The sequence below is a fragment of the Dryas octopetala genome, chromosome 9 (genome assembly GCF_963921425.1).
Source record: "Dryas octopetala chromosome 9, drDryOcto1.1, whole genome shotgun sequence".
NCBI classification, from domain to species: Eukaryota; Viridiplantae; Streptophyta; class Magnoliopsida; order Rosales; family Rosaceae; genus Dryas; species Dryas octopetala.
Genome location: NC_141374.1, coordinates 2,105,286 through 2,165,460, shown reverse-complemented (window position 1 = coordinate 2,165,460; position 60,175 = coordinate 2,105,286). Strand labels below are relative to the sequence as shown.

The 60,175-nt window shown below is 41.4% G+C and overlaps 3 protein-coding genes and 1 pseudogene across 3 annotated transcripts; 2 read left to right on the top strand and 2 right to left on the bottom strand.

The window, feature by feature from the left end:
- The first annotated feature begins 15,669 nt into the window (after window positions 1-15,669).
- LOC147273141 (uncharacterized) lies at window positions 15,670-17,243 on the top strand (annotated as a pseudogene).
- An 840-nt stretch (window positions 17,244-18,083) lies between these two features.
- LOC147273140 (uncharacterized) lies at window positions 18,084-19,402 on the top strand. Its single transcript, XM_086256803.1, has 3 exons — window positions 18,084-18,443; window positions 18,594-18,767; window positions 19,076-19,402. The coding sequence occupies exons 1-3, from the start codon at window positions 18,084-18,086 to the stop codon at window positions 19,400-19,402; spliced, it is 861 nt and encodes a 286-aa protein (XP_086112929.1).
- Window positions 19,403-23,184: 3,782 nt separating this feature from the next.
- Window positions 23,185-25,570, bottom strand: LOC147273139 (uncharacterized). Its single transcript, XM_086256802.1, has 6 exons — window positions 25,280-25,570; window positions 24,831-25,132; window positions 24,437-24,561; window positions 23,756-24,254; window positions 23,522-23,671; window positions 23,185-23,191 (listed from the first exon to the last, which is right to left on the bottom strand). Exons 1-6 carry the CDS (start codon window positions 25,568-25,570, stop codon window positions 23,185-23,187), a joined length of 1,374 nt encoding a protein of 457 aa, XP_086112928.1.
- A 2,677-nt stretch (window positions 25,571-28,247) lies between these two features.
- CYP707A1 (cytochrome P450, family 707, subfamily A, polypeptide 1) lies at window positions 28,248-31,197 on the bottom strand. The gene is made up of 7 exons (XM_086256064.1): window positions 30,862-31,197; window positions 30,461-30,779; window positions 29,783-30,169; window positions 29,517-29,679; window positions 29,306-29,412; window positions 28,914-29,032; window positions 28,248-28,722 (listed from the first exon to the last, which is right to left on the bottom strand). Exons 1-7 carry the CDS (start codon window positions 31,071-31,073, stop codon window positions 28,620-28,622), a joined length of 1,410 nt encoding a protein of 469 aa, XP_086112190.1. The 5' UTR covers window positions 31,074-31,197; the 3' UTR covers window positions 28,248-28,619.
- Between the last annotated feature and the right edge of the window lie 28,978 nt (window positions 31,198-60,175).

Sequence of the window (60,175 nt, the reverse complement as noted above, 5' to 3'; positions counted from 1 at the left end):
TCACACAAGGAATGCTGAGAAAAGCACACAGAATGGTGGGGTTTCCATTGAAGCAGATACAATGTGTCGTGCAAGTGCAAGAGACACTTCACATGTTCTTGGAAAAATACCATACTATGGTGTTATAAATGAAATTATTTTGCTACACTATAGCCATTATAAATTCCCTATCTTTCATTGTGATTAGGCAAATATAAGAAATGGTGTCAAGGTAGAAGATGGGTTTACATTGGTTAATCTCCACCAAGGGCAACATCAATTTGAGAAAGATCCATTTATATTGGCAAGCAAAGCAAGTGTTTTAATCAAGAGAGAATCATACGTCCAACTGGTATGTTGTACTAAAGGCACCACCAAGAGGTTTTTATGAGTTTGAAAATGTTGATGGGAATGATTACACGCCATCTGCACCATTAGATGTCTCTCAACTTGATGACCTAAACCTTGACGATGAAGATTATGTTAGACATGATTGTGAGGACATGACTTATGATTCGGTAATTATAATCGTGAATTATTGGTCTATTGGTTTCATTTGCATGAATTATTGTTTTACAATTACAAATTTTTGTTTGTATACCTCTAATAATTTGTGTTTGCTTAACAGAGTGATAATGAAGAGTGACACTACTAATAGAGCGTGCATGAGCTACTTCCCTGTAGCTTTCTTTCCCGGTTCATTGATTTGCTGCAATTTTTGTTTTTGTTTTGTGCCTGGAATTTTGGACGTGTTGCATTTTGGTGGTGTTTGGTTGCTTTGTTGCTCATATTCTGGTAATGTCTATGTTGATGCTCAAAAATGGTAAAGCAGTCAACGTCGAGTCAAACCATGTGGACCCGTTGACCTCCCACTGAGAGGATGACACGTCGAAGTGGGGTAGGAACGAGTAGCTGGGTTCGACTAATGAATAGTGGAGAAAGAATAATATCCAAAGCACCCTGCGCAAGGACACAAAAGTGAGCAGGAAGGGCACCGGTGTGGTACCGACCGAACCTCCTCCAACGCTCAAGTCAGTGTTCAGAGAATCTGTGAGCAGAGTGAGTGAATAGTATAATATTGATTGAACTTCTTTTTGTAACAAGAAAGTACCTCTTTTATATACTTTTGGAAGAGTGTCAACCAATCTTGTGATGACACGTGTCTCTTGTAACGACTGGCACTGTAGGAGCGCCACGTATCACTTGTTTCGTGGATCTGAATGAGTTGACACGCGTCGGGGCCTAGGAGGCTGGAGCTTGGGACGCCGGAACATAGGAGGTCAGGACCTAGGAGGCCGAAGCCTAGGGAGGCCGGAACTTAGGAGATCATGGCCTAGGAGGTCAGGGGCCTAGGGGTCCGGAGCCCAGGAGGTCAGGGGCTAGGAGCCCAGGAAGGGCTTAGTCTTTGGGCATAGGAAGTCAGTGCCTAGGAGCCCAGGAGCTTATGTAACGACCCAACTCAAATTTCACTAGAAATTTAAATTTTTATTTAACTATGGTTTTTAAGAGGTTTTTAAAGGATGTTGAATTGTATTTTAAAGATTTTAGATTTATTTGGAAAATAAAAAGGGTTTGGAATTAAAAGTTTTTTTTTTTTTGTTTTAATTTGGGGCTTGACCCAAAGTTGACTTTTAAAATAAATGGGCTTTTGATTTTGACTTTGGGTTCGTTGGATAGGTTTCGAGCCCACGAGTTCATAGACACGTAGCACGCATCATTTCGAGTTACGGTTAGAGAGATATAGGCATTTGAAGTGAGGGGCAATTTTGTAAAATTGACAAATTTGGGTTTTAAAAATTTCAAAATCAGATTTTTTTTAGGGGATTTCTCTCTCTCTCTAGAACATTCTCTCTCCCCTTTTTATTTCTCTCTCCCCGACTCTCTCTCTGCCTTTTCTTCCTTCTGCGCACGGCCAGCTCCGGTAAGAACTCACCATCGCCGGCCAACCCACGATGGCCGAAGGCCACTGACGTGACCCCTAGCCGCCAGTCATCCTCCCTCGCGTCTCCCTTGCACCGGCGAGCCCTTCCACGCGCAGGAACAGTCGAGAGAAAACACAGCTCACCGCCGGCGATCTCATTTTTCCGGCGACGACGGGACACCGAACTTACTGGGTCCTCTTCCTCTCACCACGGCGAGTTCAACCATGGGCTCCGTTTGTCCAGACGATGCTCCACGATGGAGCAATGAGCTCGGGAAGCCAAGTCAACCGCTGGCTTCCACCGCCGTTTTCGGCCATTTCCGGTGAGATTTGGCCGTCGGTCTCATTTTTCTGGCGACGACGGGACACCAAACTTACTGGGTCCTCTTCCTCTCACCACGGCGAGTTCAACCATGGGCTCCGTTTGTCCAGACGATGCTCCACGATGGAGCAATGAGCTCGGGAAGCCAAGTCAGCCGCCGGCTTCCACCGCCGTTTTCGGCCATTTCCGGTGAGATTTGGCCGTCGGTCAAGTTGTCAAAAATGATCCTCGAGGTATGGGCCTTCTTTCCCCCTTGTTATTGCGTGTCAATTTTGAGAATCTAAAGATTTGAAATTTTAGGGCTTGTACCCATTTCGGGTTTACCTTGAATTGAGCATATTTAAATGATTTCTGAATTGTTTTTCGTCCAATTGAAGTGCCTAGGTTGATTGGGGTTGATTTTTAGTTGAAAAACAAATTTTTTTTAGGATCTATCGCCGCTGCCACCACTGCCTCCGCCACTTGTGGCGGCGGGTCAGCGGTCGTTTGTCTCTTTTTGCCCACATTGAACTTCTAGGAAATCCTCGGAGGTTGTTTGGTGAGTTCTGTGAAATTTCTGTGTTGTTTAAGGCCGGGCAGCCACCGTGTGTGGTGGCGACCGCCCGTTTTGGACGATTAAACGACCAGTTGTGATTTCTATATATAAAGTTGGTTGTCTGGTCTTAACAGGTACACGGGCTCGGGAAATCTTATTCCCGATGCCGTTATGCTGCCGGATTTGGTATTCGAGCAATGGCACCGTGAAGGGTATTTCGGTCTTTTACGTAGTTAAATTGTGAGTGAAAACTTATCGGACTTTTAATGTAGAGTACCGTTAATAAATTGTCAGTTTTGTGTGATTTTATGCTTTATGTTAGAGGAAGCTAAGTATAGGATTTAGACCATGAGAAGGAATTGACGAGGATTGAGACTAAAGGATTAAGTGGGAATTATAAAGATACTATGATGATAATTGCTGAACTAGAGAAGAAATGTTTACTGTTGAGGTATATGAGTGAGGATTAAGCAATTATTATACAATAGATTGTGAGTAGGAATGACAAACAAGTAAGGGGTCGTGAGTAGGAATCAATTTCGGAAAGGTTTCGGTATAATTCGGAGTAGACAGTGAGTGGACTTTTATGTCTTTAAATGATTTATGAAATTCGTTATCTATTTTAGATATGTGAATTTTTATTGAGAATTTGAAGTTGAATGGATTTTTGGTTTTCTATAGAGTTTATGAAATTTCATCCATCATTTCGTACTTAACATTTTGAAATAAATTTGGAATTTATCAAAGGTGTTAGATTATGGATTTCAAATGCTTCATAAGAAAGTTTTTAAAACATATTTTTACATGTTGGTTTTAGTGAGTTGTTGGGCTTTGGGAAAGGAAATTTGGTTTCTTGTTTTATTTACAAGGTTCATTTAATATTTTGGTTTTGTCGAAAAGTATTATTCTGATTTATGTATATTGAATTTGATTCGGATTTCGTATGTTGGCTTATGGCTTTTAAGTTTCTTTTGGAGAAGTATCTTGATGTTTATTTTTGGTGGAAAAAGGATATATTTGGTTTATGAAAAAAAAAATGGTTTTCAAACCACCTTGCAGTACCCTCCAGGTTATCAGATTAAATAGGTCTTTGGGACCCATCACGGCACACATATAGGCTTTGGGCCGTGTGTCGGGATGCTTCGCCCTTTGGGGGCCGCTCTGCGTGCACGTAAGACAGAATTTATGGCTCTGTATGCGTATGATAGATTCTCGGCTCTGCGCATGTATGACAGAATTTATGGCTCTGCATGCGTATGACAGATTCTCGGCTCTGCACATGTATGACAGATTATATGGGTAACTGACTGGTGTGTGTTTTCAATTGTTAAGTATTTTAAGTGATGAATTTATGACAGCAAAGGTTTTAAGTAAGACGGTTTCAGTTGAACAGTTTTATTGATTTTCAGTATATTGAGAATGTTTGAGAAGAAAGTTTTCAGCGCAAGTTATTTATTTATAAATTGACAGTATCGATTTCAGTTTGAGAACTTGGATACAAAGTTTGATTTTCAGCTTCAGATTTTATTTTACTGGGAAATTGGTTTTAAAAAAAAACTGGGAGATTTCAAAGGACATCGTAAGGTTTTAGAGTTAAACGTGTGTAAAAGGTTTTTTCTGAAAAGATATTTAATCTTTGATTTTCAATTCCATTTAACTGTCCACTCACTGAGCCTATCTCACCGTTTTCTTGTTTTATCTTAAATTGTCCCCCCAGGTAGTAGCTTTTGTGGAAGTCGAGCCAAACACGTCGAGGCATTCGTGTTATCCATCTCCAGCCTATTGGTATAATAGGATCAAGGTTTCCCTTGAAATAAATAGAATGAGATATGATTGTATAGTGGATTAGATATGCTCTAATTAGATTTGTATTACTTGTTGTGGGTCTGAGACATTATCTTTAGTTGTGGTAGAGGTGGTTGCTGTTTAGAAGTGTTTTTAACAGGATTTGAAATTTCTGGGTTAGTCCAATTTCAGGGGAGGTTCTGCCGAATTTTCTGTAGAATTTTCCTTGATTTTGGATTCCTGCAGGACCCTCCGGGTTTCAGGGTGGAAATTCGGGGGCGGTTCTGTCAGCTTAGGAGGGGCTTATCTTTTGGGCCTAGGCCCAAATGACATGATGTTAAGCTTTATGTGACTTGTCGTTATGCCCAGATGATTAGTCATACGAACAGAAGTCCCGCAAGTTTCCAAGCAAAAGATACTTCTTAGTTGGGAACTTTGTACACAAAGAAGTCCGAGCAGAACAACAAGTGACCACATACTTGTTCCTGCTTAAGATACTGTCCAGAAGTCCCCCAAGTTCCTTAGCAAGAAAAGCTGTACTGTAGGAAAGCTTGGGGGGTTACATATGAAAGATTTTTTTTTTTTTTTTTTTTAATTTTGATCACTCTGTATTCCGAGCCGTAGACGCTTCGTAAAATCCCATTGAATCTCATCCAATTAAATGGTGAGATATTGCCCTTTGTAAATGAGATTCTAGAATTAAATGGTAGAGCCCAAATATAAAGATTGCACACCCATATCTCTTTTTTTTTTTTGTGTGACTATCTTGGAGAGAGGGAGTAAATATTAGCTGGAGAACCCAAATAGAAGAGGCTGTGTGTTTTGAAACAGAACAGAAAATAGAGGGCTCGGGTGGGAGGGTGAAGTGCTCGGGTCGGAGGAGTAGGGGAGGCCGGGTCTGTTTGGGTCGGCGGCGCGGAACGGAGAAGTAGGGGAGGCCGGGTCTGTTTGGGTCGGAGGGACAGGTGCTCGGGTCGGAGGAAGAGGAGCAGAGGGCTCGGATCTGGTTGGCTCGCGTCAGGGAGGCTGTTCGACTGTGCTGCCTGGGCTGGAACCCGAGTAGGCTGGGCTCGAGTCGGTGTTTGCGGCAGGTCGGAGGGGTGCTTCACGGGGTGGAGTGCAAATCAACGCGGATCTGCTCGGGTGAGAAGGTGGGCTCTGGCTGCTCGGATCGGCGCGGTTCTGCTCGAGTCGGAGCTAGTGGCAGCGGCTCGGAGGCTGGGTCGAGCTGTAGGCTCGGTGCGCGGGTCTGCTCGTCGGGGCGGTTCTGTTCGGGTCGGAACAGGTGTGAGCGGCTCGGGCTATGTGGTGCTGCGCGGAGGGTGTGCAGGGGGGCTGCTGGGACGTTGCGCAGCAAGGGGGGGCTGCTTGGAAGAGGTGGGGTCGGCAGTGCGGAAGCCCGGGCTCTGATTGAGCTGTTCGAAGCATTGGAGGAAAGAAATTTCGGAATCCTGCCAAGCTCTTTGTTTGTGAAATTTGTTGCCTTGGAAAATTTGGAATTGTGAGAAATTGTAGTCGTCTAACCCGATGTGGACCTTGGAATTCTGATTGTGAATTTGTGGAAAATGTGCGTAGAGGCAGGTGCATGTGGGTATGAACCTTGCCGAGCACTGGGTAGGCAACATGCCTTCATTTTTGGACTTGTAATTTATTGGGTGTTGTTGTGTTGTTGGCCAGGTACATAGGAAACAAGATAAGTGGGTCGGAACCCGTCTAAGCTGTTGAAGCCGCGAAATACGGGTAAGGCTTAGGTTTTTATTGCTCTTCCTCTTGAATTGATTTTTTTTTTTTAATATTGATGAGTGCATGATTGGTGGCTGAACATGTGAAAAGTGATAGGGTGAATGTTGTGAAATTGGGGGTGGAAGAGCACATTTGAGGGGTGGGAAACCAGTAGTGATCTGATGTCCATGGTGTTGTCTTGGTATTCCGAGCACTTCCCATCTTGATTTTTTGGTTTGTCTTGGATGGGCAGGTGTGTTGGGGTGGGACATTCCATGGTTTCCTCAGACGATTCGTTAAGGGAGGACAATTTCATGGATGATGGAGAGTCCGACCAGGCGTCTACAAGTGATGGGACACCGACGAGACCAAGTGTGCCCCGACCCCGGATGGGGTGTGGAAACATAGGGGTGGGCAAAGTGCTCAAAACCGGAAAAGAGAACCTATCCATGGTGAGGGAAAGGGAAGGAAAGGACACTAGTAGTGAGGACAGTGATGATAGAGAAAAGCCTACAAGTGGTGGTGATGTGGGTAGACACAGGGTGTCTAGGACGTACTGGTCCGTGGATGTGCTATGTGAGGATAGGATGAAAGAGGAGGAGCTTGAAAAATTGAGGGTGGAGTTCCAAATTCCCGATTACATCCATCTGAGCCTCCCAGGAGAGGGTGATGTCTTGAGTGACCCGCCGGAGAGGCATATTTTGTGTTTTGCCAAAAGTTTTCACCATGGGTTTAGACTTCCTCTCCATCCCTATTTCCAATATATGTTAAGGAAGTTAGGAATTGCGCCAGCTCAACTAACACCCAATAGTTGGAGAACATTAATTGGGTTGTATGTATTGTTCCGAGATGAAGGGTATGGTGGGCCGAGTATGGCTCAATTCACACACTTGTTTGAAATTAAGTCAAGTCCCAATTTGCGAGGGTGGGTGTACTGCTCGCAATTGCCAAACGAGCAGTTCACCGATGGCACAACTCGCCAAATACAGGTGGGCTACCCAGATGCTCATAAGGACTGGAAGAAAAAATGGTTTTTCGCGAGTGGAGCCTGAAATTCGGTCGGAGTGAGAGGGTGACCATGAATAGAGTGCCGACGAATTTCCACATAATAGGTTGTCTGGTTGAGCCGATGCATTGGTCTGTGTACACTTTGATTATTAGTTGACGGTATGCTTGTACTAATAGTAATCTTTGGTTGTTTGTTTTTGCAGGGGGTGAGCGGGAGAGGCTGCCATTGTCGGAAGAGAGTGTGGAAGAGGTGCGAAAAGTGCTTAGTCGACCCGCCCGAAAGTTGAGCACCGCATACCTCCTGTCTCCTGAGAATTTGGCCAAGTACGGCTTTGGAGCCTCAGGTGAGTTTCTGTACTTTTCCTCTTGAAGTGTTGGTTGATGATAAAATAACTTGTGTTCATTGGTTTTGATGGTCTTACAGTGAAGATGGCCAATACGAAGAAGACAAGTAGATCGGTTGGTCCTGCCCCGCCTGCTCAGAGGAGGCTAATGATGAGGGCGCTGTTAGTCGGGGGTGGCTTGTCCCAAGGGAATACAAGTAGAGGTGCGCCGGTGCCTGGGGTTATGAGGCATAGTGGGTCTACCAACGTCCTTGCTCTAAAAGTTACTTCTCCTGGGAAGAAAAGGAAGATTGGAGTAGATGTGGCCGAGCACCGGAGAAAGGGCAGCTAATGTGCGTGATCCGGTCCCAAAGGAGGATCGTCTGGTACAGCAGGCAGTGACAGACTTCAGAGGGTCCCTGAAGAAGGGGAGGGATGACCGGGTGATCGGCGATGGTGCTGAGCCTCTAGCTGTTCTGCAGCGAGCCTTTTTCGAGCAGTCCCAAGTAAGGGAGGGTGGTACATTATTATGAGATGTCTAAAGTTAGATTTTATAGCATGTGATAACACTTTCATAACATTCAACCTGACAGGCACTGTTTTTTACTTATCAGGCACATGTGAGTGTCCTTGCCACGGTGGAGAAGATGAAGGACGAGATGTTGAGCTTTGTGGTGTGGAAGGACAGAGCGCTCTCAGCTGAAGAGAAAGTCAGTACCCTGGTTGACCAGAACAATGGGTTACAAGCCGAGCTGCTGTTGGCCAGGAAGGAGGCGGACCAGGGTAGGCAAGAGTTGGAGCAGTGCTGGCAGGAGCTGAGCCAATCCAGGCAGGAGTTGGACGAGTATAACAGCGATTATGCAATTAGCTTTGGCGATTGCAAATTAAAGCTTGAGGAGATCTGCCCTGATTTTGACTGGACCGCGTACGTGGTCTGCTAGGGCCTGGCAGTAATGATGGGCATGCCAACGTCCCGGAGGGAGGTACCCAGGAGGTAGAGCCTGAGGATGGAGCATCCACAGGTGGGGAGCATGACATAGGAAAGGATCCCAAATAAATGTTTGTAGCAAACATGGCCCTGGGGCAGGGGTGGGCAGACCATCGACCTATTTTTGTTTGAGTTATATGGTCGGGTCGAATGTGGCCCGTACCAAATTGCAAACTCTTTTGATTATTAAGTTTGTACTTGATGATATTTGGATGATTTGGAGGGTGTCCGACCCGTTATGGGAAGGATGCCCTTCTTTTTAATACATGGTATTGTGGAATTTTCTTGAATGCATGGTACTTAGTTTCTCTTGAATGCATGAAATTTATCTTTCCTTGAATGCTTGGTACTTAGTTTCCCTTGAATGCATTCTCCATAACCGCGCTTGAATGCATGGTACTTAGCTTCCCTTGAATTCATGGTACGGATATGGGTAAGGTCGGATGTCTGATGGCCCGGGGGTCCATACAGACAATTAACACTTTGAATGAAAATGAAGAAAAAATGTATCCGTAGTAGGACATTCATTTATTAAAGCGATATAAGATAGATAAAATTGAAAAAAGTCCTCGAGGGGTACAACATGTGTCTACTTGTAAAAGTAGAGAAGGTGCTCGGCATGCCAAGGGTGGCCGAGTTCCTTGCCGGTTGTGGCGCGAAGCCCGTATGTGCCCGAACAAACTACCTCAATGATTTCATATGGTCTTTCCCAGTTAGGTTTCAGAGCACCCGTTTTGGCCAAGGTTTCATATGGTCTTTCCCCCACTCAGAAGTGGCAAGACTTAACTTTAGAATTGTAGTACCGAGTGACCCGTTGCTGGTAGGCATACTTGTGTAGCTCAGCCTAGGCCCGAAGCTCCTTAGCAAGGTTGAGATTTAAGGCTAGCTGGTCAACATTTTGCTCAGGCTGAAATGTGTTGAGGCGGTAGGAGGCAAGTCCGACCTCAACTAGGATGACGACTTCAGAAGCAAAGGCCAAGGAATAGGGGGTTACCCCGGTCGAGGATCGACAAGTCGTCTGGTATGATCATAAGACTTCGGGTAGAAGGTCAGGCCACTTTCCCTTCTTTGCATTAAGCTTGGTCTTCAAGGTATGTTTGATGGTCTTGTTGACAGCCTCAACCTGTCTGTTGGCCTGAGGATGACCAGAAAAGGCAAAGAAAACCTTGATGTTGAATGCGGAGCAAAATGATTTGAACTCTTTGTTGTCAAACTGTTTGCCGTTGTCAGTGATAATGGCATAGGGGAGACCGAAGCGGCAAATTATGTTCTTCCATACAAAGCTCTTGATGGTCTAGGTGGTTGCCTTTGCTAAGGGCTCGGCTTCTGCCAACTTAGTGAAATAGTCCACTGCGACTACTGCCATTTTGAAATAGCCCTCTGTCATTGGTCCGATTAAGTCGATGCCCTATTGGGCAAAGGGCCAAGGACTGTTCATGGTAGTCAGGGCTCGGGTGGTTGGCGCAGAAAAGTTGCAAATTTTTGGCACTTTATGCATTTCTGGGTGAGCTTCTTTGCATCAGCGCAGAGGGTCGGCCAATAGTAGCCTTGGCGAATGGCCTTGTGGGCTAAGGATTGGGCCCCTGCATGATTGCCGTATACCCCTTCATAGATCTCCCGGAGGATCCAGTCGCCTTACTCGGGGGTAAGGCATCGTAAGTATGGCATAGAGAAACCCCGTTTGTATAATTTGTTGTTGATAATGGTATACCGGGAGGCTCGATGGTGAAGACGCCAAGCTTCGGTCTTGTCTGCAGGTGGGTTCCCATGCTTAAGAAATGTGATGAGAGGGTCCATCCAACTAGCTTGTTGCTCAGACTGGCAGACCTGCATAGCATCAGTACTGCGCTAAGGTAGGAACTCGACTGGGACAGACCTCCCGAAGGTTTGGTCAACAGCCGAGGCAAGGCAAGCTAGGGCGTCCGCCCTCTCATTGTCTGCCCGAGGAATTTGTATGAGTTGGTATGCTGAGAACTAACTGAGTAGGCTTTGAACTTTGGCAAAGTAAGCTGCCATGCGTTCACCCTTTGTCTGGTATTCCTCTGTGACCTGGTTCACCATAAGTTGAGAATCGTTGTAGATTCTAAGTTGCTTAACGTTCATATGTAGTGCCAAAGATAAGCCGGCAAAGAGGGCCTCATACTCAGCATCATTGTTAGATGCCTGGAAGCCGAATCGAAGAGCATACTCGATGGTGGTCTGGTTAGGGGCTATCAAAACAAGTCCGGCTCCACTGCCCTGCTGGTTGGAAGACCCATCAACATATAAAGACCAAATTGGGTGATCTGACCTGATTGCTGGAGTTGAAGAAGTTGGTGGGTCGGTGGTCGACACAATGGCGGAGGAGGGCTCAGCCTCGGGTAGGAATGTAGATTCTGAAATGAAGTCTGCAATAGCTTGTCCCTTTATCGTCGGCCGTGGGCAATAGGAAATGTCAAATTCGCTCAGCTCAATAGACCATTTGATGAGCCGGCCGGAGACCTCAGGTCGCTGCAAGACTTGCCTAAGTGATTGATTAGTCAGAACCACGATAGGGTGAGCCTGGAAGTATAGGCGGAGGCGCCGGGCTGATGTGACCAAGGCAAGGGCTAATTTTTCTATCTCTGAATATCTGGTCTCAGCATTTTACAGGGCCTTGCAGGTATAGTACACCGGGTGCTCGACCCTATCCTCAAGTCGAATTAGGACTAAGCTAGTGGCTATATGGGAAACAGACAAGTAGAGGAGTAGCTCTTCTCCTGGCTCGGGTTTAGAGAGTAGAGGTGATTTGCCCATAAACTCTTTAAGGTCTTGGTAGGCCTATTAACATTCCGGAGTCCAGTCAATATATTTTGTCCGAGCCTTGAGGCTTTTGAAGAATGGGGCACAACGGTCAGTGGCCTTATATATGAATCGCGTCAAGGTGGCGACCCGGCCTGTTAAGCTCTGGACTTCCTTCTGAGGCTTGGGAGATTGCATATCGATCAAGGCTTTGATTTTCTCAGGGTTTGCCTCGATCCCCCTTTGGCTCACCATGAAGCCAAGGAACTTTCCCGAAAATATGCCGAACGTGTACTTGGCAGGGTTCAGGCGCATCTGGTACTTATTGAGCAATGAAAACATCTCGAAAAGTTTGTGGACGTGGTCCTCCGCCCGGACACTTTTGACAAGCATGTCATCCACTGATAGACCTCCATGGACTTACCGATATACTCTGAGAAGATGGAGTTGACCAAGCGCTGGTAGGTGGCCCCGACACTTTTGAGTCTGAAGAGCATGACCTTATAACAATATAAGCCCCTGTCAGTAAGAAGGCCGTATTGTCCTGGTCGAGGCTGTGCATAAGGATTTGGTTATAGCCGGAGTAGGCGTCCATGAAACTAAGAAGTGCATGGCCTGCTGTGGCATCAACCAGCTGGTCAATTCGAGGAAGGAGAAAGCTGTATTTGGGGCAGGCTTTGTTGAGGTCGGTGAAGTCCACGCACATCCGCCACTTGCCATTAGATTTCTTGACCATCACAATGTTGGCGAACCAATCCAGGTAGGAAACCTCGCGGATGAAACCAATTTTTTGTAACTTGTCGACTCCGTCCTTCATAGCAGCATAGATTTAGGGCTTGTACTACCGAAGCTTTTGTCGGACGGGGTGATGCTATGGATTAAGACTCAAGGCGATGAGAGATTACCTCCGAAGAGATCCCGGGCATGTCATCATAGGACCATGCAAAGACTTCGGCATTGGCACGAAGGAAGTGGATGAGTTCTTCTCGGAGACCCTAAACACTTAGCTGGGTTTCGACCCGAACCTTGCGGTCCGGGTAGGTAGGTGAGATGGGAACTTCTTCCACACAATTGTCATTTGGTTAGGCAATAGCTCTGAAAGACGCTTCACGGGGATCTTCAGGAGGATCTGCGGTAGGGCAGGTGGGGGAGACAGAAACAGCCATAGAGGGCTTGGCCTCTTTTTCTTCTTGACGGAAGTCGTATAGCATAACCTGGCTGATACCTGATTGCCTTTGACTACACCTGTTCCGCATGGCGTCGGGAACTTGATCAAAGCAAGTGGGTGGAGATCATAACCTTGAGTTGGTTAAGGGCTGGTCGTCCCAGGATGACGTTGTAAGCTATGGGGCAGTCGACCACCAAAAATTGAGTGGTTGTGGTAGCGGACGAAGGATACCTCCAGAGGGTGAGTGGGAGGTAGATCCTACTAAGAGGAGTGACCATGTCGCCCGAAAAGCTGAGTAAAGGAGCAAAGAGGATGAGGACAGAGCTACCACAATCGACAAGGATCCAAGCCACATCGAAATTAGCTATGGTGGCCTCAATGAACAAAGCGTCATCGTGTGGAAAGATTAAATCACGTTCTTCTTCCTCAGCAAAGGAAATGGGCGACCACCTGAGCTTGAGAGTCTTTTTGCTACGGTGGAAGTCTATAGCCATAACGCTGGAGCATTGCTAAGCACTTCAGGCGTATTCCTTCCTAGCCCTGTTGGAGTTGCCAGCGAGGGTCGGGCTACCACAGATGGTATTTACTCACCCCCGTGGTTGTCCTTCGGTCTTGGTCTTCTCAGTGGCCTACTTGTCTACAAAACCATCCAACTTTCCTGCCTGTACCAAAGTTTATATTGCCTCCTTAAAGGCTATGCATACCTCGGTGTCATGGCCATGGTTGTCATGGTAAAGGTAAAAAAAGTTCTTGTTAGCCCGGTACCGTGTTTGTGGTAGGCGAGGTGGGAGCTTGTGGAGTATGTCCTTGATCTGGGGATATAATTCTATATAAGTAACAGTGAGGATTGTATATACTTTGAACCTGGAGGCATAGGATGTCTGATAATTTTCCTCCCTTCGTTGTCCTCCACCTCTACCATCACCAAAGTGTTTCTTGGTAAATTTCTTGAACTTTTTCCCGGACCCCCCATACTAGTTGCCTGAATAGGGCTCGGGCTGGGGTGACACTATGATGGCCTGGTCGGTACTTGGACGGTCTATGGTAGACGGCTTCTTCCTATATGTTTTGAATTCAGCAGTAGCATAGGCAATGGCCTCTTGCATGAGTTCTTTGTAGGTGTGCGGATTGCAGCGGTTGATTTCAAATAAGACCTCTAGGAGACCACTCCTGAAACCAGCGAAGGCTACCTTCTCATCACAGTCGCGACACTAGACCGCTTTAGCTGATATCGGGTGATATATTCCCGAAGGGATTCCCTGTTGCCCTGGCGGACCCGCGTCAGGTCATCCGTGGTGTAAATCCTATCGGTCTGGATGATATACTGACCTAGGAAGAGCTCTCGGAGCTCGGGAGGAAGTTGATAGAGCTAATCCTTGCACTACCAGAGAGGGAAGAAGGAAAGATCCGACACTTTGTAATGTCATCGACACCTTTGGACTCCAGAGCTGACCAAAAACTCATGAGGTGGTCATATGGGTCTTCCTTCCCTGTGTACGGAGTTATTTTGGGAGGTCGGACGTCGCCAACTTAGGGAATGGACAGGATGCAAGCTATGAAAGGTCCAGGTAACTCCCTTGTTTCGAAAGATGGATGTCCACCACGACTTCCCCCCTCCACTCTCTTCAGGCGCTCACTGATGTCCATGAGGAGTTGTTGGAGCTGGTCTTGTGGAAGAGATCCACTATTACCGGAGTTAGCAATTTGCTTACCTGTGAAAGCATCATCTCCTGTACGACGTCCAGTCGAGAAAGCCTGCTCTTCTCCCCGTCGTCGCTTGGGACGAATAGCCTCCTCCTCCTCAAAGTCTTGGGGACGTGGGTTAGATTCACCCCAGGTTGTCCGCTACTCTTTTCGTCTAGAACGGTTGTTGTCGAGCAGATGACGGCAGTCCCCATAAATGTGGAACTCTTCAGAGTGGGTAGGATGCTCGCCAGATCGAGCCCGGCCGACCGGGTGGACAAGTCTCTTTTGGAAACCTGGGGTGGGCGGCTAGCTTGCCCTGCGTCCAGTTGACGCGGAACATTTCGTTCCCTTCGAGGGTTTCTCCCCTCACCACTCCGGAGAGTGGTATGTTCTTCCCTGTTGTGGAGAAGTCGCTCATACAGCTGTGTTGTGTCCTTTTGGAGGTCGAGCTGTTCCTGGGTTCGTTGGAGTTGAGCTTCCAACCGTTGGATGTATGCCTCATGATCAGGTTCAGCAATCTTCTTGCCTTGTTTGTCACCCAGTGGGATGTTGTCGACTTGGTCGAGAATAGGACCTCCGTCAGACATCGCGAGGGTTGGAAGGTCGGAAAGTCGGAAGGTCTTTGCACCTCAACTGAGGGTATTGCAGTCAACATCGAGTCAAACCATGTGGACCCGTTAACCTCCCACTGAGAGGATGACACGTCGAAGTGGGGTAGGAACGAGTAGCTGGGTTCGACTAATGAATAGTGGAGAAAGAATAATATTCAAAGCACCCTGCGCAAGTACACAAAAGTGAGCGAGAAGGGCACCGGTGTGGTACCGGCCGAACCTCCTCCGAAGCTCAAGTCAGTGTTCAGAAAATCTGTGAGCAGAGTTAGTGAATAATATAATATTGATTGAATGTCCTTTTGTGACAAGAAAGTACCTCTTTTATAGTACTTTTGGAAGAGTGTCAACCAATCCGGTGATGACACGTGTCTCTTGTAATGACTCGCACTGTAGGAGCGTCACGTGTCACCTGTTTCGTGGATCCGAATGAGTTGACACAGGTCGGGACCTAGGAGGCTGGAGCTTGGGAGGCCGGAACGGTAGGAGGTCAGGGCCTAAAAGGCCGGAGCCTATGGAGGCCGGAACTTAGGAGATCAAGGCCTAGGAGGCCGGAGCCTAGGGGACCGAAGCCTAGAAGGTCAGGGGCTAAGAGCCCAGGAACCTAAGAAGGGCTTAGTCTTTGGGCCTAGGAAGTCGGTGCCTAGGAGCCCAAGAGCTTAGGTTGGGCTTATCCTTTGGGCCTAGGCCCAAATGACATGATGTTAAGCCTTATGTGACTTGTCGTTATGCCCAGATGATTAGTCATACGAACAGTCTATAAATTAGGTTTTCTATTATAAACATGAATTATATTACATTTTTTCATTGCTAATTGGACTTATATTGTGCACTACAGGTCAAACCTGTTTAAGGTCTTAAGTAATGTCTAGGGAAGTAAGCTCTGACTTATTTCTCATTTAATATGTCATATACATTTCAAATTTTTTTTTTAATAACAATTTTTTTATTTGTTATGCTTGTTATTCATATAATTTTTTTCATGTTCTATGAAGTCTTCAAAAAAAGGAGCCAATTAAGAGAGGGAAAAAAAAACAGTTAGCTGCTATAGCTACAGCCATACAACAAGGGAATGAACCCTTACGAATATCAGGTGGAGGGTCTATTTCTCCACCAAGGGTTTCACCTAATGAAGTACCTAATAATCCAGAATTTCAAGATGAATCTAACCTTGAAATGTTAAAGAAAAAGCCTAGGGGCAATACAAAAATGGTGAATCTTGGCAAAGGAAAAACAAAAGGCCGAGCCTCGTCTTATATTGGAGTTCAATTATTCGAGCCAACCATATAGAGGTGATGTAGCAAAATTTGCTTAATTCCTTGGTACCAGAGCAAGAGAGCTACTGCCAGCAACATTGGAGAATTGGAAGAACCTTTCACAAGATTTTAGAAATCAAATATTGGAGCATATCACGGTATTGTAGAGAAATATATTTCCCACATACACATTGAATAATTTATCTATAATTTCACTCTAATGTTATTTGTATCCATTTTTTTTGTGTAGAAAAAAGTCGCTATTGAGGAATGCCACAAGAAATATACATTTCAAAAGTTGAAGAAGCATTGGAGAGATTTTCGATCCTTACTAATTAAAGAAGTGATGCAGCAAGCTAAAGTGGTCGGCCTACAACGTGCTGCTGCCCTCCTCAAACCAGAATAACATTCACTCCATGGAGGAATGACAATCTTTTGTTAAAAAACAAACTTCTACAACATTCAGGGTAATGGTTTTTGACATTTCCTTTCAAGTATACTTGTGGGCTATCTACTGTTTTCAGCCAATATCCTCCAACATTCTATTTGTTTTTTTATACTAACTTATTATTTATATATCTTTTTCATAGGAAAACTGTGAAAGATTCAAAAGGATGAGGGCAAAAAACACTTTAGTGCATAGGACAAGCCATAAAAGCTTTGTTCATTTGGAGGAAGAAATGGTAAAATCTTTTTTAATTTCATATGAATTTTGTCATGTAAGAAAGTCTATAATGTATTAGCATTAGTTGATCTCTACTTGTTATTTTATAGCGACAAGAAAGTGAAACACCAGATGCAATTTCAAGGGTTGATGTTTAAATCTGTGGTTATGAAACAAAGAAAAATAATGAGGATAAAGAAGTTAAGGATCCAGAGATAGTGGTAAAAAAATATCTACTATATATTTTAATGTTTATGTTTAAATTTATATTTGCAATTATGTATTTGTAGCAAAAAGTGAAAAAATACAAGGCAGTTGACTTGGAGAAATGCTCTATTAAAGATGATGCCCTTACAAAAGCACTTGGTCCTGACCCACGAGGAAGACTAAGAGGGCTTGGATTTCGGGCAACCATTTCAAAGGTGGAAGGTCAAACACATATGCGTGATAAGTTCAATAAATTGGAGAATGAGATGCAGGACTTGAAAACCAGATGCGAGATCTTATTTCTGAGTTGAACAAAAGAGGGATTAACACTATAAGTAATGAGGATAAACATAATGGCAATTTCATTTTGTTCATATTAGATTTGTGTTAAAATTTTGTTTAATTGATGTCTTAAGCATTGTTACATCAAAAAGAAAACACAAGTAGTGTTCAACATTCTGCTAATGAGGCACCACAGAGAAAACACACAAAAACTCCAAGTGTTCAACATTCAACAAATAACACAACACAAAGCAAACAAAAAGAAAATGCAGTTGTTTTATATTTTGATCATCCTAAGAATACAAAATGCAAGTTGTTAAGTTGGCTTGGGACAAATGAAGTTGTTGCAAATGGCGAAATTGCATCAAAGGATCCCACTGTATTGGTCCATCATGTGCCTCTTGGCCCTGAGTGCTGGAAAGTTTAGGTGAATGATGTGTTAGATGACAGTGTGGCTCTATATCGACCAACATGTGAGTTTTTTCTTCTTCATGAAGCATTAGGAACTACAATTGCGTGGCCGATAAAGTATATCAAAGTAGTTTAGTCTCACATTTTCGAGGTACATTCATTTTCCCTTAATTAAATTAATAGCTTTATGGAATGATAGAAAGTTTTATTCTTAATTATAATTGTTATTATGCACCTCTACCCTTCATGTTTATAAATATTATGACAACCCTTATAAGATGCAAAACCGAGGCTTATAAGATGGATACTCTTGCTACAAGAGTTTGATATTGAGATCAAAGACAAGCCCGGAAAGAAGAACTTGGTTGTGGATCACTTGTCAAGATTAGTACGTGGAAGGAGGTGATGATTCTCACATCCCTTTGTGTGAATCTTTTCCGGATGAGAGATTTTTTGTCATGACTACTAGAGAGGATTCTTTGCCTTGGTTTCTGCATTTTGTGAACTACCATGCTAGTGGAGGTAAGTTTGTGCCTAAGGAGTTTGACTACCAAGCCAAGAAGAGGTTTTTGAAGGAGGCAAAGCACTACATTTGGGATGATCCATTCTTATTCAAAATGTGCAAAGATCAAGTGATGAGAAGATGTGTGCACCAAGATAAAGTTCAAAGCATTCTCAAGCATTGTCATTTATATGTTTATGGAAGACACTTTGGAGGTAAGAAAACCGCAGTAAAGGAACTCACTAGTGGATTCTTTTGGCCTACCATATTAAAAGATGCATATGCTTTTGTTATTAGTTGTGATAGATGCCAAAAGGTTGACAACATTTCATTTAGGAATTAAATGCTTCTAACTAATGTCTTGGAAGTTGAATTGTTTGATTGTTGAGGCATTGACTTTATGGGACCATTCCCTAGTTCATATAGCAATGTATATATTCTTGTGTGTATTGATTATGTGTCAAAGTGGGTTGAGGCTGTAGCTTCCAAGACAAATGATTACAAGGTGATTATGAAGTTCTTCAAGGGGAACATCTTTTCAAGGTTTGGCACTCTTAGGGTTCTTATTAGTGATGGAAGATTACATTTCATCAACAAGCACTTTGAGGCCTTACTCAAGAAGTATGATGTGAAGCACAAAGTAAGCACTCTCTATCACCCACAAACTAATGGACAAGTTGAGATTTCAAATAGGGAAATCAAGCATATCTTAGAGAAGATGGTGAACACTTTAAGAAAATATTAAAGTTTATAATTGAATGATGCTTTGTGGGCATATAGAATGGCATTTAAGATACCCTTGGGAATGTCACCTTATAGGCTTGTGTATGGGAAGACATGTCATCTACTCGTGGAGCTTGTGGGCACTTAAGGAGTTGAATTTTAACTTTGTCAAGGCCGGTGATAAGAGGAAGCTAACTTGATCTTTGTGAGCTTGATGAGTTGAAGTGTGAGGCATATGAGAATGCCAAGTTATACAAGGAGAAAACCAAAGCATACCATGACAAGAAGCTTGTGAAGAAAAGTTTTGAGCCAAAGCAACTTATGCTTCTTTACAATTCAAGATTGAAGTTGTTTCCGGGCAAACTTAGATCAACATGGAGTGGTCCATTTCAAGTAGTTCAATTATTTCCCTATGGAGCCATTGAAATCAAGAACATGAAAAGTGGGGATGTGTTTAAAGTGAATGGTCACCGTTTGAAGCCGTACTTCTCGACTAGCTTCAATGAAGACGAGGAAGTCCTTTACTTTAAGGATGCTTCTTATACACCATAAAGAGCAATTTGGGAGGTCAACAAGGGGGAGTCTTTCTTGATCTTTACCTTGTTTAAGTTTCTTTATTTATGCTTTGTTGTTTATGTTTTTGTGTTTTGTGTGTATGTTTTGTTTTGTTAGCTATCTTTCACTCTATGCTTGGATATTTCATTGAGAGTTTTCAAAGCCACTTTTTAATATTGAGGACAATATTGAATTTAAGTTTGGGGGGAGAGTTTAGTTGTTTTTTTTTTTTTTTTTAGTCAAAATTTTCGATTTTTGTTAAGAATGATTGCGCATATTTAGGTCTTAAAAATTTCTCTTATGTTAATAATGAGTTATGAGACCTATGCTTGAATCCTTTTGCATAAGCATTGTCAATTTAATGCAATGAAATGAGAATAGCATAATAAGACTTCTGTGAACTAATTAAGTCATATATGTGAGTTTTGAGCCTAATGTAAGTGCATATATTATTCCTAGCACTTTGTTCTTCATGTGTGATCAATTTTGTGTATATTGTATCTCTAGAACTTGCTTAATATCTCTTAAAGCTTTTTGTCAAGTATGAATGCATCCTGAAAATAATTTAGGCATTAGGAATCCACCATGGATAAATGAGCATGATCCATAAATATATTAATATCAATTAGCTAGATTGTCTTTTTGTGTCTTTATGTTAGCCTTTCATTTTTTTCCACTACAAATGTCTTACCCTTTGCTAAAATACTAGCCTTACCTTTTCCTAGCTAACTAGTGAGCACTGTGAGATTGAGTTATGTTAAGGTGTTTGCAAAGAAATAACTTTGGGGATTGTGGGAAAGACAAGTGTCGGGGTGTTCTATGTATGCAAAGAAAACAAAGGAAATTAAAAAAAAAAAGGAAGAAGAGCAAAAGCAAAAACAAAAGAAGAAAAAAAAACCAAAAAGAAAGTTTCATTCAAGAAACAAAAAGTGTTTTTAGTTTAAGTTTGGGGAAACGGTTAGAGTGTTTGAGTTTTGGCAAGCATCTTAGAGTCCTCTTAAATCTCAACAAAACAATTGCTCATTAAGTTGCTTGGAATTTGTGATTACATTTCCTTTCATTTCTTTAACCTAAGCCTCATTACAACCTAATCAAAGTCATTTTGATCTAAGATATTTTGTGCATGACTAGTGGAGATGGGATTGAGTAGCAAGCATATGGAGGCATGTGCATAACATTGCTTTGAGTGTATACACTAACCTTTAAACACTTGTGTGAAAATAGAAAGTCTTCCAATGAGTGTTTGGTTATCCAAGTTTGAATTGCATATCTTCTGAATGCATTGAATTGACATATGGTTTATAGTGCACACACTCACTCAAGCATGTGTTTCATTCCTTGTTATTAGCACTAGAGGAAAATCTAAGAAATATTTTGTGCTTATGAAATTCATAGCCCTATCTTGTGTTTTTCTTTTTTTCTTTTTTATTGTATGTTTTGTTTGCTCGAGGACGAGCAATACCTAAGTTTGGGAGTATTTGATATGTTCATGAATTCAAATTATTTTATATTCCTATTACTTAGTTTTTGTGAGTTCATTTGAATAAAAACTTTAAATTTCATTTAGTTATGTGTTTTTGGCTTCTGAGCGATAAAACGAAAAATTGCACCCTTTATTCTCCTTAATACATTTTGACGTGAATCCAATTGGACATGGAAGCTAACACCTTGAAGTTTTCTTAAGTTAAATTTAATGAAAATTGAAGACTTCTATGGTGTCAATTTTGAATTTCAAAGTCAGCCCAGAACTGCACCCGAGGAAAAGTGTGTCAGCAACATTGTGTGGGGCATACTTTTTGGTCTAAGCTTGGATTGAGGCATACGATATATGGTTGGAAAGAAGACATCTAGGGCTTTCCATTGATATGAAAAATGCAAAATTCTAGGTTTGTTAAGGACTTCAAATTGTGCTCCAATGACAGCTCAGAAATTCTGTCACCAAAAGCCAAATGGTCAAAAAGGCATTTTTCCATTTTGGGTAAAAACTATCACATGTTTTCCTTCATCCTCTTGGTCCGGCCATTCTAAGAAAGGTCTTATCCCAAAATTTAAAGGCTCTAAATGAGGTAAATTGGGCATCTATCTATCTCTTCAACCCTCTGGAATGATCAATTTCAAAGGAGATATTTTTGAATTCACCTAACTTTATCACTTCATTTCTTTTCATCCTAGCCCTTCATCTCATCCTTAAAACTCAGTCGCAACTCTCAATTAGATACAAAAACTCTCTCTTGGCCGAAATCCCCTCCCATTCACTCCTTTTCATCTCATTTTTCTCTCAACACACAAATCCTAGCCTCCTCCCTTCACCAAACCATACCCTCTCGTCTCTCCTCTCCATCATGATCTCTATCATTTTATTTTCTCCATCTTTCCTCCATCATCTCTTCCTCTCCTAGATGCCAAACATCATCACAATACACCATTCATCCGCCATAGCCAAAAATCACCTCCATCACGTACCATAGAATAGTGGAGCTTGGAGCATGGGAATCAAAAAACCATCTTGAGCATCCTTGGAGGAGTGACACCACCTAGGAGGCTTGGTTTCACCATCTAGTATGTTTTCATTTCCTCTTACTTTCATCTATATTTCCTATTATGATTTTGTTTGTACTTTTAATGTAGGAAGCCCAATGTAAGAAGCCAAAGTCAGGCGTGTGTCTCCAATTGGCGTGCCAAATCTGTCATACTCCACCTTCAACTTCATGCCTAATGTTTTCTTGACAATCACACTGTGCAGCTTGGTAACACCCTTAGAAACTTTGTTGTCTCCATTAGAAGTAACAGTTGCCTTTGAACTAGAGGTAACCTTGGATTTCTTGACCTTAAGTGCAACCATTGCTTTCTTAATCTTTGATGCTGGGAAATTATTGACCACACATTTTGGTGTAGTCTTCAGTGTTGTTGTCCCCTTGGCCTTAGAAGTTGCAGATTTCTTTCTTGGGGTAGCCATCACAAATCCCTAACACTAATTTAACCATCATTCTCAAACACTTAGCAAATTAAGTAATCAAACATGGCAATCTATAAATATTAAAATGTGAGTCTACAATGCAATTAAAATAACCAATCATATTAATTAAAATGTTCAACATTACAAATCAATCTCACTTGAAAAACAAAACATCCTAATTTTTTTTTTCTTTGAAAGAGTTATCCAGATGCTCTCACAATTTTCTCTCTTATAAGTGTTCTCATCCTCGCCCATTATATCATCAAAATCTTCAATAGGTGGAATACCACTAATAAAGGCTTCACAATCCACAACTCATCTTCACTAGCACAATAAATACAATCTCTGTTTGAGACTGCAAGAACTATTGACCATCTACTGTCAGATGGGTCATCTACATAGAAAACTTGTATCACTTGGGAAGCTAAAGCAAACACGTCTCTCTTATGACCTATCCTACTAAGGTTAACCAAAAGAAACCCCAATTCATCATTTTTTATGCCCTTATTATTTTCTACCCAGTCACACTTGAACAATGGAACCCTAAACTCGTTATAGTCAAGTTCCTAAATTTCTTGGATAACCCAATAAAAACACATGTCCGTGTAGATAAGGTTCTTGTCATTTGCGCTCGCCACCTGCATCGTCTTTTCCACCAAGCTTACCGCACTGTTTTGGATAGCAAGCACATTATCACGCGCCTTTGTGTGATAATGGAAGCCCCCAATCTTGTAACCCTAGTATTTGATCACACTTATGGGTGGCCCTTAGGCCAGTAGCCTCAAAGAGGGTGTTATCTCCCTCACCTAATGATTTATCTCAGCTACCACCTACATCCATAAAGTTTAAATAATTAAAGCTATTACAAAAGTTTGTGCTTTTGTAACCAATAGATAAATTTCTGGTTGTGCTCTTCAAGAAGCCATTTTTCACTCTTTTTGTTGCTTGAATAAAATTCATACAACTGTACCTTATGTAATCTGCAAACTGAATTTTCAAAAATAAGGTATAAGCAGATGCAATTCATTCACCATCATGATAAATTAATATGTTAAAGTAAGAATTAGATAAACTTACTTGGCATAGGGATCAATTTCAGCGGAATTCTCTAAGACTAATAGGTGTACTTGCTCCCACTCATCGCGAGGCACGAAACGTACCTTACCCGGCCTCCAGAAATAGGTCTGCTCATGTTTGGAACTCCCAATGGCCGAGTAGGAATTCCAATTGCATTACAATGGGATAAATACTCACTGCAAAACTCCACAGCTTCCTCGCCAATATAACTTTCAGCTATACTTCCCTTCAGCCTAGTACGATTCCTTACATAACCGTTTAACACATTCATGCCTCTTTCAAATGGATCCATCCATCTATAATACACTGAACCTCACAAGCGAACCTCTCTAATAAGGTGCATGGTTAAGTGAACAATTATATCGAAGAACGAAGGTGGGAAAACCTTATCCAACAAACACAAATTCTTCACCAGTTCGGCTTTTTCTTTATCCAAACTCTCAACATCAACCACTTTATTGCAAAGAGCATTAAATAATAAGCACAACTTTGTTATCGCATACCTCACATGCTTGGGCAGCATCGAACGTATGGCGATTGGTAGCAATTGTTGCATCAAAGTGTGGCAATCATGGGACTTAAGACCAAAGATTTTCAACTCTTGCGTGGATACTAAGTTTCTAACATTCGAAGAGTAACCTTTTGTTACCTTCATACCAAACAAAGACGTGCAAAATGATCTTTTTTCATCCTTAGACATTGTATATGGGGCAGCAAGCAAGAATATTTTTTTAGTGCCAACTTGTGGTGCCAAATCAAGTCTGACTCTCTTTTCCACAAGGTCTAAACGGGCAGCCACTCCATCCTTTGTCTTACCTAGAATGTTTAGTAGAGTTCCAATAATACTCTTACATACGTTCTTCTCAATGTGCATAACATCAAGACAATGCCGAACATGTAAAGACTTCTAATATTCAAGATGAAAGAATATTTATCTTTTTTTTCAATATGGAGTAAGGCAAGTTGTTGCTTGCATGTTTTTTTTTCCCTAAAGTTACAATTCAGTCCAGCCACCTTTTCTAAGACCTCTTCTCCACTTAAAGGTATAGGAGCATCACGATCTTCCTTCTTGTTATTAAAGGCAACTGCTTGTTTCCTGTATGGGTGGTGTCGTGGTAAGAATCTACATGCACAGCCAAGGAGGAAGGATATAAGTGACTAAAATGACGAGCCAACAGCTATATCGGCTAGATTGGGACCATGTGGATTGATCCCATCAGCCGAAAGTGCAAGCCTAAGATTTCTAGGCTCACTTGCAAATTCTGGCCACTTATGGTCAACCAACTTCCAAGATAGACTATCGGTTGGATGACGCATCATGTTGTCACTCTATGATCAGCATGCTAAGTTAGGTTCTTTGGTGTCTCACAAGATTTAAACATTCGTTTAAACCTTGGAATAGGGGAGAAGTACCACATTACTTTTGCTAGCACCCTTTCCTTCTCAATTCCTTCCTTGTTTACCTTCCACCTAGAGCACTCACACTTGGGGCAGCTAGTATCATCTACATACTCATTCTCATACAATAAACAATCGTTTGGGCACGCATGTATCTTTTCATACTTCATCCCTAAAGCTGCCAGTGTCTTTTTTGACTCATACATTGATAATGGTAGCACATTACCCTTTGGAAGCATATCAGCAAAAGCAACCAATAAATCAGAGAACCCAATGTCACTCAACCCATGTCTCGCCTTCAAATTGAACAACTTAACCAAAGCTAATAACTTGTTGTACTTATCACACCTAGCATATAATGGTCTATCGCCCTCCTCAACAAAAGTCCTAAACCCATCCAGATCATTTTAGAAATTGTCAAACGCCCCTTCACACATATCTACAGTTTCACCTTCAAATAAACCATTTTCTGCATCAGTATTTGTGGTTCCACTTGCACAAGCAGATGGTTCACCGTGCCATATCCAATTTTTATACTTCTGATCGAAACCATTAAAGTAGAGATGCTCCCTTATCACCCTAACAGTATACTTTTTCAAGTTCATACATTTCTCATAAGGACAATGTATGTAATTAGGATTGGTAACATTCCGTAAGGCAAAACTCAAGATATTTTCGACTCCCACCTCATACTCCACACTCCTTCTATCAGCAACCACCCATGATTTATCCATTGATCTAACAGTTATCAACTTCATACAAGGAAACATAAATTTAAATTATAAGAGAAACCATGCAGCTCCTAAGAAATAAAACTTCAACTTATTAAACAGACTAACCCTATTGCCCCTATAGTGACACTCTTTACAAACAGGTTATCAAACATGCAAAGTAATTTGCAATTTCAAGCACAAATTCTCAAAATTACATCAACTAATCATAAATTGTCATCACCAATGCACACATACATTTCATTGTAAACATGTAATTTGCATCAAACTTATTTAAAAGGATACATATATCCACTCAATTATTCCCCTATCATTAAAACAGATTATGCATTCTCTACTTTCAGCTCTAATGTCATTCAAATAAGACAAAATCACTTCTTAATATAACACTACTTGGTTATATAATTATCTTGATATAATGAATAAACAAGCTACCAATTTCGAGCATCATATATTAAGAAGTGTATAGAGAGCCAAGCATATGTAAACAGATCTCAAGCATGCATAATTATTATAACCATATATAAAATATAGCAGATCTTAAGCAATGGAATTAGGCAGCTACGACTGCACTTTGTACCTTCTCCCTCTAAATCTCTGTAACATCATACACAGCTTCAATCAGTCAAAACCCTTAGAAATATTGTTCTATTTGTATTAACATGTAAAGTTAATTAATCCTTACACATAGTGATATCAAAATCAATCAAAAACTACCCAGATGAACGAATATTGCATTGAATAAACCCCTGAAAATTACAAATCTAAACTTTATGAATTTTCACATATATGAAGAAGAACCCAACTTAATTTGATAAAATCCCCCACATATATGAAGAAAAAGCCAGATGATTTTAGAAACAACCCAAATGAAAAAAAAAAAAAAAAAACTCAAATTAATAAAACATCAAACCCTAATCTTAGTAAATGGAGCAAAAGAGAAGGGAGAAAAAGATCCAGCTAGACGAAACGAAGCCCTAAGCTGCGTGCATATGAAGCCCTAACCATACCTTTTGGGAAAAATCTAGTGGGCGTCGAAACCATAAACTCCCGATGATCAATGATCTAGCTTTCACGTCATGTGCGCCCAGCCGAGATAGATCGAGCCAACGACAGGGATAACATCAAGCTTTGACGGCAGGGTTCGTCTTCTTCTGAGTGTGTCTGAAGTGAGAGTGAGTTACAGAGTTAGACTTGGGAAAGTCGGGTGTGTGACGTAGAGTTTAACCAAAAATTTTGTTGAGTTGGTGGGAAATTAACTTAGCGCTTTTTTTTTATAGGTCAACCTATGACATAAGCACATCCTTTAAATATCATTTTTTAACTCCTCTTAACCTACCATGTGTTACAATATATATCAAATACAAAATGTTGGTAATGTGTTATTTAGTTTATATATCGTCCGAAAAAAAAATGATGTAACAGTTTTTATAATATCAGTTTTTTTAAAAACTGATAACAGGCTAGTGATGTATATCAAGATTTTTGTAGTAGTGCATGAATGTGGATGTGCGCTAATTTAGCTTGGTTGAGGTTTAGAAGGAAATCCGATACATCTAATTTGACATAATCACTTAATGTGTTATTATTACATGGAAAGGCCGGTTATGATAAACCCCCTAACAACCCCAAATCTCATATCGATCATCATCAAACTTTAATTTGTAGTTAAGCTTGCCTTGTCTTTAAATTTTTGAAATTTGTATTTCTTTCTCAATCAAACCATAACAAACCAAAACACTACTCACTTGCACATATTACCATGCTAGCCGGGGGCTAGTTTGTACATGGTAGCTTGTTTTCTAGTTTTTAATAACCCTAAAATCAATTTAACTTGTGTTGAAGTCTCAATCCAATCCTTTGGGTACGACAACCTCATCACTTCCAATTTCATACTAAAACTTGACAACCTTGCACTTGAGATAAAACATCATAAGCAAATAACATTTCTCATGTAGCCTCGATCGTCTCCCCTCGCACAGCGCAATACAAGCTCTCCCACTCGTTTGTACTATCTGTAGGACCTCCTGTCCCATAGAGACACATGACAGCCCTTCAGAAGTCATATGCTCGCCTCCTAGGTCTCCAAAAGTTCCTAGAGTAACTCGCTTAACGCCCCATAGGTGATGGCTTCGGAGTGGTGGAGAACCTAACACCATGCACGAGGAGTCATAATGGCTCATAATAAATTCATCCAAACTCCGAATAACAATTTGTCAGTTGCGTTGGACTCATTTCGACCTCCTGAGTTTATCGGTATTTTTAGATTTATCAAATTCCAACCGAAAGACCTCAAAACTTTCAAATTACAAAATTACCCTTCTACTTGCGCAACCCGAAAAACCACTCTTCACCAAATGAACACCACACTCTTCCCATTTGACCCGTCACCCTTCATATTATTGTCACAGGAGCACCTCTAAAAGCGGCCCATCCAAGTCTTGGATTTTAATTTTTGGCTGACGTGTCTCTTTTGCAAGAATAGGGTGTAAACACGTACCAATGACATGCATCTCAACCAAACTGTTCACTCAATTTTATACAACTTATCCGATGATGCAGAATCAATTAGTCAATGTGCTATGAGTATATTTGATCCATCATTCTGTTTAAGCTAGTAGCTAGTGAATTATGGAGAAAATGCGTGGCTAAAACTTCAAATAATGCACAGCTTCACAAATAATACAAAATTTCATTCACTGAATCACCTTAATTAATTTCTGCCTTGCGGCTCTTTACAGTTATTAAGAAATGAAAAATTATTTAGTATAATCCTAGCTAGCTACTAAAATACATTTCTCTCATTCACTGAGGGATTTTTCTCCTCCTCATCATCTCTCGCCAAAAAAATAAAAAAAAAAATAAAACATGATATGGTTTTCATATCCTGTTTTGGTATGAAGACTCTTCTGTACACTTGGCTTTCAACTTTCTCTCTAATTAATTGGTATGAGACAGTACCAATTCTCATTCTCTCTCTTCTTTATCTCTCTCTGCATATATGATGTAGATCGAAATGAAGTGTCTGAAGTTGGGAGTTGATTTTTGGGTATTATGATGATGCCTTTTTAGGAGATAATCTGATGGGCAGACCGTTCTGGGGAAGAGCAAAAGGGCCATACTGAATGCCATTCTGTTCACCAACGATAGACCACCTGCATAATATCAACAAGTACACATGTCAGCAGATACTCCTTAACAACATTAACATTCTATTTTTAGAAACTGATGACCTCTGCAGCCTTTACTATGCTGCATGCAGCTAGCTGCCACTTTTCCCACCCTTCAAAACTCGGAAAGGTAATTATAATATCGAATGGATACTCGAGTCAAGTGAAGTACCCACCTGTACTTTGTTGTTAGATGGTGTAAAAGGACCAAAATCTCCAACTTGGCTAATTCATTCCCAGGACATGAGTGGGTCCCGTTGCCAAATGGCATGTACGTATTGGGTTTTGGAGCTACCTGTCAACGCGTTAAAACAGCATGATTAATATACTTGGTATCGACCATCCAATTCGAATGAACGTATAAATCAACCAGGAAAGCTACACTTATTATATTTTTATACCACAATTTCATATTATCTTACATGATATTTATATATTGGACATTAAAAATTAAAAAATAAAACTAAAAAAAAAAACATATTTTTTCAGTAAAATAATGACATATCAAATAGAATACAAATATTAAAAAAAAATAGAATAACTAGGATTATTGTAAATCAATATTCACCTCAAATCTAGAGGGATCAAACTTCTCAGGGTCGGGAAAGATGTCTGGGCTGTGGTGAATGTTTCTGAATAGTGGTAAAACTTTCCACCCTTTCGGTATTAGATAACCTGAAAAATAATTTTGAACAGATTTTAATTAGTAAAACTGTTAACTCAAGTCAAATACGATGAGCATGTTTTCTTCAAAAAAAAAAGAAATATCCAGAACTTACCTTCATATTCAACATCTTCTACAGCCTCCCTGAAAGTAAAAGATAAAATGGAAGCAACTCTAAGTGTCTCCTGAATAACCCTTGAAGTCATTGGCATCTTCTTGGTATCTGCCCAAGTGAGAGCCTTCTCTTCTTTTATCCTCAATATGGCTTCTTGCTCTTCCTGTATATATATATGACAACAATAATTAAGTTCAATCTTGTTAATTAATAGATAGGAGGAGTGAGAATGAATTGGATTGGATTGAAGTGAAGTGAATTCTTACAGTGACGGCTTGAAGAACAGTTGGGTTGTTGGCGAGGTACTTGAGAATCCAAGTCAAAACGCTGGCAGTTGTGTCGCGGGCGGCGAAGATGACACCGATAACGTTGTCGGCAATTTGGTCGTCGGTGAGTCCTTGGTTGTCGCCCATGAAAGATCCGAGGAGGTCGTTGTTGATGTGGTTGGTTTGCCTTCGGATTGAGAGAATTTTGGCCAAGATCTGAGCCAGCTCCTTTCTGGCTTTCATGGATTTGTGGAAGAGGGTACCCGGAAGATTAATGGGCATTGAATTGTACCCCTTCTCAAGAATGTAGTAGCACCGCTTCAGATCCTCTCTGTACAGTATTTCATCCTTTCCCAATATCGAAAGCAGTGCAACATTGAATGTAAACTGCAACAACAATTGGCCCGATTATCAACCATATATACAAAATTCCCAATAGCCCAATTCCCCAATAGCTCTGTTTTTGCTCTGTTTCTGTTTTGTTTTTTTATGTACAAGTTGTTGAAAGAAAATTTTTTAGAACAAAAATACAGGTAATTTGATATCTCAATTTAATAATATAATGACGTTACATGACAATTTCTCCATCTTTAACTCATATCCATGTCATAAATAAGTTTTTCTCCTATTTTGTACTGTGAATCGAAAAGTGAGTTCGAGAGAGAGAGAGAGGCTCACAATTTTCATTTCTTGGAAGGTGTTGATATAGCGGTCCTCCCAAGAGTGGAGAGTGTCCTTGACAATGGATTCAATGTCGGGAACAATGTTTCTGATGGCTTCGGGCATGAAGGCGCGGAGGACGAGCTTCCTCAATTTGGCATGGTAGTCTCCTTGGTGGAAGAAGATGGCTTGTTTGCCCAACATCCTCTCTTTGCTTGCAGGAAAAGTGGGCTTGAACAGATGAGCTCTTGTCACAAGCACGAATTTTGCGGCTTCGGGGTTCGAAATCATCACGCAAGGACAACCCAAGATGTGGGTCTTGAAGATAGACCCAAACCTGTATCAAAATCATTGAACCCCATCAATTGAGTAAGCAAATTAAGCAGGGGGAATTATATATCAACTAGTCAAATACCTACCTTTTTATTTTTGAGGCAAAGAAGACATTTGGGTTTTTAGAGTAGAGTTGGAAGGTCTCTCCGATGTATGGCCAACCCAATGAACCCGGTGGGAGTGGGATTTTGCTGCGATTGGAAGTGAAGAGTTTGGTGATGAAGGAAAGGATGGGAAAGAGGAAGAAAAACACAAAAGCAAATATGCAAAACATGGAGGCAACGTTGAATATTTCCATGTGTAATAATATTGATTGTGTTGTTTGGTAAATGGATAGTACTTGTGTGAGTACAAGTAGTAACCAATAAACCAGTAAATAAGCAGCTGCAGAAAGATGGAAGCTAATTCATATGAAAGGGTGGAAGGAAGTGAATAAGTTGTGTGTGAAGAAAACAAATGAAGTAGGAGTATTATTTATAGGCAGCTCTTTGGTTTGGGAAAGGAAGAGAGCAAGAAAGAGGAGAGGAGGGGCTTTCAATTACAGCTCAAAACCCACACACGGAATCTCCCTCCAGCTCATTCATTCATGTCTAATGTCTTGGAGAGAGAGAGAGAGAGAGAGAGAGAGAGAGAGCACGTGTAGAAGCAATGCATAAAGAACGTGTACTGTACGGGGCTCCTGGAGGAGTTTGACCGTACGAGAGTGTGACTGGCATAGAGTTAGCGATCAAGAACCAATGTGCGCTTTTATTAACAAAGAAAGAAAGAAGCCAAAGCTAGGATAGCTGCAAAAACGCCTCTTGCCTCTTGAGCAAGACAAAAGGGGACCTTAAATTAATCATCCTCTATTCTATCCGTACTCTTTCCCAAGAATAAAATACTATTACATTTGCATTAATACATGCACTTACTCTACTCTTATTACTTTAAATTAATTCTTGAACACAAATTAAATCCATAAATAATTGATTTAGTGCATAAAAAACTGGTTTGAAACAAAAAGATCTGTAAAGGAAATATAAAAAGTTGATGAATTTTTTAATTTGTATAACATTAATATAACATTTAAGAAAATTGTTCAGTTTCTCTAACATTAATATAACATTTAAGAAAATTGGCATAATAAGTGCATTTAAGAAAATTGGTATAATAAGTGCATGATATTTTTTTAGGTCCATTGACTTTAGGTACCAAATTGTAATGTTTTTTCATTTTAACTACCAAAATATTTATGTCATTTCACTTTAGGTACTAAATTTCAGTTTATGTACCAATTTTAAAAAACATGGTTATATCGAGTTGTGACTGTCTAACAGTCATAACTTTTTTATTGATTTGTTGTTTTTTCAATATTTGCAAGGCTTAAACTTTAATGTTTAGTCTTTGGATTATAGGACTTCATCCCCCAAACCTAAATTAAAAGTATGAAACCCTTAAAAATTTTGATTTTCTATAAATTTTAAACAGTTACAACTGTGACTGTTCGACAATTACAACTGTAACTGTTCGACAGTCACAACTGTATAATAAATTGATTTGTGACCTAATCCAAAATGTCTTACTCTAGATTAGTACCTAAACTAAAAAAAATTAGTGTCTTACTGCTTTACTGAAAAACTATTAATATTTAGCATTTAATCCTAATTTTTTATATTTTTTTCATACTATTAGTTAAAATAAAATGAACTTTTATAATAATTTTTTAAATAAGACAATCTATCGTTAAGCTAATCATGAGGCATTGAGCCAAACTTCAATGAGTAAATTAAGTCGAGTACTAGTATTGGATTTTGATTCCCTATTTTTCTTGTTTTGGTTTGTTTAAATCATAACTATGTAATTTAAATACAACAGTTTATATTATTCCACTTACATATAAAAAGTGTAGTAAATAATTAATAACCCCCAATTAGTAGTAGAGTTATTCAAAACCCGGGGTTTAATCTTAGTTGCCGCCCCCTAAATCTCTGATCAATATGAAAACATGGTCCATGCGCTGCTCACTAGCCCATGCGTTACTTCTCCATCCTGGCCCACATGCTACATAGCCTACATTGCAGTAAAAATTAACTAAAGAAAATAAAGCAGCTATGGAGAATCGAACACAAGACAAGTGGAATAAACATACAACTCCCAACCAACCCAACTACACAACAAGTTGTAAAAATAAAGGATTAGTTTAATTTATAGAGTTTAACAAATATTAAATAATTACAATAAAAAAAGTCTATATACTATCATATATTTATAATAGAGATTGTACACAATTACTAAACAATAACATGCAATTAAATCTCATAAGCCCAATAAAACCTAAAACTAAAATTCAGAACAAAAAACAAAGAAACAAAACGAAAAGGCCGAACATACAAGATACAAGCTTGTTACAAAACAATTACGATTTTTAAAATTTCAACATTTTCATTTTCCCAAATTTCAAATTCACACATATCATAATCAATAATAATGAAATTGGATTGATCACAATGAAACTGAATCAATCACATTGAAACTGAATCTTACACTGAAACGGAATCGATCACACTGAGATTGAATCAAGCACACTGAAACTGAATCGACCACACTGACATTGAATTGATCACACTGAAACGGAATCGATCACATTGAGATTGAATCGATCACATTGAGATTGAATCAATCACACTGAAACTGAATCGATCATACTGAGACTGAATCGATCACACTGAAACTGAATCGATCACACTGAAACTGAATCTCACACTGAAACGAAATCGATTACACTGAAACTGAATCGATCACACCACTATATTACATGCCTTTATATGTGAAAAAAATTATAATAATTTGCACACAATTAAAGGTGACTCAAACCCAAGTCAAGCACGAGCAAAAAATAGTTACACTAATTTTCAATAAAAAATTAATTACACTAATTTGCAATAAAAAATAGTTACATTAAATTTGCAATAAAAAATTAATTAAACTAAATTTGAAACAAAAAAATTACACTAAATTAGCAATAAAAAAATAATCACACAATTTTTAAAATTAAAATAGAAATAAGAAAGATTTCTTATCTTTTAAAATGTGTATAAATATCATTAAATACCTATCTTGGCACATCAAAGTCTTCGGTCCAGGTGGTAAGGAGTTTAGGTAATCTCTTGAAACCTTTGTGTCTTGGGTTCGAATCCCCTTTGAAGCCAAATGTTTACTTTTTACTGAATTAAAATAGTGGGTGGGTGGGTCTTGGTGCGAGTATGTTAAGGTCAATTTGGTATTATGTTGTAGGTGTTAAAAAGGGAATTGTAAGTATTAGGGGATTTTAAAAGAGTTTTTAAATTAGTGGGGGTTTAAACAAATTTTGTATATAGTTAGGGGCAGGGACGGATCCACATACAAAGGTGGGGGGTCGTCTGACCCCCCAGTAGCCAGCTGAGAAGCCCATAACATGCCATCTCTTTGGACGGCGACCCCCCGAGTGTTTGGACGGCGACCCTCACGGCCTCACTTTTCTCAAGCTAAGAGAAGCCGCCCCAATCGAACTGGTTCAAAACAGTTTCAATAGCTAGCCTTCTTCCTTCTTAGAGTGAGAGCTGGTGAGTGGCGATGATTTGGATGCTTGATGAGTAGTGAGAGAGAGTGAGAGCTGAGAGTTGAAACAGAGCGAGAGAACATAAAACAAGAGTGAGAGGCTAGTGATGGTGATGATTGCCTGAATCTTGCTGACTTAAGGCTACGTGGGTAGGCCTAGTTGAAAAGGAAAACAAATGGGAATTGGGATGGGCTAATACAGCAGCCCATTTTAACTAAAACCATATATGTGTTGTGGCCTATTACTCGTACGGTTGTGGGGTTGTGGGTATAGACTAAAATCCTTTTTTTTTAGATTTAAGATTCAAAAATATAACTAATGATTGTTATATTTAATTAATATATTTAAATATTTGATTGAATTAAACTTCCCAAAACCCACACCACACAAACCCAACCCACTAATCCAGCCCTCACCACCAGAGCCGGCCACATGTTTGGTCCCTAAAAGATTTTGCCGCCGCTTCGCGGCGCTAAACTTGATCTGATGATGACCCCCCAAGTTTGGGATCCTGGATCCGTCCCTGGTTAGGGGGTTTAAAATTAGGCACTATAAAAAGTATTACGTATCATTTTATATTTTGCTATTTGCTCTTAAATAACTACATCGTAAAAACTAAAAATTTAAAATAAAAATTTAAAAAATAGAAAAAATAAATAAAAAATAAATAGAGCCGTAGTATGTCATGTAAAGCGCACAACAAAAGGAAGATTGGTTGACCTTATTTTATCTTATCTTCCGGGGGCTCTTAAATGCTGCGTACGAAGTTGAGCTCTGATCTCTTTACTGTTTATGATATCACTTGAGAGAAACAACGATCTCTATTACTTGAGTATGGCCCGTATGGGAATGGTCAGTTTTAGTTGCACCTAAATTAGACATGTGACACTGCCAATTAAAGCTTTAGACGATAAGGGTGACCAGATGTCAACTGCATCCATAAAAATGTCCTTAAATATATATGGGGAAAGAGAGAGGAATTCAAGAAAGTCAAAGTGAAATGCAATTTTGCTCATTTATGTGCATCATCCTTAGGACCACAAAGTTGCACCAAGAAACAGAAAGAGAAATGGGAGTGAAGTTTGAAAGTTATATAATTAAGGCTGGCTGCTATTTTTCCTGCATGTATATATGTCACATATCCACGTGTCACAGGCAAAGTAATTAAGGCCACAATATTAGATATATAGTGTTAAATAGTCTATTTATATATACCCATGAGAAACATATGTGTTTTACCTTGCTTGCTTAATTTGATACTCCATGCATCTCTAATGTTTCGAGTTATACTTTTCTTAGCGCTTCCATAATGGTTGGCAGTGTTAACTCAGTTAACTATATATAGTATTATTTAGAGTAAATCCAACAAAAATGCTTGATTAAGTAATAATGAAGCCAAAATAATTTCTTAGCTATATTTTATACAATTTTTAATGTGCAAAAAGTACACATATTTTAAGAAAAATTATATAGTACGGATGCAATATTTTTTAGTCATTCCTTCAACTCGGGATAAATATTTTTCAGTGTTTTCCTGAAGGGTGTGATATTAATCATGTGTTTGACGAGAAAAAAAAAAAAAAAAAACGGAAGTATTGCCACTATCACTAATATAGATCCACAATATAATAATTTTCGTACTTGTAAACCAGTCAGAATAACTACAAGATTGTGAAAGCATAATAATTAATAAATTTTAACATTACAAAAATACTCATAAGATGTAAAAAATCCAAAATACAATATTAACTCTAACTAAGAAGTCCTTGTCAAACATTAAGCATATAATAGTCTCCAACATAAACTCTAATTAACTTTAACTTTCTTCCATATGTCCATTCTCTTGGCTCTCCCGTTCAGAATGTAAGATAAACAATTGACCATGCTAAACTAAGTGGCATATAATCATATATTTCAATCACAGCGTATTATCGAATATTAATGATTTGAATCATAATGAATATGAATGTCATACTAGCTTTATTACTCATATTTTCGTTAAGCCTTACTCCATGAAACATAGATACGCATGCCTCATACCATGCTTATACCACTTGGCTCCCAGTGTCACGTTATTTAGACTACCACCCTGGCCTATTCACTTTTATTAGTCATCCATGTTGATGCAAGTTTCCGTAAGATAGATGCAACAACTTAAAAATGGTGACTTGGTTGATCCGAAGCCTTGCTGGATGATGACATGAGATCTTCCTGTAAGAGAAACAAGATCAAAGGAGATGGACCGGTGTGGTACCAGCCAAACACGCTCCGATGACGAAGTCAGTGACGTGTGTTTGATGGTGTTTGAAAATAGATGAGGAAGGACCAGGGATGAACTTGGGAGAATGAAAGAACAAGGTAAATGTTATGGGTTTATTCTCAGCAAGTTGGGTATGCTCTTGGGGTGAGTGAAGGTTTTGTGTAGGTATTTATCTGGTGAAGGATTGATAGCTGGATCCTTGATTTTGTGCATATAAGTTGGTATATATAGGCAAAGGAAATTGTGATGAGTAAGTTACCTGCATGTGGTTGGCTAGTTGAGAAAGATCCACGCGTTCGGTCGTGAACAGTGACATGCACAGCTACCCAAAGGATGGGTGACCATGTACCCTGAGATGTTCGAGAACGGGGTTCGGCTCCCCCTGCACCCCTTCCTGCAGGACTGGCTGGCCATGATCGGCGCAGCGCCGCACCAGCTTAATCCTAATGTATACAGGATCATCCTGTCTATGCACATTTTGTGGCACAAGGTGCACAAGTGTGTGCCATACAAGGACATTCTGTTATGCTCCTATACGCTGAGGTCAAAGCAGAAGACTGAGCTCGGCTTCTACAACCTCCAGGCCTATTCGGGGCCGTTGTTCACTGGGAATCCCTCTTCCCAGAAGACTTGGAAGAGAAGATACTTCTTCGTTTCTGGGGATTGGGAATTCGCCGATCCGAACAGTCCTCCTCCAGCCCGGGTCCCCAGAGCCTTTAGGATTCCAGGTGGGCATTGGATACCTGGAAGAGCCGATCCGAGAGAGACTTGTGTAGATATACATGTTTATTATTTTATTTTTTTAAGCTAACTCCTTCTGTTTCATTTTTGCAGTTAGCTGGGGCAAGTACAAGCTTCGGGACGAGCTTAGGGATCAGATCGCCGCCATAAGGGACTTGCCACCGAAGTATCTGTCCACGAAGTTCCTGCTCGGGGAGACCCAGATCAGGTCAAGTGGGATTTCTTGGTTTGTACCCAGGTGGAACCCGAGGTCCAAGAAAGGAATGGACCTTGCCGATCTGGAAGCCCGGCTAAGGAGGAGGGCGGAGAGGAGCGCCCAGAGGAAGGCTGCAGGTCGGGCCCCCGCCGAACCGATCCCAGTGCCCGTCGCCGCGGCAGCCCAACCTGGGCCCTCTGTGTCGAGGTCGGCTCGGCACGGAGAGAAGAGGAAGGGCCCCGCGACCGAGGCCCGGCCGGAGAAAAGGACCCGGGCTGAGCCCAGTGGTGCCGATGCCGAAGTGTCTAGCTCGGTCTCCATGAAGACAGTGGAGGTGGATCCCTCCATCGAGCCGTTCGTCAGGGGCTTTAAGCGCGTGGTGACGCCGAAGATAGTGGAGGGACTCTGGGCCGGTCAGGAGACGCCGAGCTTCAGCAGCAAGGCCCTGAACGCCTCCCGCCAAGCCATGGTGGTAAGTATGTTTGACTTCGGTTTTTATGCTTTTTTCGTTCGGCTCGGACTAACAATTTCTCTTCGTTTTGCAGCTCGCCCTCAGGCAATTTGAAGCAGCCCAGGCCACCGTCGATGCCGAGGCGAAGATGAAGAGGCTTTGGGAGAGGAACGGCGAGCTGAGGGAAAAGCTGGCCGAGGCCGAACAGCTGGTCAGGGCGGAACGTGATCGGTCCACCGGTCTGCGGACCAAATTGGCCGAGCGGGAGGTGGAGGTGGCTTGGCTCGGGAAGGAGCTTCTGGAGTCTGAGCAGAAAGTGGCCAGCCTTGGCCAGTTCGTCAACGAGCTCCAGCGGGATGTCGAGGCTGCCGAGCGGAAAGCCATTGAGTCTCGGGGTCAAGCTGGGCTGCCGAGCGTCCATGCACTTGCTGATGCCCAATTTGAGGGGTATCAGGAGCTTCTGGGGGAGATCCGGTCGAAGAGGTCGGATTGGGATGTGTCATTTCTCGGCGAGTCAGACGGCGAGGAGGACACCCAGGAAAGCCAGCAGGAAGAGATTCCTCCTCCCGATTGCTAAGCTCCCGCCGAGGTGGTCGTGTCTGTGGCAGAGCCGACTCAGGAAGATCCTCCGTTGCCTGAATGCGAGCCGACCCCGATTCCCCCAGTCCCCGAATCCGATCCCAACGCTGAGATGCAGATCGGCGGGGTCAAGGTGGTGCAGCTCGGGGAGGAGACGCCCGAGGAGTCCCCCGAGGAGTCCACTGAGCCGATCCTGGAGGGGCCTGCCGAGCGATCTGCATGAAACTAATGTTTTTGCCGATTTTGTTATGTTTTTGTGTTGTTTTTTTTTATTTATTCTTGAGCCGATTTGTGGCTCGGGTTTGGTTGATTTTGGAACAATTTGTTTTTGGATTGTCATGTTGTTAATTTATTCAGTATTTTCTTTATGAAACAAGTTGTTGTCAGTTCAGCTCGAGGATGAAACTAAAGACATAACAAGTAACACATGAATAAGAAAATGATAAAAGTAACAATCATGATAAAAACAATGGAATAAAATGTAGTGATAAATTGCAACTTTTTTCAGATCAGCCTGATAAGCATGATAAAAATAAGCAGAAATTAGAAACCCCTAATGATCCCAGATGGGCTCGACATACCCATTGAAATATTAGGAATTTTGTTTTTGAGAAAAATATCCAAACTTACTTTCAGATTGGCTCGGCATGCGCGATGAAAGTTTAAGTTTGAGGGTATATTTTTCTTTTAGAAATATCATGTTGAACATTAGGACTGTAGGAAGTCACTTCGGCTCAGACAGAGATTTTTATAGACCTGATAAGTCTGTACCATGCCGAGCATCGGGCCGAAAATGGCGCGCCAGCTCGGCACAGGGGTTTATAGACCTGATAAGTCTGTAATATGCCGAGTATCGGGCCGAAAGTGGCACGCCAGCTCGACACATGAGTTTATAGACCTGATGAGTCTGTAATATGCCAAGCATCGGGCCGAAAGTGGCGCTTCAGCTCGGCACATGAGTTTATTGTTTTTTTGAAGGAAACACTTAGATCTTTCCTCTTTGTTGGAAGTGTATAGGAGTAGAGTCCCCAGTGTTTGCTTCGAAAAATGAGAAGAAGATGAGTCAAAAATGTGTTCATCCTTTCATTGATTGGAACAAATGTTAGGTCGGACAGTCCCCGATCCTAACTACATTTTACTGATAATAAGTCTTCAAGTGTTCAGCGTTCCAGCTATGCTGGAGAGGCTTCCCAGCCAGAGTGGCCAAGTTGTAAGTGCCAGGCTTGACTATGCCTATGATTCTGTACGGTCCGGTCCAATTCGGATCAAACGAGCTCTCCTTGATGGCGAGAGGGTTCTTCTTCATGACGAGACTGCCCAATCCGAAGCTTCTGGGTTTGACCCTTTGGTTGTAGTATTTGGCTACCCTCTGTTGGTAGGCTGCTCAGCAGAGATTGGCGTCGGTTCGCCTCTCTTCGATCATGTCCAGGCCGAGCCGAAGTTCGGTGTCATTAGTCTCCAGGTTGTATGTGCCGGTCCGGAATGAAGGAGTCCCTATTTCGACCGGAACAACAGCATCGGTTCCGAACGCCAATGCATAAGGTGTTTCCTTCGTGGAGTTGCGATAGGAAGTTCGGTAGGACCATAATACCTCTGGCAAGAGTTCAGGCCAATTCCCTTTAGCATTATCAAGCTTGGACTTCAAGGTCTTCTTGATGATCTTGTTGATGGCCTCGACCTGTCCGTTTGATTGTGGATGGTAAGGGGCGGTAAAGCGCAAGTTGATGTTCAGACGTGAACAAAAACTTATGAACTTCTTACAGTCGAACTGCTTGCCATTATCCGCGATAATAGTGTGCAGCATGCCGAACCGGCATATGATGTTCTTCCAGACGAAGGTTTCCATCCATTCGGCTGTAGTGGTGGCTAAGGGTTCAGCTTCGGCCCATTTTGTGAAGTAGTCGACTGCTACTACGGCCATTGTGACTTGCCCTTTCGCCTTCGGCATAGGGCCGATCAGGTCGAGTCCCCACTGCGCGAATGGCCAGGGACTGGATATAGAGGTCAGCAATTGAGGAGGCTGATGGGAGACCGCGGCAAACTGCTGGAATTTGACACAAGCGCGAGAGAGATGATCTGCGTCCTTGTTCAATGTAGGCCAGAAGTAACCCTGTCTGATCGTCTTGTAGGTGAAAGCTCTTCCTCCATAATGGTTTCCGCATATCCCCTCATGGATTTCTCTCAGCATGTCCTGACCTTCTTGGGGGGTGACACACCGCAAGTAGGGTAGGGAGAAGCTCCTCTTGTATAGCCGACCATCGATCATGCTGAACCTAGCTGATCTCGTCTTGATGAGACGTGCCTTGTCCCTCTTCGGGGGGAGGATCCCGGAGACCAAGTAGTTGATGATCGGCGTCATCCAGTTCGGCTCGGCCTCGGTCTGCATGATGGCAACTCCTTCCTCGGCAGTGCTAGGCCTATCCAGGATTTCAACTAGGACGTGCCTAGCAGATCCGGTATCTGTGGCCGAGGCCAGGCGTGCCAAGGCATCAGCTCTGCAGTTCTCTGCCCTTGGGATTTGGGACAGTTTGTACTCTTGGAAGCTCCAGAGCAGCAAACGAGTCTTCTCGAGGTAGGCAGTCATGCTAGGTTCTCGAGTCTCATATTCTCCCAGTATCTGATTGACGATGAGTTGGGAGTCGCTGAAGATGTTCAGTCTGGCCGCGCCGAGCTCTTTTGCCAATCTGAGTCCGGCAATGAGTGCCTCATACTCTGCTTCATTGTTAGATGCTTGAAATCTGAAGCGAAGAGCATACTCCATCACGACTTGTTCTGGGGAGATCAAAACAAGCCCGGCTCCACTTCTCATTGCGTTGGAAGATCCGTCCACGTATAGAGTCCAGGTGAGGAGATCAGCCTGGATACGATCGCCGTTTGTGTTCGGATTGGACGCGGTTGATGTAGCGTCGGCGCAGGGTGGATCTTCCGCTGTGGTGGTGGACTCACAAATAAAGTTTGACATGGCCTAGCCCTTGATGGCCGTCCTGGGATGGTAGGTGATGTCAAACTCGCCAAGCTTGATTGACCACTTGATGAGCCGACCCGAAGTCTCGGGTTTGGCCAGGATTTGCCTGAGTGGCTGATCAGTCAAGATGATGATTGAGTGAGCCTGGAAGTAAGGTCTTAGTTTTCGAGCCGAGCTGACCAGGGCGAGAGCCATCTTCTCAAATTTTGGATACCTGGTCTCGGCGTCGGCGAGGGCTCGGCTCGTGTAGAAGACCGGATGTTGTACCCCGCCGACCTCTCTCACCAGAACTGAGCTGAGAGCCGAGTCAGAAACGGAGAGGTAGAGAAAGAGTTTTTCACCTTCCTCCGGTTTGGATAAGATGAGAGGTTCCCCCATGTGCCTTTTCAGATCTTGAAAGGCCTGCTCGCATTGGGGGGTCCATTCTATGCCCTTCCCTGCTCCCTTCAAAGCTTTGAAAAAAAAAGAGGCACCGGTCGGTGGATTTTGAGATGAACCAGTTCAGGGCGGTGACTCTTCCAGTCAAACTCTGGATTTCCTTGCGTGTCTTTGGGGACTTCATATTAATCAAGGCTTGGATTTTCTCCGGATTGGCCTCGATTCCCCGTTGGCTGACCAGGTAGCCAAGGAAATTTCTTGACCGAACCCCAAAGAGACATTTGGCTGGGTTCAGTCGCATCTGATACTCCTTCAGGACTTCGAACATGTCTGAGAGGTCCTTGACGTGGTCGTCCGCCTTGATGCTTTTGACCAGCATGTCGTCCACATAGACCTCCACGGATTTGCCTATGGAAGATCTGAACATGTGGTTGACCAGCCTTTGGTAGGTGGCTCTAGCATTTTTGAGGCCAAAGGGCATGACTTTGTAGCAGTACATACCGCGATCGATTATGAAGGATGTGTTTTCCTGATCGGGTTTGTGCATGAGGATCTGGTTGTACCCAGAATAGGCATCCATGAAGCTGAGGAGCTTGTGTCCCGCCGTCGCATCGACAAGCTGATCTATCCTGGGTAGTGGAAAACTGTCTTTGGGGCATGCCTTGTTCAGGTCGGTGAAGTCCACACACATCCTCCATTTCTCATTGTTCTTCTTCACCATGACTACGTTGGTAAGCCAATTGGGATAGTTGACCTCCCGGATGAACCGGTTGTTTTGCAACTTGGTCACCTCTTCAGCCATGGCTGCATATCTGACCGGATCGTACGACCTCCTCTTCTGACGGACCGGTTTGCATCCCGGGTCAATGTTCAGCCTGTGGGTGATCACGTCAGACGATATGCCTGGCATGTCATCGTAAGACCAGGCGAACACTTCCGCATTTGCGCGGAGGAAGTCGAGTATGGCCGATCGATGTTCTGGTTCGAGCTGGGCTCCTACTCGAACGAGCCGATCTGGGGTGTCCTCCGAGATTGGTACTTCTTCCCAGGCCTCAGCCGAGAGGGGCCGAGAGTCCGAGTTCGGCTCGGCATTGAAGTCGAACGTCTCCGCCCTCGGCCACCTGCCCGAGTCAGCTATAGAGTCGAGCTCCTGGAGTTCGGCAGTTGACCCTTCTGTCTGATAGAGGTGGCGTAACAAGATCGAGCCGAACACTGGTCTCCCTGAATGACGATGCAATCATCGCCCACTGGACACTTGATGAGGAGGTTGGCGTAGTGGACGATGCAGTCGAGGTCGACCAGGGCCGGTTTGCCAAGGATGATGTTATAAGCTGATGGTCGCTTGACAACAATGAAGTACGTCATGCAAGTTTTCTTGACTGGCCCCTTCCCGAGCGAAAGGGGAAGGTAGATGTGTCCGAGTGGTTGAACCACTTCTCCCCCGAACCCGATCAAGGCTGGTGTATCAGTTTATAACTTGTCCTCGCCGATGCCCATCTGCTCGAACGTAGAATGGTAGAGGTTGTTGACTGAACTTCCCCCGTTGACGAAGGAACGCGCGATGGTGGTTCCGGCTACCTCAGCCACTATGTCCACTGGATCATAGTGTGGGAAGATGATTCCGCTTGCCTCGTTTGGCTCAAAGGTGACCGGTGCCCAGTCCTTCCGTTGTCTTTTGGAAGTGCTGGGCTGACCCGCTTGGATCAACAAGGACTCGTCAGCATGAGCCGCATGTCTGACGTACTCTTTCTAGGATCGGTTCAAGCTTCCCACGAAGGTTGGGCCCCCGCCGATCGATCCGATGGCGGCGTACCGAACGTCAATGATGTTGGTGGGCTTCTTCAGCGCGGCCTTGGGTGCCCTAGGCCCGCCGGCCAGGAATTGGTTAATCTTACCCGTCCGGGCAAGAGTCTCAATTCCGTCGCGAAGGGCGTAACAATCACCCGTGACGTGGCCGTGATTGGAATGGTACTTGCAGAAGACACCCTCCTTGATCTGATCTGGGGGTGGTCCCTTGATCTCTCTTGCAGCTGGGAGTTGATCCTTGATCTTGGAGAAGATTGTCTCCAGACCGGCGTTGAGAGGAGTGTACTCTGTGTACTGGACGAACTTGGGCCCCTTGCCCAGAAGTTGGTGCGGTTCCTCAATCCGGGACTTCTTGGTTTGGACCTCGGGCTTGGGACTTGGGGCTTGCGACTTCTCCTTCCTTCCGTTTGGCCGGGGTTGGTTTGGAATTCAGGGCCTCCACCTGAACATCTCATTCCGCTCGCGCCCATTTGGTGGCTTCAGCAGAAAGCTCATAATAGGTGGAAGAAGGGTTTCTCATCAGATGGGAGCGAAGTCCCCCGGCGAGCAGACCTTGCATAAGAGCATTCTTAGCCGATCTGTCGTCGCAATCGTCACACTTCATATATTCGATGTTGAAGCGGATCAGATAGGTCTTAAGACTCTCCCCTTCCTGCTGTTTGATGAGTGACATATCGTTCAAGTTGTAGAGTTGTTCGGATACAACCCGATATCTCGTCAGGAAGGCCCTCCGGAGGTCGGAGAAATAGTCGATGGAGTTCGGCTGGAGAGTTCGAAACCATCCCCGAGCCGATCCCTTCAAGGTTGAAGGGAAGATTCTGCACTTCGTGGCTTCAGATCCCTGGCAGACCTCCATGGCGTATCTGAAGCTGTCAAGATGATCATAGGGATCCTTAGTCCCGTCGTACTGATCCATCTTGGGGGTTTGGTATCTCTGGAGACCTCAGCACCCATGATCCTGCTGGTGTATGGGAGGGGGAGTTCTTCCCCGTGGTCAGTTCTGCCGAGGTACCCCCTAGAGACCTCGACCTGGCCGAGCCGATCGTGGACACTCCGAATTTGGTTTTGGACCAAAGTCTGGACCAGATTTTCCACATTGGGAATGGTCGACTCGGCTGCAGTCTCCCCGGAACGCTCGGTTCGGTAACCGAGCCTCTCGTTTACCGGTTGACGAGTGATCCTCTCGCTTACCGGACGTCGGTTGGAAATGATCATGGTTGATCCCAGCCGATCACCTGCAGATCGTCTCCCCGAATGAGTTCCCGACGTGGAAGGGTCCTGGTTGACGGTAGGGCCGAGCCTGTTTCTGATTGAGACCCTGGGTTCGGTCGAACCAGTTGGACTGATAGCCCCCAATCTGGATCGGGCTGGAGGTCGTTGATTTGCGTTCAGGTTAGCACGGTTTCCCCTCAAACCCTCGGGAGAGTGTTTCCTGAAGGTCGCCTGCTTTTGCTGAAGGAGACGGTGGGCGTTCAAGAACTCGGCCTGTTCGGCCGGGGGCATGTCCTCGAAGCCCGGGTAGGTACAATCCGCATCCTGCCGAGCGGGCTGGTCGTCCGGCTCGGACGGAGTACTCTGCCGAGAAGGAGACGGCGAAAGGGCCTCCTGCTCAGTTCGGGTTAGACGCGATCGGAAACCCGATCTCCCGCTGTTCTCGAGCTGAGCGCGATGACGCGCAAGCTCCTCGGCCAGTTCGGCTTGTTTTGCGAGCAGCTCATTATTCTGCTTGAGAAGTGCATTCTCAGCGGCCAGATGTCGTTGGTTCTCCCTAAGGAGTTTGTGAGCAGCCCTGATCTTTGAGGGGCCTTTAGATTTTGCTGTTCTGGAGAGTTGTGCTCCCCTCGTCTTCTCAGGTGTCTCAGGCTGATGTTGTTCATCATTCTGGGACGCTCCTGAGGAAGAACTGCTATCATGAAAGATGGTAGTCATGATGACTTGTTTGGAGGAAGAACTTAGCACTTATGGTGATGAACACAACGGCTGAAGACGATCTTCCCACAGACGGCGCCAATCTGTTGATGCAAGTTTTTGTAAGATAGATGCGCGCAACAACTTAGAAATGGTGACTTGGCTGATCCGAAGCCTTGCTGGATGATGACGTGAGATCTTCCTGTAAAAGAAACAAGATCAAAGGAGATGGACCGGTGTGGTACCAGCCAAACACGCTCCGATGACGAAGTCAGTGACGTGTGTTTGATGGTGTTTGAAAATAGATGAAGAAGGACCAGGGATGAACTTGGGAGAATGGGAAGAACAAGGTAAATGTTCTGGGTTTATTCTTAACAAGTTGGGTATGCTCTTAGGGTAAGTGAAGGTTTTGTGTAGGTATTTATCTGGTGAAGGATTGATAGCTAGATCCTTGATTTTGTGCATCTAAGTTGGTATATATAGGCAAAGGAAATTGTAATGAGTAAGTTACCTGCATGTGGTTGGCTGGTTGAGAAAGATCCACGCGTTCGGTCGTGAACAGTGGCATGCACAGCTACCCACCTCCTTTGCATTCAATGCTGCATTGAATGCAAGTATGGAAGATTCAGGTGAACTGCCTCAGTAGTCATGAATGTAAGCTGGGAAGTCCCATTTGTCAGAAGATCTTATCAGGAGCATTTAAGTGTGGCGGTTCGTCCTAACGTGATCTTCCTTGAAATGGCGGCGGGAAGCCGAGCCGAGCCGATCCGAACACATTTTCTTATGTGCGTACATGAAGTCCATGTGTGATCGGGTCGAACAAGGACTTTCGAACCGAGCCAATCCAATAGGTGGTGATCCTTCCAAGTCAGCTGGTTGTCGCTAGTACCCGAAAAGACGTTCCCTCGGCTCCGAGCCGAGCCGAACTGGGATGACCATGGAAAAGATGAACACTCAATGCTTTGGAAGATCCTCGGTTCGGGTTGGACCGGGCACGAAGGGCTCGCCGTAGTGATCCGATTTGAGCTGACAGAGAAAGTGCCGAGCTGCGTGATGATATGGAGGTCAAATTTTGACCACTGAGAAGTCAAACACTGAAGTTGGGTCTGACCGGCCACGTGTCCAGCCATGGTTGGCTGTTGGATCGGTGTGGGTTTATCCACAAACAATCCATCTTGTTTATTTTATTGTCGCCATCTCAAATTACCTCAAAAGAGCCATTTGTGCACAATATTGGACCAACCTAAACCTAGTACGTACTGAGAGTTAGATTCAACTAAACAAATATATTTTCTTTCATTAATTCTCTCATATCCTTTAAACATATCATTTCCAACCAATTCTCGTGTTCTGAGTATCCTCATATCAAGCAACTCGCTATGACTAACAACCTTCCAACATTCCATTATGTTAGAACATGATCATCATATCGTATAGGAAATATTAATCATTATGTATGCATAAATTAATCAACAATAATTAATAAAAAATAAATCTATGTTAATCCATCTCATGCATATTATTCAAATAGATAGATATATATATATTGTGTAAGAATATTCATCTTATACTTATCAATATGTTTAGGCTTAATTTTGCACTTTTCAGTAAATGGGCCAGGAATGGAAAGATATTGGCCGTTGCAAAACTGGCCCAATAAATGGAGAAATCACTAGAATTAATAGAATAGGCCATGCAGTAGGGGAAATCGTCTGAAGACAACACGGAATCCCAGAGGTACATGAAGCCACGCGGGCTGAGCCCAACCACGAGGATCAGATCAAAGGAGGCAAGTACCACTAGGACAAGCAACTGCAGAGTCTGGAAGGCGAAGAGTCATAACTCTCCAAGATATTTGCCTGTTACAACTCTTCGAAAGATAAGGACTCTTGGAGTACAATTTTTGATATTGTGCGCTACTAGTAAATGTTTATTTCAGGGCCCAATTAAGGATGGTCTCTATCCTCTTTCCGTTTCAATCCCAAGAGCTTTAGTTGCATGTTCGTCCAAGTTATGGCACCACTGTCTTGGTCACCCGTCGGCTAATGTTATTTCTCGTTTAATTCCTCAGTAATTATCTTTAGGCTCTAGGTTTCATAATATTAGGCATTCCTGTGCACAATGTGCTCTTGGGAAATCTCATCGTTTACCATTTTTTTTTAATAAAATAATTGCACCGTTTTCTTTTTATCTTGTGCATTTTGATGTATGGATGTCGTCTATTACTAGTGTTTCAGGTTTTTGCTATTATGTTCTTTTCACTGACAACTATTGTCGATTTAGTTGGATTTATCCCATGTGCCAAAAAAAGGGAGGTTTTTTTATCAACTTAATCAACTTAATCTTACTATTAAAAATGTTCAAAGTGATGGTGGTGGTGAATATTCTAACTTTATCTTTTCCTCATTTTTAAGCAACATGGCATCCTGCACAGGTTTTCTTGTCCTCACACGCCCCAACAAATTGGGCTTGCTGAGCGTAAGCATCATCACATAGCCACCATCACCCGCATTCTACTTCACACGGCGCATGCTCCTTTGTCTCTTTGGGTCGAGGTGGCTTTAGCTGTCGTCTTTCTTATCAACATTTTCATGTCGTTGGTACTCAATTGGTCTACTCCATTTTTCCGGTTATATGGTCGGTCTCCTTATTCTCATCTTCGTGTATTCGGTTGTGCTTGTTTTCCTCTTTTTGGGAATCTCGAATAAGTTACATCATCGCTCGCTTGAAAGTGTCTTTCTTGGTTATAGCTTACAGCATAAAGGGTACTCGTGCTTGGATCCTAATACTAACTGGATTTATGTTTAACGTCATGTTATTTTTTATGAGATTTGTTTCCCTTTTGCTAGATAGGCCTCTTATTTTCCAAGTTTGCCCGTTGTTGAGCTCACCTTACAGCCATTGTCTTCGGATTTTCCACCGCCACAATCGGTCATATCACCGCTCTACCGCCGCCTGCTTCTCCGACCTCACCGCCCGGTTCCCCTCTGGCTTTTCCTGGTGAAACCACCCCTACCTCTTCCTTTTCGGACTCAAATGATGCCGCTGCTCCCACTTCGAACCGGCATTATATGGCCACTTGTCTCAAAGCTGGCATTTTGAAACCCAAGCTAGGTTCGAACCGACGGCACCATTTGGTATCCCATTATAGTGGCTTTGACGGCTTCTCTTTCTTCTTTCGAGTTTGAGCCCACTTGTTTCACTCAAGCTTCCCGGTTTCCTCAATGGCGTCAAGCGATGTCTGATGAGTACAATGCCTTTTTAAAGAACCAGACATGGTCCCTTGTGCCTTCCTCTCACTCGCACAAACCAGTTGGCTACAAGTGGGTTTTTAAAATCAAACGACGCTCTAATGGTTCCATGGAACTATACAATGCTCGTCTTGTTGACAAGGGCTTTCATCAACACAAGGGTTTGACTAGGATGAGACCTCAGCCCTGTGGTGAAACCGGCCACAATCCGCACTATTTTAAGCTTGGCCTTGAACAATGGGTGGTATATTCATCAACTTGATGTCAATAATGTCTTTCTTCATGGCTTTCTTGATGAGGATGTGTACATGCAACAACCTCAAGTTTTTGTTGATCCCTCTTGTTCTCACTTTGTCTATAAGTTGCATAATGTAATTTACGGCCTCAAGCAAGCCCCAAGAGCTTGGTTCACTCGGTTCAGCTCCTTTATCATTTCGCAAGGTTTCTGCCAGAGTCAAGCCAATCCTTCTCTTTTTAATTATAAACGTGGTTCTCATATTGTATGTCGATGACATTATCCTTACAGGTAGCACACCAGCTCTTATTGCATCTTTTACCAAGCTTCTTGGTCGTGAGTTTGATATTAAAGATCTTGGTCCCTTACACTATTTCTTTAGCGTTGAGGTTCAGCAGCTCCGTCCCGGCCTTCACCTCTTTCAGTCCAAGTATGTCGTGGATCTCCTCCGCCGGTGTAACATGCTTGATTGCAAGCCATGTGCTACCCCTATAGCCGCCATGACCCAGCTCTCCAACCAAGATGGCACCCCACTCACTGATCCCACCGAGAATAGGCACCTTGTTGGCTCTCTTCAATACTTGATGCTCACTCGTTCGGATATAGCATTTGCAATCAATCATGTTGCTCAATTCATGGTTGCCCATACAAATACATATCTCATTGACGCCAAGCGGATATTGCGATATGTCAAAGGCTCCTTGGACCTTGGTCTTGTGTTTCAGCCCTCTCCTAGTGTTGTTTCTATTCGTGGCTACTTGGATGTAGATTAGGCCGGTTTCCCTGATACTCGGCGCTCCATCTCCGGTTATCTTATCTTCCATGGGTCCAATCTTGTCTCTTGGACCTCTACTAAGCAATGGACATTTTCCTGCTCAAGTGCTGAGTCCGAATATCGTGCTCTAGCTCAAGAATGTGCCGAAACCATATATGTGGCTTTCTTATCTCCTTCGTGAGCTTTATCATTCATTTCTGTTGTGTGTTCCTTTGTATTGTGATAACCCGGTGTTCCTTTGTATTGTGATAACCCGATGTTTCATGCACACACCAAGCATATTGAGTTGGATTATCATTTCATTAGGGAATGAGTAAAGCTTGGCACCCATGTGGTCTAATTCTTGCCCTTTTTCGGATCAACCAACTGATATCCTTACGAAGGGACTTCACCGAGCTCGGTTTTCTATTTCTTCGAGACAAACTTGTTCATCCAAGGTCGTCCAGTTTTGCAGGGGGATGTTAGTACGTAAGGTTATCTAGTCCATTTTGGATTGTAATTACTAGAACTTCAATATTGCTTGGATACTAAGTCTGTGTTTCCTTGTAACCTTAAGACTAGGCTTGTATAAATACTTGGGTTTGATCCCACATAATATCATACAATTTACCACTTCTACATTGTAGCTTATTTAGGAAGAAGGGTTATATCATCCTTTTTTTCTGTGGATAAGGGTGCACTCCTCCATCACCTTAGAGTTTTGGTTGTACTATTACTGCTTTCGAAAACTTGATTAAGCTCCTTTAGGTGCATTTGGCATTTATTAGTGTACATGTGTCATCATTTTTAATTTTTTGAATATAATAAATATTTGTTACTTAAGATTTTAACGTGTTTTCTAATTTGTAGAGATAATACATTTATTGCAAAATTATTTCTTCTGAATGAATTTGAAAAAAAATTCATATAATAATATAGGTACGTTATTTTCTGTTGCAAAGTTTACATGGGTGTATTAATTTTGGTTGACTTCTAAGATTTTCATTTTCTGTGCAAAATTTGTCTAGAGTGGATGATCGAAAAAATTTAATTTTATTTGTAGTGCTGAGCATGATCAGTATCGCTTCCTTGCCATTTTTAGCCAGTTTCCCGACAAGTTTAACCCAGCTCCATATGGTGTAGAATGGCTTGTGTAGGCATATTAGGCTTTAACTCTAAATTAAAACCTAACATAAATTTGACAAACCAGGTGCCAAGTCACTTTGATCAATAAGACTGCGACGTTGAGGGTCGTTTTGTGTTTGGATATGTTTTCAAACAACAACTTGGGTGCAATTAGATTTTGAATGAATTCAAAAAATTGCCTACATATTAGATAGATTGCAATCTTATGATTTTAGGAAGTAAAATGATTTTCAGATTTTAATTGAGGAATAAACATGAATTTTTATCCAATTAAGATTGTGACAATTGATTGTAATTTTTTGATAGGGAAAATGATAGCAAAAAGACTATAACTATACCCCCTATTTTCAGTTGAAGATCCTGTTTTCACTTTGCTTCAATCAAGGACTATTATTTTTCAAGTGTTTCAATCAAGGATATTCAGTCAACTCCGTCAAAAATTATGTTAAAATTGATCACATGAGGGTCACGTGACCAATTCATAAAGACGAAAAAGTAATTTCTCCTAAAAAAATATTAAAAAATAAAACTAATGAATTTTTTTAAAAAAAATCTCCCACCACCACCACTCCCTGCAACATGCCAACCCGACCCTGCCCCTTCCCCTACCTAGCCCCGCCCCTCCCCCTCACCACCTAGCCCGACCCTCCCCCTTCCCCCTCCCAGCCCTGCCCCTGCCCCACCACCTAGCTTGGCCCCGTCTAGATTGAAGAGAGAGATAGAGAGAGAGAGAGAGAGAGAGAGAGAGAGAAAGTAAGAGATAGAGGCGGTAGAGGGATGGGGCGGGGTCGGGGCTTGGTGCGACAGGAACAGGGCTGGGTGGGGGGCGTGACGAGGATGGGTTGGGGAAGGGGAAGGGCCGGGAGAGATAGAGAGAGAGAGGGTCGGGCTAGGTGGTGGGGGGAGGGGCGAGGCTGGGTGGGGGAAGGGGAAGGCTGGGTGCGAGAAAGAGAGGAGAGGCAGAGAGAGATCGATGAGAGAGAAATAGAGGAAATGCAGAGAGAGATGAGAGAGAAAGAGAGGCAGAGAGAGATGAGAGAAGATGGGTGGGACTGGGCTGATGGGGAAGAGGGATGGCTAGTGGAGGGGGAGTCGTCGGTGGATGGGGAGTCACTGGTGATAGAGGGGGAGTCGACGGTGGTGGTTGGGGAGTGAAGGTGGGTCAGTGGTGGCTGGGGGTGAGGTCGGTGTGGCTGGGTTTCAATTTCCACCTTTTTTTTCATATTTTATAATTATTTTTTAAATGCACAAAAAATATATAAATACCCTTGCAAACTGGTCATGTACGAGTCACGTGACAAATTTTTTACAGAAAATTTGATGGAGTTGACGGAATATTCTTGATTGAAACACTTGAAAAATAATAGTCTTTGATTGAAGCAAAGTGAAAACGGGATCCTCAACTGAAAATAAGGGTATAGTTATAGTTATAATTATTTTGCTAACATTTTCCCTTCTAGATATATTGGTGGATATTTCCATCCAATGTGGAAACATAGTTTTAAGAAGTGATTGCAATCAAAAATTAAAAAGACACAAATGCTTAGTCTATTATTAGAAGTGATGATGTACCGAATTTAAAAATCTACTTTTTTATATTTTGCTGACATACTATGTTGAATAATTATGGGTTCCACACTTCCACGTACAGCTACGTTACCCAGCACTAGCATCTAATCCATCAAATAATGTAATAAGAAAATGGCCTTATTTAAGGAACAAAACATCTTTTGATGTAATGAGAAACATGATAGTGACCTTCTACGGATTAATCATATCTAGGCAACTGGCAACTAAATGTCTAAATATATACTCTACGTGGTTTTTTTTTTTTTTTTTGTTGATAAAGATACTCTACGTGGTTGCAATTGACAAAAAAAATCTCGTGTTGGTTATACTTAACTCGCTCATTTATAAAATTCCTTAATAAGGTTGATGGTTATAGGCTGATAGGTACTTTATAGATCCGGCAGTATAGATTCCATCTTTTGTTGATAGCATACATATTTATACTTTTTATTTTCTAATTAGTCATGTACTTCCACTACATTCAACCCAGCAATTTGATAAATGCATAATTTTGGCAGCTCGATCACACTTTTTTTAGCCATAAGAAAGCTAAAAAACTAGTGTAAGTTGGACGAGGGAAGTCAATTTTGGACCATCTGAAATGGATTATCTGGCTTCTTTTTCTTTTATTAAGAGTACTTGGTTCCAGCTATTATTTGTATTTTAAAATGAGAGGGAGAAAGAGAGAGTGATATAGAGGGAGAGCCCACTAGCTAGCTAGGTGGACCAATGTGACGTTTAAAGTGGACATTCACCTTTAATTCATAGTGTATCCATCTCCATGTCCAAAAGTTTTATATTATATATATGAACGATATCAAGCTCATCGATATATAAAGACACAATCTTCCCTCTCTCCCTTAAGAGGAGGACTGTGTGATCCACTATATACCAAAAAGGTCTCAAATCTTTTGGAAGAGAGTGGCATCAGCTTTCCAATGCTGTCAAACTAAATCACTCGTCTTCACTCTCTCTCTCTCTCTCACTCTAACTTTATATATGAGTCATTCTCTGATAAGTACTCAAATCATGAAGCCTAATGATTTAGTCTAGACTCAAATAATATATGATGACGAGAGAAACTTTTCTTATATCAGGTATATGATTAATTTGATATTACAACCTAATAATATAATGACACGTTTATTTTTATATTTTATAACATAAATTTTTTTTCAATTTTAAGATAAAATATATCTCATAAAATGTCAAGTCAACCTCTATCCATATTATAGGTAAGTTTCTTCCTATGATGATATCTGATGCGCATTTTATACCACAATGTTCTTATACGGTGATACATAAATGATGCTTCTCATATACGAAATATTTTTATATATGTATAAAATGGACACCATATATCTCTGTATAAGGATGTCCTCATATATAATGGACATCATGTATTATCGTATAGTATCTGAGTCCATATATATGTATATAAATACATGTTAATTACTAGCTTGCAGCCCATATAAACCGTATATATATTATGGCCAAGGCCAAATGAACCCCACAAATTCAACCAAAATTGTGTAACCAACAAAAAATCAATAGAACAACCATTAGGAGATCATATTACAATGTTTAACTTAACCAAAAAAAAAAAAAAGGCTAATTACAAAATACCCCTCCCAGGTTTAATGTCATTTTCAATTCTTCCCATAAGGTTTCAATTTTTTCAATATGGTACATATAGTTTTCAATTTAAGTCAATGTGCAAATTGAAAAAAAGAAAAAAACTAAAAAAAATATAATATGACTCAATTACCCCCACCCTCGATCCCCAACCCCATCTCTCTTTCTCTCTTTGGCTCCCCGTCGTCCCCCCCCCCCCCCCAACCCTCCCTGGCCTCGTCACATCCCCCTCCCCACCACCTCCGACGACTCCCCTTGGAGGTGACCCTTTTTTCCCCTCTGCCCCATCTCTCTTTCTCTATGGCTCCCCCGGCGACATATTGTGAGGAAGATTGGGAATTTGAAGCCATAGCACCAATGTTTGATGAGTACCAGAGGATTATGAGGGAAGATATGAAAATGGCTTGTTTTGAGAACATTTTCAAAGGTTTTGGTGCAGAGATTTGTGCTTGGATTTGTTTTATTCTTGAAATAGGTGCTGGGATTTGTTTGGAGAAACTTTCATATGAGCTTCAATGGAAATTAGTATTTCTTTATGTTTTTTTTTTATTGTTGCAGGAAATTAATATTTTCTGTTGGTAGGGAAGGGGATGCGACGGGGCTGGGTGGGGGGGTAATTGAGTCATTTTTTTTTTTCAACTTTTTTCGTTTTTTTTAGTTTTTTTTTTTTTTTTTTTTTTTTCAGTTTGTACATTAACTTAAATTGAAAATTATATGTATTACATTGAAAAAACTGAAACCTTATAAAGGGAATTGAAAATGACAATAAATCTGAAAGGAGTATTTTGTAATTAGCCCAATAAAAATATCTAGTATCAATTCAACGACTATTATAAATGACTAGAATATATGCATATGTTGACCAAATGCTAAGGTAGCTAGTCATTAGTATGCAATTTGACCAGATTCGATCATTCTCTGCAAATATTATATATCCCTCTTTATTGAGAAACAACTTGTATAAGACTGTTCTTTCCGAGTGACACTACTCAAAATATGTCTAAATTTGGTGATAATTCTTTATTTCACAAATGCATACTATTTCTAATTGAATCATTCTACCATGTGACAAAAAAAACATACCCAACACAAATTTTGATCTCCATATGTGTATGTGCTAGGTCACCCCAAGTTCAAGTTTCGGCATTATTGGTCATGAGGTTTACTTGTTCAAGGCAAAAAGAAAGGTTATCTTTTTAAACCTAGCTAGAAGAAGAGGCTACAATTAATAAGTATATATATGTGGATTCACATTTTTTATTTATTTTTCTTTACTTGTTTTTGTTTGACTTCTAATTTTTTTTTTATTGAATGAGAGATCATTATTATTGAAACTATAAGGAAATTATAGAGTCAGTTGCATGTTGTGTATTTATTATCTAAGGGTATAAAGAAAATGATGAAATGAATTTGTAATATTTTAGATGTGAATTAAATGAAATCCCTTTTTTTTTTTTTTTTTTTGTTACATGAAACCCGGTGAGATAGGGCAGCACAACTAATTAAAACAAGCAAAAACAAGATAAGCACAAAATTGAAATTCAAATAGATGCATATGATTCTATACTGTGTATATATAACAATAACATGAATGTGACTTGTTGAATTTGTTGTGATGATTACTATGGGCCAAAATGAAAACCAGACGGCTCGCATTTTGTGGTAAACCACCTTCTAATAGAAACAAAAACCATGACGGGCAGTCCCAACTTCGATGCAATTTGCATGGACTTGTTTTGTCTAAATTCAGACAAGTTCAACTTTTTTTGAGGGATTTTGAATATTGATGGGGTCATGGACTCATGGGTCATCCACATATAGTATCATAATCCCCCCCTACTCAAAATTGGTCACCAATTTGCTTTGCTAGCTAGCTAGCTAGCTAAATTATGCATCCCTGGATTCAACATTAATTAATATTTATATATGCCTTCTCTCTCTCTCTCAAATATTATTTATTTTCACTGAGACAGCAGGGGATGGGATGGGATATTGGGATGACAAAAAAACAATTCAACCCGTTCTTTCCCATGCACAAAATTGATATTTATTTTATTTTATTTTTATCTTTGGTGTATTAATGCAAGCTTTAGGGTTGGAAGCCATCCTTAATTAAAAACACCATTTTTGATGTTATCAAATTCAAACCTAGAAATAAAAACAAAAAAACAAAAAAGAGAAAAACAAAGAGAAATGGTTTTGTGCCCAATTAGGTTACATAATCTATGTGCCCTAATATGATATGACAAATCTAATTTATACACATAATCAATTATTTTCCACATTAACTTATTTAATTGCACAGCATTTTGTCGTAAATTACAATATTACTACTCCAAAATCCAATGGTTCAAGTTCATTGATTTCTCTTTTAGGGGGGTGTCCCCAACTCAGATTTTAAAGGAGTTTAATGGATTTTAAAATCTATAGAATCTATCAAAATCCAAAGTAATTTGGTGGAATTCTTATGGAATTTGTTATGTGTAAAAAATGCATTCAAATCTAACCAAATCCATCCAAATTCATTAAAATCCTTTACTTAATGAAATCCATGACTTTTTGAGAACACCTAGATTTCATTGGAATCCATTAAAATATGAGTTGCGGACACCTAAAGTTTATTGGAATCCATTAAAATTTAAATTGGGGACACCTAGATTTTATTGGACTTTTAAAATCCAATGAAATCTAAGTTGAGGACACCTTCCTAACCTCCAATCCCTCCACTTTATTCATCTTTCAATTTCTTCAATTTTTAATTTGTTTACTTTATATTTTCATCACAAACTTTATTATTATATCTTTATATCTTACTACTGCACTTGGAGAATATGAAGGAAAAGAAGAAGGGTGGAGGCAGGGAGGAAGAAATGGTGGGGTGGGGAATTGTCATTATTTATTCTCTTGCTTCGTTTACTCTAACCAAATTTTCTAATATTATTAAAAGAACTAAATTAATTAACATCAAGTAGTTGGATACAACTAATGGGTGTATGACAATTATTTTCATATAGTTATTTTTCATTGATACTTTATAGCACCACTCCATATTTATGGCGTACTCATGCATTAATGAGCATGATGCCTTTCTTTCTTAGTGTAAAATTGGAAAGATTCTGCACAACTTCTCCTTGCAAGAGTGAAGGATATTGTTTGATGAGGAGGAGGGGAGGAACGGTGATGGTGGGATGAAGGGTAGAAAAATGTTAATGGTGGGGCTGGGCAGCTAGGTGAAGACATATGTGTTACAAAGAAAGATATACGGTGGATCTAGTGCCTAATTTTAAACCCCCTAATTACTTAAAAAATTTGTCAAAACCCCTACACATCTAGAAACTCTTTCAAAACCTCTTATAACTTATAATCCTAAATTACCCTTCTGACGCACGCTGACGCATGCTGACGTCACTGTAAACTGAATTTTGGTAAAACTTTTTTTTCTTTCTCTAGAATTGAAGTTTTTGCTAAAACTCAATATTTCGCTAAAACTAAAATCAAACACTGAAATTGAATTTCAAGAATTCAGTTACACTAAAACTGAATTTCAAGCATTCAATTACACTGAAACTGAATTTCAAGAATTCAATTACATTGAAACTGAATTTCAGAAATTCAGTTACACTAAATTAAAGAATTCAATTATGAATTAAGTGATGAAACAATTACACCTTAACTAAAATGCAATTACACCTTAATTAAAAAACAATTACACCTTCACTAAAACAATTACACTTCACTAAAACAGTTACACCTTTACTGAATTCTGTTTCACTAAAAAGAACACAGCAACTTTATCAAAAAAAAAAAAAAACAACAACATTACAACAAGCCATTGAGATGAGAGGAGTAGCCAACACAGCAAGCCATCGATGTGAGCCTATCAAACAACTATAGACTAAATTTAGTTTCAATCTGAATTCAATTTCAGTGAATTCAGTTTCAGTGCATTTAGTTAACTACTGAAACTGAATTCAGTGAAATTGAATTTAGTGAAACTGAAACCCTAAACAACGTCGTCCGATCACCTCACGCGCGACGAGTACACGACAGTCACCACTGCCTCAATTTGTTTCTACCTGCAAATTTGATTCATCATATTTCAGAACTATAATTTCATTCAAAATTCATGTTTCACGAACTGAAACTGTTTAATCAATAAATGTAGGCTTAAAGTTCCCTATCCAACTACTGTTTTTCTGAACATCAACTAATAATTTAAATAATAATGGAAATTAACCTTTAAAGCCATCTCTGAGCTCAAATCCAAATTACACACAAGGACAATTCAAAAATTTAGTTTCACATTGTTTGCCGTGTCAAGATAATTCGCCTGAAAGTTTCATTCCAGAAGCTCTCATCCAAGAAACAAGCATCTGCTAACAGGCAAAAACAAAAGAAACCACTACTAAATCTCATCCAATTAATGGTGAACCAAAATAAATTACGAGTTTGAAGTTTCCATTACTCTACTTGGTTTTGCAAGACAGTAGCAAAATCACCATTATCCAATGCTTGGCATACATGAACAAGCTTATTAGGAAGCCAACATAACAAGCCAACTGAAACTGATGTAGGTATGGTGACTGAGAGAGGTGAAATGGTTACATATCGCCATCTCAGGTTGTCGATCTCTAGAGAAATCGAGAGCGTCATGATGTCCAAAAGCACCAGCGGACTCTGAACGACAAGAGGAATCCATTCATGGTGGTCCGGCACCTCGTCGTCGTTGAAATCGGCAGATCGCGAACGAGGGAGCTCGGGTCTTCCTAGACCCGATCTGACGTCGACGCTTGGTTTCACGACACGTGGAGGGCATAAGAAGAAGAGGGAGGAGAGACGAGAAGATCGGGACTGGTCTCGCCGTCAACCGTCGCTGGACGATAGAGCACGCGCCATCGACAGTCGCGTGGGGAGAGAACGCACCATATGAAAGAGACAAAGCATATAAGTGAAAGAGAGAGAGCGTGAGAATGAGAGAAATAAAAATGGAAAACTGATTTTGAATAGAGGGTTATAATAGGGATATTAAAACAAAAAGGGGTCAAACCAAACTGGGTGTTAGTTGACCAGAGGGTTATGGGAGAGTTTAAGTGACTAATAGGGGGTTTTGGGAGAGATTGATTTAGGGTGGGGGTTATGAGAGAACCGAGCTCTAAATAGGGGGTTAGTAATAATTTACATTAAAAGTAAACCTCTTTCTATGCCGTTAATAATAGGATTAATACAACATTACTCTGTGTCTTAAAAGTCTTATATATTAATACAATATTTGCCTGTATTGGTATGTGTGATTTTTATGTTTTTAAAACTTTTGATTTAGGACCCATTAGCTATCATTTATTAGTCTTTAGTACCTACAGTAGTAGTCGTGTTGAGTTTAGGTTCATTCATATTTTGTTGGTTAAATATTTGACTTCATCAATCACTTTTGGCTATATATATATTGATGTAGTTGTTTTAGAACCTACAAGTTGTTTAGGTTCTTTATTTCAACATCTGATTTTTTGTAGGTTTCTTATTTCATATTTGATTGTAAGTGCTTTTATCAAGTGAATGTAAGTGGGTTTTCACAGGTTCATTATTTCAAAATTGAATGAGGTGCTTTTATGAATTAAGTGGATGTAGGTGTTTTTTTGTAGGTTCCTTATTTCAAGTCTTGTAGGTTCAATAAAAGTATGTGGAAATAAATCTCGACTTCATGTTTGAAATTAGTCAATTGCATCCAAAGAAATTTTAAAGGACCCAAAATTGAGGGAGCAACTAGCAACACAGCTGTTACAAAATGTTAAAATTAAACACTATAAAATACCGCCAGACATGAGGAAATGGCAAAAAAGTCATTAACAAAATCTTAAATTTTTAAAATGCTGATTTGGAAATTTAAATATGGAAAAAGGATGAGTTGGCAGCTAGTCAAAGAGGTTAACCCTTGAAAAAAAAAGGACATGG

Bases quoted from the DNA above. Each gene is read 5' to 3' on its own strand.
- CYP707A1 (XM_086256064.1), bottom strand. From the start codon at position 31,073: ATGGAAATATTCAACGTTGCCTCCATGTTTTGCATATTTGCTTTTGTG. The intron at 30,170-30,460 runs GTGAGCCTCTCT...TTGTTGTTGCAG, and splicing joins CCTTCCAAGAAATGAAAATT to TTTACATTCAATGTTGCACT. The intron at 29,413-29,516 runs GTAAGTTCTGGA...ATTATTTTTCAG, and splicing joins AGAAGATGTTGAATATGAAG to GTTATCTAATACCGAAAGGG.
- LOC147273139 (XM_086256802.1), bottom strand. From the start codon at position 25,570: ATGGATAAATCATGGGTGGTTGCTGATAGAAGGAGTGTGGAGTATGAG. The intron at 24,562-24,830 runs GTTTAAACGAAT...CTGTGCATGTAG, and splicing joins TACTTCTCCCCTATTCCAAG to ATTCTTACCACGACACCACC. The intron at 24,255-24,436 runs GTAACTTTAGGG...TAAACATTCTAG, and splicing joins AAAGGTGGCTGGACTGAATT to GTAAGACAAAGGATGGAGTG.
- LOC147273140 (XM_086256803.1), top strand. From the start codon at position 18,084: ATGACTACTAGAGAGGATTCTTTGCCTTGGTTTCTGCATTTTGTGAAC. The intron at 18,444-18,593 runs GTTGACAACATT...TATGTGTCAAAG, and splicing joins GTTGTGATAGATGCCAAAAG to TGGGTTGAGGCTGTAGCTTC. The intron at 18,768-19,075 runs GTAAGCACTCTC...GATGAGTTGAAG, and splicing joins AGTATGATGTGAAGCACAAA to TGTGAGGCATATGAGAATGC.